Below are 58,351 nucleotides of genomic sequence, written 5' to 3'. Positions count from 1 at the left end.
TAAATACGATCTTCTTTTTTCTCGCGTAATTTAAATGTAATTCGAATGATATAGATAAATCTATTTATCTCAATACTTGGCAATTAAAAAGAGTTTAAACTATGAAAAGGCACAAATTCAAGTCAAAACCTATATAATGATACCATAATTTTAATAACATTAACTAATTCTATCATATAGATATGGCGGGAACAAAATTTTTATTATTCTCTTAATAATATAGATGATCAATACACCATTTATTTTTCATTTTTATGTATACATATATGTACATATCAAAATTTTTTATCTGAAATTAAATACCGAAACACACTTATGTATAAAATTGATTCACGACAAATTCATTGTTATTTTAATAGTACATATTTTTAATTTAATTTATCTAATTATAATATCTTTGTTTCTTTCATCCGTCACTTATGTAATAGAGTTAGATTAGAATTATTGTTATCATTAACTTACGAAATAATATAAGAAAACAAGTCTTGAAAAAATAATCATTAGTCAAAAACATATTTTTAAATATAAAAAAAAAAATAATTATCAATGTGCATTAAATAATCCAACCAGTCGTACAGTTTTTATACATTATATACTTTATAATTTCAGGCAGTAACACCCATCATAATGTTCTCTAATTTTTTATCACATCATATTATACACCGTTTGCCCCTAGTAACACGTGTTTGAGCAAGATTCTGCTGTAAGTATCTTGAGCAAGACCCTTAGCTGCTAGTGTCATTTTTTACGTATGTGTCTTTCACAAGATCGTATATAAAGAAACCTATGCGAAGATTTGTATATGTCTTGCTCATGGTATCATACGCAAGAATATTAAAGATATCTGAAACACGTGGAATGAAATAGTGTCTGACGCATTTCTTACACCAGTAACTTACAGTAGGTACTTACACATGGTTTGCTTAAGATCTGCTCAAGGCTCAAGGTCGACTCTAAACCTTGAGTAGACCTTGAGCAAGCCATGCGCAACTATTTTCAACTATAGTCTTCTTCCAGAATCGAGTTATAATCCGGCACAAATTTCTTGTGTAAGGCTTGCAATTTAAATCTGGTCATAAGTATCTGCAGCAAGACACATACTTAGAAAAAGACACTAGCACCTATCGATCTTGAGAGCAGACTTGCTCAAGAATTGAAAAAGATTGTTATATGGGTGGTATTAGATCCATGCAGACTAAACTTATTCTCCACGTCCTATAATTAATTCTTAAAAATTTACAAACATTTTTTGGCAGACGAACACTTATAAGAATTTCTACGTTTCCTAGGAAAACTTTTATGTTTAGAAAGAGCTAATAAATATGGTAGATCTGTTCGAGTTGAAGATACTCGCTGAGTTGGTAATGATTTCTTAAATAATCCATTAAAGAAATTTTGAAATGTAGATGCTTTGTGAATTAAATTAACATTTGCATTATTAATTCGATTACTAATTGGGTAGTTCATCATTCCTCTATGTTTTTTACGATCGTTTAACGTAAATATACTTACAACATTATTGATAAGGTCATCAATTGAGTTGCTTATTTGCTGTGGCAAATTCCGCAGGTTGTCAAGTGATTGAGTAAGTAGATCACCAGATGAAAATTCTTTAGGCGTTAAAAATTGATATATGGTTTTGAAAAATTCATTAAGATTTCGGAATACAGATTCTTTATCAGCGAAAGTATTCATTACATTATTGAGTTGATTACTTATTGGGTCATTTGTCTTTGCTATAACTCTTTTAGAATCTTGCGATATGAATATGTTTCTTACTTCACTAATAAACTTGTCAATCGATCCCCTAATTTGTTGAGGCAAATTTCGCAGATTTTCCAAGGATTGAATAAAAACATTATTAAATGAAGATTCTGCTGAAGTTGAAGGGTTAAATATATTCTTGAAAACTCCATTACTAGGATTCCAAAATGAAAATCCTCTTTGAACAGAAGTATCGATTTCATTATTAAGTTGATTACTTATTGGGTCATTTGTCTTTGCTATAACTCTTTTAGAACCTTGCGGTATGAATATGTTTCTAACTTCACTAATAAACTGGTCAATTGATTCTCTAATTTGTTGAGGCAAATTTCGCAGATTTTCCAAGGACTGAATAACAAAATTACTAGATGTAGATTTTGCTGAATTCGAAAAGTTGAATATACTCCTAACGTTATTGCTAAATTTGTCAATCGATTCTTGAATTCGTTGAGGCATATTTCTCAGATTTCCCAAAGACTCATTAAAAAAATTACTAGATTTTGCTGAATTCGAAGAGTTGAATATATTCCTAACATCACTACTAAATTTATCAATCGATTCTTGAATTCGTTGAGGCATATTTCTCAGATTTTCCAAGGCCTGATTAAAAAAATTACTAGATTTTGCTGAATTCGAAGAGTTGAATATACTCCTAACGTTATTGCTAAATTTGTCAATCGGTTCTCTAATTTGGTGAGGCAGATTTCTTAGGTTGTCCAAAGCTTGAATAAAAAAATTATTAGACGAAGATTTTGCTGACGATGAAATATTCCAAATGTTGAATAATAATCCATTTGAAGGTTTTTGAAATGAGAATTCTCTTTGAACAGGAGTGTGAGTTCCGTTATTAAGTTGACCATTAGTTGACCTATTTGTCGCCGTTATTACGTCTTTAGAATTTTGTGGTATGAATATAAGCCTGACATCTCTAATAAATTTGTCAATCGATTCTTGAATTCGTTGAGGCATATTTCTCAGATTTTCCAAGGACTGATTAAAAAAATTACTAGATTTTGCTGAATTTGAAGAGTTGAATATACTCCTAACGTCCTTACTAAATTTGTCAATCGATTCTCTAATTTGTTGAGGCATACTTTGCAGATGTTTTAAGGCTTGATTAAAAAAACTATTAGACGAAGATTTTGCTGAAGATGAAATATTCCATACATGGTTGAATAATCCACTTAAAGGTGTTTGCAATAAAAATTCTCTTTGAACAGGAGTGTGAGTTCCGTTATTAAGTTGACCATTAGTTGACCTATTTGTCGTCGTTATCACGTCTTTAGAATTTTGTGGTTTGAATATACTCCTAACATCTTTAATAAATTTGTCAATCGATTCTTGAATTCGTTGAGGTATATTTCTCAGATTTTCCAAGGACTGATTAAAAAAATTACTAGATTTTGCTGAATTCGAAGAGTTGAATATACTTCTAATGTCACTACTAAATTTATCAATCGATTCTTGAATTCGTTGAGGCATATTTCGTAGATTTTTCAAGGACTGATTAAAAAAATTACTAGATTTTGCTGAATTCGAAGAGTTGAATATACTCCTAACGTCCTTACTGAATTTGTCAATTGATTCTCTAATTTGTTGAGGCATACTTTGCAGTTTTTTTAAGGCTTGATTAAAAAAACTATTAGACGAAGATTTTGCTGACGATGAAATATTCCATACATTGTTGAATAATCCACTTAAAGGTGTTTGCAATAAAAATTCATTTTGAACAAGAGTATCAGTTCCGTTACTAAGTTGACCATTAGTTGACCTATTTGTTGTCGTTGTCACGTCTTTAGAATTTTGTGGTATGAATATACTCCTAACATCACTAATAAATTTGTCAATCGATTCTCTAATTTGTCGAGAAAAATTTTGTAGATCATTATTCAATGATTGGACTAACGGATTCTGAGGTAATACATTTTTGAACAACTCATGAAAACGATTTTGACATGAAATTTTGTCCTGAATGAAAGTATTAAATTGATTTTTTATTGAGCTGTTTGTTATCGCTTCAAGTTCTTTACACTTATGAAGGTTAATTGTGTTTGTAACATTGCTTATTAGTTTATCAATGGATTGTCTAATTCTTTGAGGCAAATTACGCAGATTATTTATTATATTACGCTGATCCATTGTGGATTTTTCCGGATAGGAAATGTTTGTTGGTACATCTGAATTATTGACAGAAGCGGATGTATTTGGTAATGTTCCATAATTTGCCAAAAATAAATTTCTAAATATCTGAATCGCATTACTGAATGGATTATTTCTTGATATTATGTTTTCCGGCCATAAAGTAAAATTCATCACATTATTTTTTATATTTTCTAAGCCAGCAATTATTGGACAGCTATTATTTACAACTGTTAAATTTCCATTTAGATGATTCAAAGGATTAATTATTAATTGAAATAATTTAAAGTAATTGTCTTTTAATTGAGCACAACTGTTGCGGATAATTTCTATGTTTTCAGTTGTTATTTCCTCTACTTTATTGCATTCATCGACGATACTATCAAGCCATCGTCTGATATTGTTAACTGTATTTTCGAAGTAAGGACGAATATCTGGGATACCGCATGGTTGTTTGTTCAAATCAAGACCCAAGACATTGCTATTTTTTTGGGCAGATATTTCCGTTGGAAAATTTGTTACTTGTATGACTTGTAACGTTAAGTCATCGTCGATTATTGTATCATTCTTAACTAAATTTGATGTCGCATTAATACTTCGATCTTGTCTTTTCAAATCAATCTGGAAAATTAAAATTTTTAATATTATAATGAGTTTACGATTAAAAATTAGAACATAAAACTAATTTTTTATACTTTGTTAAGAAATAATACTAACATTATCGATATTATTACTTTTAGTTATTTGTTCAGTAAAATTTTTCAACACTTTATCTTCATTATTCTTGATCACATCACTACTAGGAAATGTTTGACATGTTGCCAACAAATAACCAACGATGATTACTTTCACGAAGATACCTTCCGTTGTTTTCATTGTTGACACTCTGATTTTTGTATCTACTCTGAATAAAATTCGGAACACTTTCTTATATAACGGTTAGTGGAAATTGTTTAGAGAAATTGTATACGTACTTCAAGAAGATTATAATATCATTTGGATAATTGAGGTGATTATTATCTTATCGTTGATTTATGTTTATTGTAACATTTACAAATATAGTATTATTATTGCATTCTATAAGATATTAAATTATTTTAATTCCGTTATTATGTTTAATTTTTCTTATCATTAACGGAAAAAAGATAATACATTTCATTACAAAATTCTGATATTTGTTTCAATTTATGTAATTACCGTTTTTTTTTATCTTTGACTAAGAAGGTAGGGAAAGGGGTAGCAAAGCGGGGTACTTAAGGAAATACTAAGGTTTTGAGGACTCAAATACGCTAAATATTTTTGTTTTGAATGATATTCAAAGTAAATAAACAAAAATTTCAATTGCCGTTAAAACAAAAAAATTTCTGCATATTAAATAAAATTGATTAAATTAAATTTTTTTGTAAGTAATTTACATAAAGAAAAATTAAGTTTTACACAATTATTCAATGCAAAGGAAGAAAAAAAAATATTATTGGTTTTTATCATAAAACAAAAGCCACCCTGTTTAGAAAATCTCATAGAATCCAATAGATTCTCATAAATTCCCATATAGATTTTATGAGAATGAATGAGTTCTATGAGAAGTGCTATAGTTATAAGTATAGGGCCTTATACATACAGCTATAAGAATCTATCGGATTTTTTAAGCAGGGCATTGACATTTATCGACTGTCACTCGATTTTTGAAAAAGTTTAACAAAAAATATTCAAAATAATACTCAATTATATTTACAAAAATGATTATGGAATGTTTAATAAATATTTAAAAAATAACATTTTTTTTTAACTTCCCGCTGAGAAAATCGATGATTTTCAAAAATTCCGGGAAGTTATTGTTTTCACCCCGATTTTCGGAAATCGAGTTTTCATCAGATGTCGACGTTTTGAGGTCCTAGGAAGCTATTCTGACTATTTTCAGAATGACGTCCGAGTGTCTGTATGTATGTGTGTGAATGGTCTACAACTTTTTAACTAATTAACCGATTTGAATGGTTGAGGTGGCAATCGAAAGAGCTTCCCATACAAAAAAAAAGAATTGGCCCATTGCTGGGTCATGAATGGCTGCCAATTTTCAAGCATCGGCCAAAGATCGGCTAAATATCGGATGATAACGGTATGCCAAGCATGGCAGTCGCAAGCGTTGGCCAATCGTGGCAATCAATCATCGGCCAAAGCTTGGTATCAAGAGCACTCGATCAAACCGATGGCCAACGAATGGCGGTTAATTGTGCGCCGTTTTTATAAGCAAAAAGACGGCGGCCAACGATTCACCATGCACGGGCCAGTAAAGTTAGCTATTTATTGGCCAATCATTGCAAACCAGGCATCGGCCGATCTATGGAAAAATTTCGAAGCTCGGCGACTTTGTATGGGCAGGCTCAAAAGTTTCGTTTAGATGCCAAAATAGGCCTCTGAAAATATGAGCCCTTTTAATATTAATATTAAGCTTGTCCGCATCGCACTTTTCGATTTCCCATAAAAATAACACAGGAAAAAAATTTTTTTTTCTTCTTATTTTTGAAACTAATGAACCATAAATTGAAGTGTAATGTCCATCAAATATTTTTGTAGAGAATCAAACGCTCTACAAAGAAAATCTCTTATCATTTTTTGATAAATCCATCTGTTCGAAAGTTATTGGAGCTGGAAGTCAAATCTACAGTAAATTTCGAGATCTTTTTACTTTTCCAACAAAACTATCCGACTTATCAAAAAATGTCGTAGGACCTTTTTTGTAGACAATTTTATTCCCTACAAATTATTTGTTGCAAAGTTCATTCAAATTCCGCATTTTTTTCTAGTTATTTATATTTTAACGTTAAGTTCTCAGAATCGATTAGAAGACTATAATTTTTATGAGCTTAGCATGAAAATAAAAATAACTAAAAAACAACGCGGAATTCGAATGAACTTTATTGAAAATAATTTGTAGGAAATTAAATTGTATACAAAAAAGGTTCTACGAAATTTTTTGATAAGTCTGATAGTTTTGCTGGAAAAGTAAAAAGATCTCAAAATTTACTGTAGATTTGACTTCCAGCTCCAATAACTTTCGAACAGATGGATTTATCAAAAAATGATAAGAGATTTTCTTTGTAGAGCGTTGAATTCTCTACAAAAATATTTGATGGACATTACACTGCAATTTATGGTTCATTAGTTTCAAAAATGAGAAGAAAAAAAAATTTTTTTCCTGTGTTATTTTTATGGGAAATTATTGGGAAAAGTGCGATGCGGACAAGTTTAATATTAATATTAAGGGCTCATATTTTCAGAGGCCTATTTTGGCATCTAAACGAAACTTTTGAGCCCGGTTCCGAGAAAAAAAAATTTTTTTGTTTTTTTTGAAACGCCCTAGCGTAAATTATGATTTGCAATTAATAATTATAAACAATAACTATAAATACTATTTATTATTTTCACTCATTTTTATTAAACTTAATCACAAAGTCAGAACTGTCATTTACGGAAAGAAAACTAAGGGTTTAAAATTACTATTGAATAAATGGCAAGTACTAGAATTGAAATTGCGAATGCCTTCGATACGCGGACAGAAACATTATTAGTTTCTTCCCGAGGGACGAAACACATGTTTCTGCTCAAGCGCGAAAGCTGAGGGTGCTTTATGATCGCTCTAAATTTTTGAAAACTAGACATGCCGTATTGATTTACCAGTAATATTTTTTATTTGTAACTTATATTATTGAAATCATATAGGGAAGGATTTTATAAGAACTAAAAAATGATGTATTATTTAATTGTACAAATTATTATGGTAAAAACATATTAAAATTCATTAATAAAATTTGTTTGCTGATAATTTTGTTTATTGTAAGATAATTAGTAATAAATATATAATTATAGAAATGACATATCCTCTTTGTAAATGAAAATAAATAATATTATTACATAAATCGTTATATTTAATCATAATGACAGTTGTTTATACTATTTGATGAGATACCATTTCATTTAATATTTGTGGATTACAAGCAAAATCTTGACTGGATAGGTTCCATATTACTGTGTGATAACTATAAGGTGATTTATGGGAAACACCTCGATAAAGATAATTAAATACTATAGGACCAAAATCATCAGAAGGCACTCCGACAAGATAAACATCATTAGTAATATTGATAATTATTATATCACCAGCTTGAGGATTACGATCATTAAAAATGGTCTTGACAGTGGATCTTTCCAGGCGAACTTTGACATTTAACAAATCTAAATTCGACAAACTTGCCGTGTATGTATTTTCAGTTTTTGTATTTGAAGAGTGAGTATTAAAGCTGGGTGTCAGTAAATAACTCTCTAAATTATGATTCCTTCCATTAGAAGACATTCCCATAGACACTTGATCAATAATGCTTTGTCCTGAACAGGAAGGAGAAATTCCCGATGTTAATTGGAAATTTTTAGTATGCTCGGTTTTAGGCAAAATAGAAGTTACTTGAGTAGACATTCCATTAGCCGTTTGAGTATTTCTCAAAGGTGATTGAGAAATCATTTCGAATATTTTAGAAAAATCAAAATTAGAAGCTGAGTACTGAGGTTGAACAGGTATGATTTTTTGTTGACAGGAAGAATCTGGCATTGGAAAAGATGGATGAATTTTAAAATTTGAATAAGCTTCTTTTGTCTGCCCCTGCATTTGTGTTGTCATTCTGACTGCAGTCATCACGTCATTTATAATTCCAGGAAATTGATTCATAAAATTAGATAATTCACGTAACGTCTGAATTTGATTAGTTAATGAAACGTCATCATTACAATTATTTATAGTTGAACTTGTATGTTTTTTAAACAGTGATGGATACTTAATTGTTTTCTGTGATGACATGCATGGCATTGACAAAGATTTGAATTTAGATGGTACAAGAAGTTCAAGATATTTTTCTATTTTTGATAATCTTTGGGTCGTCTCATCTTCAGAATGTTTCATACATGGCTTCAAAAACCCAAGAAAACTCAGTAGATGTTCCTTAATCGTTTCCAAGCAACCACTGACGTCAACATCTGGATATTCATACCGTTCGGACTCGGATTTATGTGATTGAAAGATATTACCGAAGAAATCAAAAAACCCAGAAAGATCCTTTTGAGTTTTAGCACAACTTTCAGAAGTTATTTCCACGACTTCAGTTAATCCCGGTCTTAAAATTGCTTGATTTTTTATATTGTCTAGAGCTAATGGCATGATATCCATCAGATCTTTCATTCGCGTGAAAAGTTCTTCTACAATGATACTAAATTGTGAAACAAAGTTTGACGTTCCACCATTTTCTTCACAAGTATTTACAATCGCGTAGGTTTTCTGTGGAGATGAATGTTTTGAAAATGGACAGCCTGATACTCGAGAGCTTGATGATCTTGAACTTTTTGATTTACTAAACGGACATTCAACTTTACGAGTTGGCCGTTTCAAATTGTCCTGGAAAATACAAAAATATTTGAATATTGATTTGATAATAGAAAAATTATATAATATAATTTATTTCTATACCTGTGAATTTGAATCAACAGTTTGCTCTTCAATTTGATGTAGTGTTACAGCATTTTCGACACCTTCATGGTTTTGATTTTGCCGTACATCTGGATATGAAAACGCCTGACAAAATAATATCAATAGAGCAACCACCGTTAATAAATTTTTATTAATATTCATGATGAATGCTTTTAGAGACTGTACTGAGACATTCAATTACCCGTTTTTATATAACCCTACACAGGAAGTGTTTGAAAACACTAAATCCACTAATCATAAAAAAAAAAATTCCGTCAACATAATTGCTTGTATCTTAATTATCCGGGCTAAGATTTGTGTTCATTCGTAAACAATTTAGTTTTTTTCATAACATATAAAGTAAAATTTGTAAATTCTTTATCTTTTAGAATTCGCTTCCGTGTGTGTATATACTGTTAGCGTGGATAAAGGAAGTATTGAAGTTACATTTGTAATATGATTTCGTCAGCTCAGTATCAAATAAAAGTTTATTTTGATAAATATGAGATACAACAGTCTCCGGAAAAAATTCCAATGAGAATAATGATCAGTATGGTATATATATCATTCTGGCATATATTTGCTTCAAAAACAAAATTTATTTATTTATTTAATAATGCTTATAGAAAAAGAATTTGCCCATACAGCATAGAGAGAAAAAGAGAGAGAATACACAATTTTAACATACATAGAAACAGCAGTATAAGAAAATGAAAAACTAGTTATATATAAAAAGAATTCACCTATTGCTTTACAATCTGCAACGTTGCAGAATTTGTACAAATTATTCACGAACTTTCAAGCATTCAATAACATAGTTGCCAATAGAATTAAAGTGCTTATAGTTTTAAAGGCTCGGCCGCACCTAACGAAATCTCGAATTTAAGAATTCTAATTACTTTTTGAATATTTATAGGACTTGGATGATGAAAATCTTCCGAGGAAGTTGGTCTTCTGCTTTTCGTCGGAAGCTAAAAAAATTGCTGTTATGGTAATTATTTAAAAAATAATTAGAATTCTTAAATTCAAGATTTCATTAGGTGCGGCCCAGCCTTAACGTTCATTATATCACCCTCTAAGTGACCTGTAGCTAACAGCCAGTCCCTAAGTGGGAAGACGTAATAATCAGCAGTCGAGTGGGACAGAAAATGATCCAGAGAAGCCGGTTTCCCGGAAAAGCAAGATGGACACACCACTTTCGGGAAAAATTGACGATTTTTTTGCCAGAACTCAGGTTGCACACATATGAGTTGGCCAATTTTTTTTGGGTTCTTATTCTATTATACAGTTTAGGAACTTTCAACTTAATATCGGACTACGTGAAATTCGTATTAGTATTCGTTACCCGAAGCTGATAAGTTATTGATTGTATGCACGACTACCAGTCTTGTTGCTTAGCTAAATATTTTTTACCCGAAAAATTGACTATATAATAATTAATAATCGAGAATTAGTCGAGTACGGCCCAGCTTTAGGTCAGAGCAAGAAAATAGATATGACGTTTTTCTTTGAAGAGTAACGTTAAACAACTTTTTATTTAATTTAATTAACCAATGAAAATTATAAACCTCAAAGGGAAAGTCTATAGCGTTTTCTAAAATCTTAACAAAGTGCTAAAAATTTCGTCTTTTCAAAAATTTTGATCATTTGTGAAGTCAAATGTTTTCAAATTCTTATTGAGTGTATGAGTGTAGCGTATAAGAGTAAAAAAATGATACCATTTATTTTTTAAAATATGGGGACTAGCATGTGTGTTATTTCACCTGGAGTCTCAAAATTTAATTTTAGCTGTAATTAATAATAATGAAAAGTTTATTAAAAACTGATTGAAATACATTAGAAAATTCATAAAATTTGAAGTAACTGCAAAACATTGAAGAACCTAAAATATTTTAAGCCATTTATACATATCCCTCGCGGTCCTGCAACCACCGTGGAACCACCGTGGATCCACGGTGAAACCACCACATCGTGGACCCACCGTGGAACCACTGTGGATCCACCGTGGTTTCGTGACATTTCACCACAGTTAATCCACAGTGGATCCTCAGTGTATCCACGGTGAATCCACAGTGAATCCACGACAAAACCACGGTGGATCCACAGTGAATCCACGACAAAACCACGGTGGATCCACAGTGGATCCACAGTAGACCCATTGTGGATTCACCGTGGTTTTTCCGTGGATCCGCCGTGGATCCACCGTGGTTTTTCCGTGGTTTTACCGTGGTTTGACGCGAGATCTTGACATGAATTTTTCAGTTGAAATAGTGATAAATGAAGACGTTTCTAAAAATCTAACTCAAGTAAAAAAATTTTTCCGTAGTTTTACCGGATGAAAACGTAAAATGAATTTTTGTACGCGTGTAATTCAAATGGAAAAATAGAAATTCATTGAATCTCATTAAGAACTGAGATATAAAGCTGTGCTTTAAAGGGAATTTTTTTTTGTCTAAAAGCAGTTTTTTCTTTGGACCCCTCTAGTATGTATAAATAATAGTGATACTTTACATAATTTTTTTATCGACTTAATTAACCTAAAATATGATGCAGCAATCATAAGACTTTTTTTTTGTCCAACTTTCTGTAAATAATAATTAACGTTACCTCGTTGATTTTCAACAACCTCACGAATAAAATTATCTATAACATTGTTTTGGAGTGATAACTTTTACGTAATTTTATTGATCAATTCCTGAAAACTAACTAGTAATTTTATTCAAACACGATATCAAATGTTGCAAAGCATGTAATAATTAGCTGATTTGCTCAAAAAATTCTGTGGACGAAGTCTTTCGAAATTCAAAAAATTTTTATCCCAATTTTCTTTTTAATTATGTATTTGTTAATTAACAAAATTTGTAAAAATGAAAGTAAACAATAAAACCTCGATAATTCTTAAGATAAGATTAAAGTACTCAAAGTCAATTTTGTTCTCCATTAAGCAATAAACAATTTCAGTTTTGTTTCAATGCTTCAGCTCAATTTTTTTCTGAACAATGAGAGAAATTATTCGGAAAAAAGAGATATTCTTGTGTTTGAAGAGTTAGTATCTTAATAACTAAAAGTTATATTGACATTAAATTTATTTGTATGTTGTTATATAAATAATCATATAAAAGTCAATAAATAATTGAGCTGGAACATTAAAAAAAATTTTCTCAAAATCTTTTTATAAACATTCACTTAAAACTAAATAAATAAATGATCAAGAGTTTAAAATTATAGCTTAATTTATTTATTGTTTCATGATCAACAATAAAGACTTGAAGGGTCATGGTCGTAACTTCGATAGTTTATAAGTTATAATAATTAATAGAATGAGAAACACGGAAGAAAACTGCAAGTTCGAAACATGAGAACTTTATAAATTATAGAAAAAATATAAAAAAATTTTTTTTCTTAAAAAATCACACATGACCGTTTTTGTATATTTCTATAGTATTTAAAAAAAATATAATTTTTTTAAATTTAAAAATCATAAATAATCAACAGTTAAAAAAAAATAACATGAATATTTTTTTTACATTTTAATAAATATAAAAAACTCCAAATAACACTTTTCACAGCTGCACAAATTTTCTACAGGAAGTTTTAATACACGAAAAAAATTCCTCTGCGGCAATTAAATTGGTTTTGTTAAATTCTATTAAACTAAAATTGATTTGGGACAACTAAATTTTATTACGTTAACATGATCTATTTTCTCAATTTTTAATAAATGATTTAATAGACTCTATTTGGTTGACATTAATAATTCTCTCTCTAAGATAATAAAATCATTTGGTTAAGTTAAGAAAATATTTATTTAATAGACAAATAAATTATTTTACAGTGCCAACAACCCCAAATATTAAAGCAATATATTATTATATCAACTCTAATAAATATTACTTAGACACAAAAAAATATATCCATTTAGAATAAATATATATATATATATATATATATATATATATATATATATATATATATTTGTTCGAGATTAATGAATATATATTTAATCCTAATGATTATTGATTTAAAAAGTTATGATGCTAGGCAGCAGCAGCGGAAGTAGTTCTGTGCTCACCACTAGATCGCGCCCACCTTTTGTAGTGTCCCTGGTAAGATACTTATTTCAGAAGTTATAAATTCTGATCTTGAAGCAATCATGGAATGCGTTACTCGCTGAATGTTAGAAGAGAGATAATAATCCATTTTTGATAGTAATACAGGGGTATCTTGTATTACACTATGACATTAATGTTTTCTTGAACTATTTTTGTCAAAGTACAAAAAATAAATTTTGAGGTGAGACCAAAATATACATACGCGCTTTCGCGATAAGGCATGTGAAAGTCGGTCTTCGGTCACTTACTATCAACCCAGCAAAGATAAATCTAGTTTATAGTAAATTTAATTTTTTAAGACTTATAGCTTTACATCGTAATTCAATTGTAGTTTCACTCTCGAATTTTTCATTTGTTTTATTTGATAGTTGGTAAAATCTATTTTTAGTTAGTGCTTATGTATTAAACGGTATAACTATACCATAAAAGTACGTTGAAAACGTACTGCAAACACGACAAAAAAAACCATAAAACCACTATGAATCCACCGTGGTTTTACCGTGGATCCACCGTGGATTTATAGTGGGTTTATAGTGATTTCACCTTGGATCCACGGTAGTTTCACCGTGGATCCACGGTGGTTTCACCGTGGAACCACGGTGGATAAATGTCACAAAACCACGGTGGATCCACCGTGGATTTATTATGGTTTCAAGACCGCGAGGGTAAATATAATCTCGAGTTTTTGATTTCACGGTTCAAACTTTTTTTGACTTCTCCAGTCAAAAATCAAATTCAGATTTGAGTCTCAAAGTTCTCAATGAGGTTTTTGAGGATTATTTATTTATTATTATTTACGCCTTCGGCAGTTTTACAATATAAATCAAATTATAAGTGTAAAGTGTTATGCTAAATTAATACTCCCGATAAAAAAAGATTTTATACAATTATATATAGACTATATATAATTGGATAGAAAAAATGGCCCGATCCAATTGTATAGAAATTGTATACAATTCTATACAAATTGTATACAATTCTATACAAATTGTATACAATTCTATATAATTATATACAATTCTATATATTGCAATTATATAGAATTGTATATAATTATATAGAATTGTATATAAGTTGTATGAAATTGTATGTAATCATATAGACTTGTATACAATTTGTATAGAATTGTATACAATTTCTATACAGCTGTATACAATTGGATCGGGCCATTTTTTGTATATAATTTTATACAATTGTATAAAATCTTTTTTTATCGGGCTCTTTATAATATCCTAAGAATAATTATTAATATTTGTATTCGGTAAAACAAACGAATACAAAAAATAATTAAAAAACAGAAACAACAATAATATTGTAAACGACATGATCACTAATTGTCATCAGAAATATCAGTTTAAAATTAACTCTTTTGGCCTCTCTTTTGATTCTTTCCATAGTCACCCCATAGAGATCCACCTCCGCAGCATATTCATTAATAACTTTGGATATCTTAAATATCGGGGATTGATTTAGAATTTTGAGATCAACAACAGTATAGAAAGTTATCCTAGTTTAGTCCTCAAAGTAGTAGTTACGACCAATTTTACCACTTTGAGGACTAAACTGGAATAACATAATCTGGATTAGAGCCTAAAAATACTAAAAACATAAAGGAACAATTTTATCCGCATTTGAACCTCAAAAGTCTCATTCGACGTATTCTCTCTCCTCCCTTTTTCTATCTAAAATTTTTCAAAGTCCGAAGTATAACTATTTATCCGTTGAGGATTTTGAGATCTTACTTGTAATTTAAAATCGATAAATTATTCGCATTTAGACCTCATAGTTCTCATTGAGGATTTTGAGTACTAAAGTAGAGTTACTTTCTGGGCGGCAAATAAAACATCAAAGGAATTGAGGCTTTTGAGGATTCAACTAGAATTTGTTTTTTGACTCGGGTTTCCGTAATGGAAATTGAAAATTTTTTATGTATATAAGAAAAGTTTTGATTTCAAATCTATTTTCGAAAATCTAGTTTTCAACAGATATCAACATTTTCAAATCCTAGAAACCTATTCTATTTATTTTAACAATTATATCCAAGTCGTTTATGGACAGCAAAAAAATATTGTGTTAAAATCAACGTAATCTGTGTGTTAGAAAAACTCCACACAATATTTGTGTTCAATTTAAACACTAAATTTGTGTAAAAATTTAAACACTAAATTCGGGTAATGCAAGTAAACTTAACACTTTTTCAATGTCGGTTAAGACACAAAAAATATGTTAACTTTTACATTTTATTTTTGTACTATGAATATTCATTAAATATAATTTAGGGGAACGGGGAAGGGGGTAGGGTAGGCAAAACGGGGTACCCCCAAAATTTTATGAAAAAAAAAAAATTTTTTTTTTTCGTCTGATTACTATAAATCCGATATATTTGCGTATTTTTAGCCCTACGCATGACATCTAAGGCAAAATGGACCAGCCGGAAATTCTGAAATCATGATTCTTTGATATTTTTCTCGTCAAATTAAAAAAAATTAAATATCTTAATCCATTTTTCGGCTGATTTTCTACAGCTGGGGCAAATTCGGCCACTAAAAATATTCGAAAATAATATTTTATTTTTTAATTGATAAAATTTTTTAAGTAGTGCCGAATAATCTGTAATTAAAAAAATCAAAAAACACGTTTTTTGGGTTCAAAATAATGACAAATACGAAATATAGAATTGTTTTTTTTTATTAAATAACAATTAGTAATTAAGCTAATCGAGGGGAAACGATTTATTACACCTAAAAAAATTTTTTTTGAGTATTATAGAACCAAAAATAGTTGTCAAGAAAAAGAAATACATTCTTAATGATGAAAACAATTAAAAAAAAAAAAAAAAAAAAAAAAAATTCTCATTTTTTGGAAAGAGGCCTCTCTGCCCCACAAAAAATTTTTTTTTTTGCCTCCGCATCCACCAATGATGTGAAATGTAATTTTTCTATATGTATATTACATATAAAAAATTTAATTTAATGAAATTTGATCAATTTTCAGAAATTTTTTTTTTTCCAACTTTTTTTAAGGGTACCCCTTTTTGCCCGCCAAAAATAAAAATTTTATTTTGCAACGGCAGCAAAAAATTTTGTCTATTTACCTTGAATGCCATTAAAAACAAAAAGATTTAGCGTATTTTAGTCCTCTAAAACTTAGTATTTCCTTAGGTACCCCCTTTTGCCCCCCCCTTCCCCTATATATTGTTTTGAGGCTATCAAAAGTGATAACAATATTATTTTAATATTGAACTATTTCTAAACAGTAAACTATATTTATATTAGTCAAGATTTTAATAATAATTTTTACATTACATAAAACAATTCAAAATTATAACGAAATCCTTTTGATTTTAATTTGATAAACATTCCAGCTTTTAGTAAGTGGTAAATTTATTAAATTTATAATAAAAATTTTAAGTTAAATTGACATTTATAAAGTGTCAGTTTTGCTTTCATTCATCTAATAGTAGATCGATTTAAAATTTTAAAGCGAAATTTGTTTATTTAACACAGATACACAATATTTTTTACTCTGTGTATTTGTTATTTTATTAAACTAGTTTATATAAGATCATATATAACCTTTTCTTCTTGGAATTAATCTCCTTTAATTACAAACATAAGTATATCTATAAAAACATATAAATATCAATCATATTTGATTCAGAATAAACTCATAATTATGTATACAAATCGTTTTATATCTGTTCTTTCATAAGTATATGTAAATATACAATCGAGCTATAGGTCACTTTTCAGATCTGATTAGAGATAACATGTATCAGAAATCGTCTGTATCACGATACATTTAATATTTAACAAATGATAAAAATGCTTGATACAGAAAACAAAGAAAATTTAAAGGTCTGAATGTACGACATTGTAAATTAAAAAAAAAATAAGTATACTTCCGTACATTATAGATATAATTTTCTAATTTATTATGACTATCATGAGTTGAGTAAGAAATCAATGGCTTAATTTCAAACTGTTTATTTATTGAGAATAATTCGAACAAAGAGAATTATGATGGTTTATATTTATACTATATGTTGTGAAGCTTGATAATTTCATAACTGTAAATAAACGATTTGTACCGTCACAATATTTTATTACTTAATTTAAATTGAATAATCTTAAAGTCTATATACTTAAAATTCAAGTTTTCAATGTTTTATTAATGGAAAAATAAAAAAATATATAAAGAGTATTTTGTCTTTAATAATAGATGGCTACAGCCTAAGAGATCATCAAGGAACACCATGTGGTATGAAATTTTTAATCGTTTTTTGCTTCTAAAGACTACTTGCTTGAACGCCAAACTTTATGAGCCGTTGACAGGCATACTTTAGAATCTAAGATAGAGAGAGTAGTAAGTAAACGATAAATTTATCAAACCGCCGTTATGCGTCAGAACCCTTAAAACAAGTCAACTCCCTTGGATTCTGACAGCTTGAAATTTTTCAAGCAATATTGGTTCTCTCTTGCTCTCTATCATCTAAATAAATTACCATGGTAAAGAGTGCACTCTTTTGTGTTTTGACATATTTTTGTAAGCAAACTAAAACTATAATTTACATTTCGTGATATATTACTTTATCGTTTATTTTTTTATATTATTCTTTAATCTAAAAAAAATGTTGATAGATTGTGGACTTATTTATTTACAATATACTCAAAGAAATAATAAAAAAAAAATTCTATGGTGATGTATTTAATTTACAAACAAAGAAAAACTAACTATTACGCTGATATTTCTTATATTTGACTGTCCTATTAAACAAACTTATGTAGGCTCATATGGGAATCCTTAGAAATTCCCATATGAGTATATAAAAAACTATAGAATTACACAAGAATCCATGGGGATCAACATACTCACAGACAAAAAATACATATAGAAATTTGAATATCTGGATTCCCATGTTATAAATCCGTAGAGGAACCTGGATATCTGGATTTCTATGAAAAAATTTAATATACATGGTAACCCTTGTATGTCCACATAGGAATCTAAACTAGGTCCCTATATGGATTTTTGCATGCTTTGATTTCTCATGGAAAATAATTTTTAGAATTCATATAGAAACCCATACTAGATTCCCGTTAGGATTTATGATACTGTGAATTCTCATGGGAAACCACGTAAGAATCTATATAAGAACCTATGCTGCATTCCTATAGGAAACTATATAGGAATTTATCCGAAAATACCATTTAGGAATTTATATGGGAATCTAAGCTGGATTCCGACGTGGATTTTTTTGATAGGGTATACACTGATATAACTGGTGAACAATGACTAAAGCTCTATAAAAAAATCACTGCTTGTGTCCGTTATATTTTTTAAATATCGAAATATAAGCATGTTACGGCATATTATAATAATCTACGATGGCTAACTTTAATAAAATTGAGGCGGGAATTTTTCCTTTGTTGTTTAGTTTACAAAATATTATATTTAAATCAAAAGTCACTATTTATGGAAGATTGTGTGCGTTAGAAACTCGTTTTCGCAGAAATGATATCCGTCGAGATCATCTGATGCTATCAAGTTGCCACAGCACGAAATGCGACAAATCGTTCTTAATTAGTGCAATTAGAATATGAAATGAGTTACCGATAGATTATTTCTTAAATCGAATGATAGCTAATTAAGATGATGAATGGAATAATTATACTAATCTTCTTATTTTTTGTATCTATTATTTAACTACTATATATGGGGCATTCCACGCTAAATCGACCACTTTTGACCCCGACCCCACTAGATTTGCCGGAAAATTTTTTTTCCTTTTCTACCCTATTAAAATCATTTTACAGGAAATTAACAAATTTTTTTACTCAACCCAAAAAAAGTTATGAGTTTTTCAAAAATAAGGCTTTTATTTTTCCAAATAGCTATAACTTCTTCAAAAATTGACTAATTGGGACGTTTTTTTTTTCAAAATTTTTCTCTTCAAATGTATTTTTCAGAAAAAAATACAAAAAAATTAAAAAATATTAAACTCTATAAAATTTTCGGCTTTTTCGAGAGAAACCATAATTTTTTTAAAGTTCGCCATTTTTTATTTTATTTTTTATTTCCTAAAAAAAAAGTTCAATTTACTCTGCGATTTTTCCCGCCAATTCCAGAGTGGGCGGACTTTTTCTTCTATTTTTTTTTTTATCAATTGAAAAAAAAAATTTTGCCCAGTTGGGCTTATTTTACAAAATATCACTCTGGAAATTTTTGAGGATTTATAGACGACTTCAGTGTTTAACAAATTGAAATGAAGAAATTAATTGGAAGTGGTAATCCCCAAAAAAATTTGGATTTTTTTCAAAAAATAGAAAAAAAAAATAGAAGATACATATAAATAATTTTACTGTGATTTTTTTCAAAAATTACACCTGCAATTAAAGAGAATGAAAAATAAAATTTCCATTTGGTGTATTTTTGACCAAGTTACAGGCTTTTGAAATAGCGATGTGTGTTAGATTTATTTTTCGAAAGTCTGTGACTTTCGAAATCAACCAAATGGTCAAAAATAAACCAAATGGCAATTTTATTTTTCATTCTCTTTAATTGCAGGTGTAATTTTTGAAAAAAATTACAGTAAAATTATTTATATGTATCTTCTATTTTTTTTTCAATTTTTTGAAAAAAATCCAAATTTTTGTGAGGATTACCACTTTCAATTGATTTCTTCATTTCAATTTGTCAAACACTGAAGTCGTCTATAAATCCTCAAAAATTTCCAGAGTGATATTTTGTAAAATAAGCCCAACTGGGCAAAATTTTTTTTTCAATTGATAAAAAAAAAAATAGAAGAAAAAGTCTGCCCACTCTGGAATTGGCGGAAAAAATCGCAGAGTAAATTGAACTTTTTTTTTAGGAAATAAAAAATAAAATAAAAAATGGCGAACTTTAAAAAAATTATGGTTTCTCTCAAAAATGCCGAAAATTTTATAGAGTTTAATATTTTTTAATTTTTTTGTATTTTTTTTTGAAAAATAAATTTGAATAGAAAAATTTTGAAAAAAATCTGTCTATCGGTTGACCCTGCGGGCCAGCCCCAAAACTTCCCGCTGTTTTCGAGCTCCTCGAGCTCGAAAACATTGTTGTGGATACATTTTCGAGCTCTTCGAGCTCGAAAATACTTTAATGTGCCATTGTTTAAAAAAAAACCGATTTTAGCATTTCTTTCTCCCACGATATCTCAGGAATTAATTGACCGATTTTGATGGTTGAGGCGGCAATCGACGTATTTTATTGAGTTCTCGAGCTGATTAGATTTTGAAGTTGATCGTATAAGTCGTTTCTGAGAAATCAATAAAAAACTAAAATAAAAAAAAAATTTTAATTCTTATTCTTTGTATAACTTGTAAACTACATGACCGATTTACCCCAAAATCTAATCAAGACTAAGTTTTGGTGAGCTCTTTCGATCGCCACCAAGTACGTTCAAATCGGTTCATCCGTTCCAAAGATATCGTCGGACAAAAAAAAGTTCACACACACACACACACACACACGGACGTCCACCCGGGAATAGTCAGAATAGCTTCCTAGGACCTCAAAACGTCGACATCTGATGAAAACTCGATTTTCGAAAATCGGACCGAAACCAATAACTTCCCTTTTTTGAAAATTTGCAATTTTCTTAGCGGGAAGTTAAAAAAAAACGTCCCAATTAGTCAATTTTTGAAGAAGTTATAGCTATTTGGAAAAGTAAAAGCCTTATTTTTGAAAAACCCATAACTTTTTTTGGGTTGAGTAAAAAAATTTGTTAATTTCCTGTAAAATGATTTTAATAGGGTAGAAAAGGAAAAAAAATTTTCAGGCAAATCTAGAGGGGTCGGGGTCAAAAGTGGTCGATTTAGCGTGGAATGCCCCATATACATTATGTAATGTTGTGTATTTTGGATGGCTGCAAGGAGTCTTAACTCTATGGCCAAATAAATAAATAAATAATAATAATATATGATAAAATAACATCGTTTTATTTAAACGTATAGTCAATGCACGATTGCATGCACATTTAATAATAATATAAATGAATTATCAGTACATTTTTATGTATTTCAACATGTCAGGTTTTAAAATGTTTTTAATAGTTCCCATTGATTATTTTTAGTCTTTAAATAATTTTAAATACAGGAACAGGTCAAAGAATGTTGGTTATTTGAATCCAAATATCCTCCACGAACTTGATCTTCACGTGAATGTTCAGTATTAATGAAAGATTCACTATAACTTTGTTGATTTACTTGATAATTTCCTTGATTATGTTGACAACTATCTTCGTTATCATTTCTTTCGACGGCAATTATTTCACCAGGGTGATAATCTGGAAGAGCTGGTCCCATATTTCCACATGGCACTTCATCTACTACTGTTCGTGTAATTTCTTCTACTCGAGCCGGAGATTGTTTTTCAATAATGAAAGTGTTCTTTGGTGGTTCATATGATTTATAACCCAATTCACTGAAAGGAAGAAGAAAATTTTATAACAATTTATGAAAACTATAATTAAAATAATGTAAAATAAATAATAAATGATGAACAGTTACACGTAGGTGGGTATCGGTATTTTTTCTGGCATGGCAGGAGATTTAAACTCAACGGTTGGCTGCTCAGCAATATGGAGTTTTTCTTCAGGAATTTCGATAGTCTTTGGTTTTTTCAGATCATTGATTGGTGGTTGATTTGGACCAAATCCTAATTGTCCCTCGTTTACTTTTTTTTGAATTTCGCGATTGTCTACAGTCATCAAAGGTTTGAAAATTTTTTCTAAAGTTAGTTTCCATGTAAGTGCATCAGCCGGTATTATTGGTAGTTCTACACCTTTATAAACTTTTTCCTGCTCTTCGTATGTTAAATCTACATATTAAACAATTAATTGTAAATTATGTTAATTTAATTATATTACAGAGATTGATAATAAATAAAATAATAAATTATTACCTCTCCCATCACAAAGTTCGTCTAGTGAAACGGTGTGAGGATTTCCGGTCGAAGGATCTAAAATATTGACAAACTTCGAAGATTTAGAGTGGCTATCACGCATCTCCATATTTAAATTATTAGTATTATGTATATTCATTGCAGGGGTTAAAAATTTTGCGGTCAAATCATTTTTCTTGACAACACTTTCTTGATTCGCGGAATGTTGTTGAGTTGACTGATCGTTGGATAAAAACTTTGTCATTGTATTTAAAATATTTGTAGTATAAAAATCACTGCCACTAGCTACAGGAGTATTTGCATTTTTCTCATTAAAAATATTTGTTAATTTACTGAAAATATTGTTGTTTGAAATACTGCTACCACTTGACATCAAATTATTTGAGCTAATTTTATTCATCACATTGTTATTTATCATGGTATCACCTCGGAAAATACCATTGCTACTCGTTTCTTTAAATCCATGACTATTTAAATTACTATTGAAATTCATTTTGTTCATAATATTATTGAATGAATTCGTAAATTTATCATTATTTTGTTGAATTTCATACGTTGCATGATTCTCGGAGTTATATACAGTAGGTACTGCCCCAACGGAAGATGAATCAAATTTATCAGTCTTACATAAAACTCTTCCAGGTCGTGCTGGCTTAACAAGCATCTTTCTTCCTTTAGTTAACAAATTACTCCTACTTTGGGCTTTGTGAGTGCAAAGATCACCAATTGGATTAAATCTAAAAAAAAATAATGCAATAAATATTTAATGTATAATAAAATTTAATAAAGAGTTTTATACTTTGGTGCAAGTTTAACATTAGGACCCAATGATAATATTTCGGCAACACTTGGTCCTTTTTGAGTTTGCTCAGGAGTTGTTCGAGTCGCAGATCCAGTGCCACATCCCCCAGGTTTATTGCAATTTCGTGATACACTTGCTATTGTTTTCTTTAAAGCAGCCAGTTCATTGATAACTGATGGAGCCACAAAAGTACGAGGTAGCTTAGGACGACGTTCTGATGCTAAGAAAGCTGCATTGCCACTATCACATTCTCTACACGGATTAACACCTTGCCCGAATCCACAAAGTTCCGAATGGCCATGTGCCGAAATGGTTGTTACATAAATTGTTAAAAGTAAAACAACAACAGGCTTCATCGTTAGCTTTTTACTTGTATATTAACAGATGAAAAGTCAACTCAATTGTGGTGAATAAAAAATTACTCCGGCTATTTATATCACTCAAGACTTACAGTACTTTTGCAATAATTAGTATGAGAACAACAATATGATGTTTGTTTTTATATAAAATCAATTGTTGATATTTATTGAGAAATAATAATATAAACTTCCGTATAAATTTTTACAAGATACTTGTTTTTAATTTCTTTTTCACCTTCTTATTTAAAAGTTACGAAATATGTAATCATAAACTTTAAGAGTTTATTATATTTCCATTTACGTTTATTATAATAACGAATATTTATTTATTCGTTTATTGTTTTTCAAGTTCCGGTTATTTCGGAATCTTAAATTTTAAATTCAACTGGTTGCTAAGAAATATATTTATTAACAAAATTCTTTTTACCTGATTCTCTTCCTCATTACAGACATTAGTGGTAAGTATAAATAAAAATAATAAATTGCTAAAAATTTTATACTCGTTAATTTACTTTTTAAAAAACTGATTTTTCGCATTTAAATTTAAAGAGTTTTTATTCAAAATATTTTGTACCGATAAAAAAAAATTACAAGATTGTAGTTTTATAATAATTGTTAATTAAAAAAGAAATTAAAGACTATTTCAAAAATTAAATATACTAATTACATTTATTTACAAATATTTTTTTACTGTTAAACTTGTACATGTCTTGATAACATTGATAGAATATTGATAGACAACGAAAGTTATGAGTGAAATATTGTAACTTTAATGTATTTGCAAGTGATTAGTTGAAAAAATCAGAAGCTCTTTGTCTGTGCGGTAAATTGAGTAGATTATCAGTAAGTATAGTATCTTTCGATCTGAAGCTACTATCTGAATCTAATTCCTTTGATGAGACCCTGGTTGATGTTTCACGATGGGATAAATTGTGAGTTTTTACGCCAATTGATGGTGATCTTAATGGTGTTCGCCGAGGACTCGGTGTACTAACAATTCGTAGTTTTTGTGTGGCTAATCTTCTAGCTGCTGGTGACATTGTGTTGAGACGATCAATTGCTGATAAACACCTTGGTGACGGCCTGAAAAAATTTATAAAAATTACATTATTGGTTTATTTTTAGACTGTAAAAAGTTTGCGGAGTGAACGTGGAGTAGATGATTTTTTATTTATTCACTTCCCTTCAAAGTGAAATTTATTCCGAAGGGGAGTTTTTGCGAAGTGGATGATTTTTCATTTTTTACTCTCCTTCAGAGTGAATTTCACTCCGAAAGAAATTTTCGGAAAATATTAATTATAAAAAAACTCCGCGTAATGAAATCGTAAGAAAAACTAGTAGAGTAAATTACTACTTATACATAGTGAGGTTTGGTCTTTATATTTAGACATTCATATTAAATACGGAAATAATTACAAGCTCCTTTTACATATATTCACGCAAAATAATTTTTAATAATTGTAAGCAGCTGATAATGAAAACACTCACGCTTATGAAGTTAAAGAAATATACATTTTATTTTCCGTAATTAATATAGTTTCACTGAGTCAAAAACTGTCATACGACTTTCATCAATCATACCACAAAATAACATTTTATATTATAACAAAATAACTATTAAAGAATTTCGTGTTTTTACTATGGATTGTATGATATTATAATTTAATGAGTTACTAAAACATTTTATAAATTAATAATATAATGTATTTTGTTTTATTATCAATATCTGAAATCAATTATTTACTATAATAATTATATTTTTCGTAAATAAGTTGTTTCTATTAAATATAAATTTATTCAAGATTTGAAACTCCGGACCGGATGAAACTCTTCCCGATTTTTTATGGTGTATATACTCTTTAAATTAATAAATATAAATAAATAAAAAACTTACGTTGCAAATGATTTTCTGGCAGCTTCTAATGCTTTACTTTTCCTATCTCTATGTCGTTCACCGGCTTTTTCTGCTAATTGCAAAGCCAATTTTTCTCTTTTAGGTGGCTCAGCCATACGAAATGAAGGACCTTGATTAGATCTTAGTAATGGTGTGTCACCCCCATCAAGTCTAAACGGCGTACCTTCAATTTCTCCCCACGTCATCAAAGGGCTTTCACATTCACCTGGTCTAGGACTTGGAGTAGCAACGAAGCTAAAACCATTTACTTTTGGTGTAGGATTTCTAACAACTTCTTTACCATCAACACCTATTTTTCCATCATATACTTTAAGCTGTGATTTTGCCAGTTCATTAAGTGTCTCTTTATTGTGTTTTTCGTTAAATGGATTTGTATTTAATCTTGTATTTAAATGAACTATTTCTTGTTTTCTTTTAGCCATTTCTATTTTTTCTTCTGGTGTTAATTCAACACCATCAGGAATATACATTATATAATTCTTATTTCTATAGTTCCATGTATCTAACATTAATGGCCGTGATGTTTTATCAGTAGTAATTGCTAAAGTATTATCATTTGCATAAACACTCAAAACTTTTGAATTTTCCTCCATTTTATAAAGCCATGAATATTTTATTCTTTGTCGTTTATCTGCTTCTTCCATCATTTCTTCAAAGCTCGCATTATCTTCACTTGTATAAGAGCTTAAATATGAATCTAATCCCATTAGTTTTTTTTTATCATCATCAATTGTATTTTCTCCAGTCACTGAAGAATTGTTACAATCCCGATTATTTTTCGTTAAATTATTTATATCTTCACGTAAAGGAGTCTCAAATGTTGCAGGACTAGATAATCTTTCAGTTACTGGTCGTCCAGAACTATATTTCGTGTACAACTCTCTCATTTTCTTGGCATCATTTTGTTCTATAGCATGTAAATAATCATTTTGAGCTTTTAATTTTTCTAAATGAGGAAAAAAATCTCTCTCTATTATTTCACCCATCTTTTCAATGTAAGTGTCTTCATCTAAAGTTGTTGGTCGAAATTTTTTACTACGTCTTGCAGGACCAATTGGTTTTTTAAATATTGACAAGTCCTTTATATTTTTTATTGCTTCAAGAGCTTGAGATCCTGGTGTATCCATCGGTGAGCTCATTCTTATTTTTTTTATTTTATTTATTCTTATAATAAAACGTTTAAATTTATTTATTGAATAAATAAATGAGGTTAATTTACTCACATGTACTTATTTTTATACTCCACATTATTTTAATAAAAATAATTAAACAAAAAATGATTTATCATTAAATTGACCACTATTTTTAATAAAAAATATTAAAATTTTTTTTTAACAAATTGTTTTTAGAAAACGTATTTATGTTTATTTTATAAGTTTTTATTTACGACTGTTTACGACTTAGGGTGTCATTGCCATGTTAATTTTTATCATTAAGGAGGTGGCGCTCTCTGGGATTTTCTTTAAAAGGTTCAATACCTTATTTTCATGAAACACTGTTAAGCTATTAAGAGATGGCGCCATCTATAAATAACTAGACTATAAAAAATATTTATCAACTAAGTTATCGAAAAGACGCGCGTTATTGTTTTTAATTTTAAATATTACACCATATCCCAAGTAGCACAGAGACAACGTTAAGATGTCTGAAAAAAGACTAAACAAATTGTATTTCGTCTCAAAGTCAAATTTTTTTTATATAAATAAAACTTATAGATGTTGGTCCTAGGAGTCATAGAAAATTTTATTTTATTTCCCGTCTTAAAAAGTCATCTTAATTGAAAAGTCGTTCAGATGACTTATTTGTAATTTACTTTTCGTTGCCGCTTGTGTCAACTCCTTATAAGAACCCAAGGAGCACAAAAAAAAATGTTAACTTTATGGTAAATTTAAGGCGATAATTTGTAATCATGTAACCAATTGTTAACTTAAATTCAACAAAAACTCAACAATATTTTTTTGTGCCGCTTGGGCAGATATTTTTTCAATGACAAATTTCTGATTGTTTTGTCAACATTTTGGTGCCTTATCGATAGGGCAAAAAACAGCCTTAAAACTGCGATCTTATCGATGTCGCAAAGCCAAGTGTGCTAGATTTGAGTACATAAAACAAAAGATCAAATTATTGACAGGTTAACCATTATTGACACTATTTATTAATAAATAATGTACTAACCTTTTTTCTACATCTTTAGAAGTAATAAATATTTTAATGTAATCTTTGGGATATGTGTTTCCCTGAAAATACAGTTCTGGTTTATTATAATATGAGAGATTGGAGAAAAATGAAATTGATTTTCGTGGCGTCTCTGAAAACTGAAAATTCCATAGGCTTTTATAGGGTATATTAATAATTGATACAATTAAGTAATCATATAAAATTCAGATTTACAAATTTAATTGCAACTATACCCTAGTAGCATTCTCAAGAAAGTCTTATGTAAATCTGCACCTTTAGTCTTCAGCAAATCTGTATCATCAGTCTTGGACAAGTCTGAGTTGACAAGATACTTCCGTAAGATACCTTAATTTGCTGCAGAATCGCTTAAGATATCTAAATATAATTTGATTATATTATCGATTTGTAACATTTTAAATTTAAATGAGGACCACCGGATTAGCTATAGGTACTGTGTTTGAGCTTGGAGTGACTCGAGATAAAGAAACCTGATATCTTAAGCAATTCTGCAGCAACTCTGACCTAACATTGTTATATAGTACATTTGTTGGTTAATAATTTCTGCAGGCTGTATCTACAGATTTCTGTTAATTTTTAAAACGAATCTTAAACAAGACTTGATGAGGTCTTTGGTTACATGAAATTCATCTTATTTAAATCTTCCGTAAGAAACTTGCTGAAGGACTTTCCTCAAGTAATTTGCTTAAGTCAATGCTACTAGGGTATATTTATTCGCATTACAACTTATCAAAATGGTATTTTACTGTTTATAACTTATACTATCTATATGAAGATAATTTAAAAATAAACGATTTTCTTAAATATAAAAATTACAAAAAGGAATGAAAATTTTTAACAAAAAAAAAACCGTCTCAGAAAATATTAAATAAAATTATTTAATTCTCTTATCATCGATGATCGTGTTATTGTGTTTGGACTAATGGAGTAAATAAATATTTAGGAATTGAAAATTTAAAAAAAACTGTCAAATGTGCATTGATACTCGCAATACAGGCGTCCCGTAATAATTATTGAATTTATTCCTTTTTAAACTACTCATGCATTAACTATAATCAACTATTTTGTAATTTTTATAATCACATGCATATTAAGTATATTTTTTATACAGATTATGGCCAATTTACCGTGCTATCAAGTGATGAAACTTCCAGCACTTGTCACAAATTCAAAAAATATTCATAAATTCTGTGTTTATAATTTCTCATGAGTATGATTAGCAGCCTGAATTATTTTGAATTTATTAACTTTTTGAGTGATTAGAAATGACGTTTTTTCATTCTAAATAGATATATTAATTTTTTTTTTTTTTTTTTGGACAAATATAAACTTCTTATATTGATCGATATAATTTTTATTAAAAATATAGTCAACAACACGTAGCCCTGAATTCAGTAAGATTTTTAGAGCTCATATAGTTTCGAAGATTAGGTGGAGGGGATCCTTGTAAGCTTAAAAAAAACTAAAATAGTTACTTTTACTTCTTTTACTGGTTAAGACAAATTAAACAAGCATTGTTATTATTATTGCTAAAGTATAAATTCTAGGATCTCATGTTCAATAGTTAAGCATAATGAAACAAGAAACGTTAGTGATATTTTGTAGATATACCATTATTTTCCATTAGTTTTTAGAACTAAGATATATAGTACCAGGAGCTATAAACATTAGTTGAGAATACTATACACTGTTATACTATATAAAGCGATTTATATATATATCAGGCTCAATTATTCAAAAAAGATTTAATTTTTCTACAGCCTATGTTTCACAGGGAAGAAATGACCCAGGGCTATTGACATTTACCTACTAGTCATCTAGTATTCTACGATAAATAATTTATTGTATCTGCAAAATTCGTATATGAAATATGCTACCTTCAAGCCTTACATGTCTTCTAACATTTGGGGAATTTCCTAGTGCTGCGTACAATTATTTTTTTAATTTAGAAAATTCAAATTTAAATGTACTTGCGTTGGAGCTTATTTTTTATTTTTATTATTATTATGTTCTATAATCTAAGTTAAGAAATTTAATATTTCTTTGGACGGCCACAAGAGTTCGATTTCACACAGTTGAAAACTTTGTATCGAATTTAACACAAATCACATGCCCCAAACGGTCCACTCAATTTTTTGTGTTAATTTAACAACTTTAATTAAATTTACACTTCATGGTGTCAAATAATTGACACAAAATATTTAACCATTGAATTTTTATACACAAGAACACAAAATTTTCAACTGTGCATGATCGAAAAAATAATATAAAATAAATAAGTAAATACTCATTCCTTTATAGTTACCACTATAATACCATACACTTTTCTCTCAGTGTATTTATAAAAGTTTACGCTATTTACGAGTTCAAGGCGAGACATTATCTTTCGATTAAATTGAAATTCAAATAAAAATTCTGTAGATCTTAGTATTTTTTTAAAGAGTTAAAAATCAAAAGATTATAAATAATTTGAACAAAAGAATTTTTTTTTTAATTTGGTGTAGATTATAGTTTATTAAACAGATTTAAACATTTCAGTACACACTCACGCTTCACTTTGGAAAAGTCAGAAATAAATTCTTAAAGACTTTTAAAAGTGACTATAGATCTGTTCAAAAGATCATATTAAAAATTGCGTCGTAACGAAGCATTTTTCTGTGTTTTATAATTTTAAATTATTGGCATAGAAAGTTAAAAAATTAATAAATCACAAATTTGAAAAACGAAAATTCTTCAGTTCATCTGAAAGCAAGCCCTGCAAATTTTTTAATTTTTCATTCGACAGTTTTTATAAATTACCAAACTGACTATCGTCTTTTTGAATTGAAATTTTTTTTATGTATAAATGAAAAATTATAAATACCGACAAAGATGAAAAATAGTAGAACCAGTGGAATAGCGCAAGTATGAAAAAAAAAAAAAAAAAAAAAAAATTGAAAAGTAATATTTATTAAATGTTTTGTGAATGTCATGAGAAAGAAAAACGAAGAAAACTCGTCAGCAAAGTTAAATGCTGAGACTCAAGGTGATATTTTAGTTCAGCCGAACTGATGGTAGTTGAAGAACGAGTAGTTTTAAGACTGAAGCGATCTATGCTGCATGATACAGAAACACGTTGGGTTGCAATGTTGACAGACAAATGGATTCTAGCGGTGATATAGGATATATGCGTGCCATGTACACAACTCCAACATACTAATGCAGTGTTTTACATTCTGACCTAACATGCACACAACATCCTATTGATTCTTTACAAATGTGTCACTAAGTAATGAACATATTTATTATTTTATGCTAGCGAATTTATTGAAATAAAAATTATATATATGGGGCATTTCATGTCAAATCTACCATTTTTGAACCCGACCCCTTTCGATTTGTCTGAAAATTTTTCTTCCTTTTCTACCTCATCAAAATCATTTTTCAGGAAATTTTTTAATTTTTTTGCTGAACCCTAAAAAGTCATGAATTAAAAAAAAAAAGGCTTTTTATTATTCAAATATAGCTTTTGTATTTTCCGAAAAAAAAAAAAAAAAAAAAAAAAAATTGTAGATAGTAAAATCGATGAAATTTTCCACTTTTTTGAGAAAAATCGAATTTTTCTCGCAATTTTTATTTTTGACTTCCCGCTAAGAAAATTGAAAACTTTCAAAAATTCGGAAAGTTATTGGTTTCGGTCCGATTTTCGAAAATTGAATTGCTATCAGATCTTGACGTTTTGAGGTTCTAGAAAGCTATTCTGACTAATTTTAAGATGATGTCCGAGGGTACGTATGTGTGCATGTACGTACGTATGTAAATATCTGTAACTTTTGAACGGATAAACCGATTTTGATCGTCAAGGTGTCATTCAATGAGGCTTGTTAATATCTAAAAGCTGTGAGAAATTGAGCTTGGTCGGTAGGGTGCGTTTGGAGATATTCCAAAAATAAAAATTTTTCAAAAATTGTTTTTTTTTTTTATAACTTTTAATGTGCTCGGTGAATTGATGCCAAAATCTAATCAGCTCTAAAACTTCATAAGCTGCATCGAATGCCACCTCAACTATCAAAATCCGCTCATTCGTTCAAGAGAAACCGTTAACGAAAGAATTAAAAAAAAAAAATTTTTTTGGTTTTCTTGAAATTTCTCAAAAACGACTCAATAAATCAATTTCAAAATCTGATCAACTCTAGAACTCAAGAAAACGCGTCGATTGTCACCACAACCGTCTTAATCGGTCAATTCGTTTGAGCGATATCATTGGAGAAATAATGGTAAGAAAAGGTTTTTTTCGAAAACAACGGCTCGAAAATGTATCCACAATAATTTTTTCGAGCTCAAGGAGCTCGAAAACAGCGGGAAGTTTTGGGGTTGGACGAAGGATTAACCGATAGACCGATTTTTTAATTTTTAAACACTTTTTATTTTATTTTATTTTTTTTTTCTCACAAAAAGCTTTGTTCAATTCTGAAAAGAATAACGCTTAGCGCGGAGTGGGCTGATTTTTCCTCCTATTCCGAAAAATTTTTTCCGCCTCCTTTTTTTTTATCGTTTGAAAAAAAAAAAACTTTTCTCAGCTGGGCTTATTTCACAAAATATACTCTGGTAACTTTTGGGAATTTATAAACGACCTCAGAGTTAAAAAAATTGAGAAGAAAAGAAAGTTGCATGTGGTAATCCTCGAAAAAAATTTGATTTTTTCAATAAAGTGAAAAATAAAATAGAAGACACGTATGAGTAATTTTTTTGTATATTTTTTCAAAAACTGAATCCAAAAACAAAAATAATAAAAAAAATGTCATTTGGTTCATTTTTGACCAAGGAACAGGCTTTTAAAAAATACATTCGACGCATATCGCATTTTCAAAAGATGTGGCTTGGTCTTTATCATGCTTTCATGTTAACTACTATTCTCTTCTCACATAATAATATTTATTATTGCCGATAGTAATAGTAACCATCCAGGTAATAATATTTCTTAGACCTAAAAAATTTTTTAATTTTGCCCATACTATAGAAATTGTACCCATACTATTATCGGGATGGTTCCAATAATATATGGGGATAGTTCCCATAATAGTATGGACATTGTTCCCATACCATTCTAGGAACCATTCCTATAATATCATAAAAATTTTTTTTTGCAAAATAGTCTAGAAACTTCCCTCATGATATGGAGAGATTCAAATGGACGGATTTTTGCAATAACGTCTTAACTAACCTTATAAGTTAAGACGTTATTGCAATAATCCGTCCAAATGAAGCTTCTTCGACGCTAAATTTGTATTGACACACTAAATTAAGCTTATAATTACCCTTGCTATACAGGGATAACTTTCATGCGCGAATAAATGAAAAATATTCAAGTTTATGATCAAAAATATTTTTGTTTTTATATTTAATAATATTTCTGTGTATTGTAGAAGTGATTTCCACACTTTTCTTTAAATTAATATTTTCATGATAGTATGGAAACCATTCCCATAATATTATAGCTTAAATTAGCTACAAGCACTTTGAAAGAGGAAAGATTCCTCTGTAATTTTTACCCATTAGCGATTAAATATCATGAAATGCCATGAAGCTATAGATAATTGAAGAAAAAAAAATTAAAATTTACGTGTTAATTAAATGGGGAAATTTCAAATTCATTTAGCACGTACTTAAAATTAAAATTGAGAGCTCATCCTTGGTGAGAATTTTTTTTTATGTTTAGAACATTATTCTATCGATGGACCAGAAAAAATTAATAGAGCACCCTCAACGCTTTCGCGCGGGGTAAGATGGACGGAGGAGTTGAAGGTTCATCTATCATGGGAAATTGCCTACCTAGTTCGGATTTGGCAGTCTCTCATGATGTTCAAATCATATTATATGGCTCCGTCACTTCCGATTAGTAGCGGAATCATATATATGATAAACATAGATTCATTTTCAATAATAATAATATATAATTTATTTAAAACCGTAAGTGTGCAATAATCGTTTCAAACGAAGTACCCTAATATCGTAGAGCAAATTCTAATATGTTTATAGTATAATGAGTTATATGCTGTCAAGTACTTGTTTTCAAGTATTTCTTACTTTTATTTTCAGTAAATTCAGCGTCGCTGTACTATTGTTAAGCGTACTATGCAGGATAGTAATAGTTAAATTACTGTATCGTTCGTATTATAGCGCTCTCAAATAAGTGCCACTTGGCTATACTTTTACAATCGAAAAATCAGCATGTGTTTCTTTAAGTTGCAAAAAATAGTGAATGGAAAATAGGCAATGGAAAAAACTATATTTCAAATCGATGGATATAATATATAGTAATGTACTTTAATGTATTTTTGTATTTTGTATTTTTGTAAATAGATAAGTTATCAGGCATATGTTGTTTAAACATTAATTGAAATTGATTTATTTACTAATTGACCGTTGAAAATACGTATTTATTTTGATATTGCACAGCTTACTTTTATTTTCAGTAAATTCAACATTACAGTATAGTAAAATGGTTGCATTGCGACAACGCGCATAATACGCTTTTATAGCGTACGAATTACTTTACTGCTAAAACGACATCAAACAAAAAAATGCGTTACTGTGCAGCAATGTAATCATTACTTGGCTCGTAAACCAACATCACCTATACTTTTTAAATCGCATAGGAATATTGACTTCAAATTTCTCTCCGTGTATTGCTCCTACAGCAATATTTTTTTTTCAGTGCAATTACATAAAGAAAATACTTAATTACTCTTTGATTAACAGCTTTTGGAACTTGAATTCTAATTTTGTTGCATATTCTTCTATATTAAAGTATTAAAAACTACGACCGTTCATTCACTGGTAAAGTGTTCATTCACTCGCTGGCTTCGTCCCCCTATATGTATACATATTTAAATCGTTTTGTTTTGAAACTATTTATTTATGCTTCAATATATATTACGAGGAGTTAGTAGATTATCTACAATCTTTTACTTCTCAAGACTAAATTATGAATAGTTGTTTATTAACATCGCACTAAGGTAAACCTTTTTTTTTTATCATAACATGGCCAATGTCTGTCTTCGAAATGGAGACTGAAAGAACTAACCTTCTTTTCCTCTTTCTTTTTTCTTATTTTCTTTTACTACATAAATACACAGTTTAATGAGAATATATATATATATATATTAGAGTGGTCCAAAAAAAAAGTCTCTTGGCTTTCATTCCAAAAGCTTCTCTACACTGAGAGAAAAAACAGGTTTTCGGAACTAGGAAAACGTAGTAAAAAAACATCTCAACAATAGGTTTGTAGTATCTGTAACTAAAGTGTAATAGTAAACAGTACTACAAAAAAGTAGTCGATTACACTATTATGAAAACACTACGATGATACTAGTGAACATGACTGTTCTGAGTTGGATAATTTAAATTAAAAATTACTAGTCAGCAGAACTATGTTATTGATGTAAACTTAACACTTTATTTTAAGTTAAGTTAACTACTTTGGGCTGAGTCCATTAAATTAAAAATTTATAGTGAGCGTAACCATGCGATATGGTGATAATTTAATATTTATATCAAGTAATATCAACCAATTGAACATAGTCATTCAGATTTTGTGTATATATTGTCTTTCGAAATTTTGTTTTGATTTGAAAACCATTTTTTGTTTGTTAACTGGAGAGTATTATTTATCCTTTTTTTTTTTTTTTGAGAAAAATTATTTAAGGAATTATTAATGTCATTATGTAGTTAAGCATCTACTATATGACCATCAAAACAGGTACTTGTCACTCTGTCAATTAACAGAGGAATATCCATGCCAGAATGGTCTTCAAGCATCGTATATAAAAACTCTGAAATACCTATCTAACCAGGGACAGCACAATAAGTTGCCCAACCATCTAGTGGCGAGCACTGAACTACTTCCACTGCTGCTTAGCACCGGTGACTTTCTCCTCTTCAATATACATCTTCTCCCAACAAATTTTTCTCTTAAGACTTTTACATTAAAAGTCAAAGACAAAAAAAAAAAATTGAAAAAATGTAGATATCACCAATCGTCAGCATTTTTTCGGAAACGAATTTCTATTGTATCCTCCAAAAACCATTATTTTTTTTTTTTTTTTTTTTTTTTTTTGTTAACTAAAGTTATAAACAAATGAATTTTTTCAAAGTCCGGATTGGATTGAAAAAATCGACAAAATGTTGATACCACCAATCGACAACATTTTTTCTCAATCGAATTTTTATCGTATTGATTTGTTTATAACATTAGTTAACAAAAAAAAAAGTCTCTGGACGATACGATTGAAATTCGATTGAGAAAAAATGTTGTCGATTGGTGGTATCAACATTTTGTCGATTTTTTCAATCCAATCCGGACTTTGAAAAAATTCATTTGTTTATAACTTTAGTTAACAAAAAAAAAAAAAAAAAAAAAAAAAAATAATGGTTTTTGGAGGATACAATAGAAATTCGTTTCCGAAAAAATGCTGACGATTGGTGATATCTACATTTTTTCAATTTTTTTTTTTTGTCTTTGACTTTTAATGTAAAAGTCTTAAGAGAAAAATTTGTTGGGAGAAGATGTATATTGAAGAGGAGAAAGTCACCGGTGCTAAGCAGCAGTGGAAGTAGTTCAGTGCTCGCCACTAGATGGTTGGGCAACTTATTGTGCTGTCCCTGGTTAGATAGGTATTTCAGAGTTTTTATATACGATGCTTGAAGACCATTCTGGCATGGATATTCCTCTGTTAATTGACAGAGTGACAAGTACCTGTTTTGATGGTCATATAGTAGATGCTTAACTACATAATGACATTAATAATTCCTTAAATAATTTTTCTCAAAAAAAAAAAAAAAGTATTTTATTAAGTCAAAATTGTAACTGTTACTATTAACATGTACTGAAGCAAATAATAAAAATATTATTGTCAGTACTACTCAAGCTTCAGTAGCAATAACTTTTTTTTCGAAGTTATATCAACTACTCAACATTAACTAAGCTGAAGTAGTTACTAATACTATTTTAATTTGTTGACGCGACTATGAAACGTAGTTATTATTACTATTACATCTTAAGTAGCGAAGTCTATTTTTTCATAATTGTTATAACCAGGTGAAAATGGTTCGTAAAGAATAGTTGGTGTTAGTATTTTGTATTAGTTTTGAGCACTACTGTGTAGTACCAGTGACTACGAAAACTAGTTTACAGAACTAATATTTAATAATTGTGATGTCGTAGTTCAGGCTACTATGCATTTTTCTCTCAGTGTAAGGTATAAAAAAAATTCCCTCTAAAGCGCAGCTTTATATCTCAATTCTCCACGAAGCTCAATAAAGTTGTATTTTGCCATTCAAATAACACGTAAAAATTTTTTTTTACGTTTTCATCCGATAAAACTACGCAAAAACTTTTTTTCTGTATTTTCCATCAATCATTCTTGTAGAGAATTCAATTCTCTACAAAAAAGTATTGAAATAGTTTTTTCGTAATCTTAACGGTTAAAAAGTTATTGAGCTTTAACTACTCGTTACTAAATAAATTTGAAGGAAGATAGTATTAGAGCAACTCTTTAATGGAATTGACACCATTACTAGATAATTTATTTAATTTTTATAGATTTAAAATAATTTTCAACTTTTTGAAAACTTTTTTGGTGACTGCATGTATTTATTTTGAAATTAATCAAACTCTAAACTGTTTATAATAGTTAAATAATTCAATAATCGTTTATACACTGTAAAAAGAGCGGTGTTAAAAATGGACTCGTTTTAACTCCGCCCGGTGTAAAAATGAAATTACACCGGTGTAGGAGGAGTAATACGCCGGTGTTAAAAATACCGGTGTTAAATCGGGGTAACCGGTGTAAAAGCGGGGTAACAGGTGTAAAAGTGGAGTAATGCCGGTGTAAAAGCGGGGTAAATTGCGTCCGCTTGGAGTATTAACTTTAAAAATTATAAAACACAAAAAATGTCAGTTCTTTATGAAAATTAATAAAAAATATCATTTATTAACAAGTATAGTGATCGAGTTAGTAAAAATATTCACAAAGTAAAGTATTTTAACACCGGTAAAGAATATTTACACCGGTGGCAGCGTTATTTTAACACCGGTACAGAATATTTACACCGGTGGCAGCGTTATTTTAACACCGGTCTAGAATATTTACACCGGTGGCGGCGTTATTTTCACACCGCTTTCGGGGGTAAATTTAACACCGATAATTTTAACACCTACACCGCTTGGACTTACCCCGGTGATTTTTTACAGTGTATAATTATGAATAATTTTTCTTATTACAATTTGGATATTTATTCCTATGATCAGCAACTATTTGTAACAGATTTTGTTTCTGTTCTTCATCTTTTGTTCCAAATTGACGTAACGTACGTCTGCAGACGTCTGCTACATTCACACTCATTTAATTACATGTCTATAAAATGTAAAAATAGCAATATTTATAATTTTCTTAAATTATTGAACGCCTCGGACGCGATAGCGGGAGAGGTTGTGCTCTATAATCGACTTGTCGTGAAAACGGGATTTTTTCTACTATTATTCATAATACAGTGATAAATTAACATTTAATATTCATTTTTAAAAATAAAAGATCATAATTAGATCTTGAAAGTACATATTCTTGGAGTGATAAAATATTGTAAAAATAATGTCAATTTCAATAGTATTTAAATTGTTATAACTCTTTTAGTTGAATAATGTTTTTTTTTATGACAAAATTAATTTTTTTATTGTTTTTTTATTCAAGAATTTCAAAAAAAAAAGACAACGAGCTACGATGAAAAATAATGAGAACAGCCCTGATTAAAAGAAACGATTCGAAACGATTTGCAATGTTAAACTCCCATAAGAAGGGCGATTCAAAAATATTCAACGTATTCAAAAGCCTTAAAAAGTATTAAAATTTTAATTTTTCTAATCGTTTCAAATCGTTTCTTTTAATAAGGGAGGCGCTAGGTAAAGTGACTAATTATTTATATTTTAAATATTGAAAAATTATGTTCTTGTTATAATAAATATTTAATTTATTTATCTAAATAATAGTTTTAGTTTATTGAAACTTGGTAAGTACTTCATAACATAATCATGGTTTGTGTAATTTGACGGTCAGAAACTAATTCTCTGAATGTCAATTTTTAAAACGTCAATTTAAATTATTAATTTAATTCGAGTATTATTTGACGCGCATGAATTTATTTGACAAATCATAAACTAGTCGATAGAATTATTATTTTTCTTATTAAATTAAATCTTACATTAATTATTATAGTATAACCCCAACCGGCACTCTAAAAAGGTCAGAAACTGGGCCCCTGACCTTATTTATTTCATAAATTTACCACTTACTAAAATCTGGAATGTTTATTATCATAAGAATTAAAAAGATTCAGTTATAATTTCGAATTATTTATGTGATGTAAAAATTATTTTTTCGCTAAATGAAAATGTATTTTAGTTTTTTTAAGCGAAATTCATTGATTTACCATTTACGACTGGTATGAAATAATGCGTGATTTTTTAAAAATCGACTCTAACAAAAACATGTAGTTTACTGTAAAAAAATAGTTTAATGTTAAACAATAATTGTTATCACTTTTGGTGTGTATTGGAAGGTATGCCACTGGTTGAAAATAATTGAGTATAAATAGTGAATTTTTAATAATTAACTTTAAAAAAGTAAGTATAAAACCGAAAAGTTCTTTGTACATAATTTGTCTTTTTATACTTTAGCAAATTATAAAAATTTTACACCACAGGTTAAAAATTTAATTTCCCTAAAAATAATTATTTTTTCATTTTATTTGAAACAAACTTGATGATTAGTTTATATGAAGACATTCTTACTTTGAAATGAATCTCTTAAATTCAAAATAAAAGTGCGGGAGTAATATTAAAGAACTCTATTGCAAGAATAAACCAGACTTTAAACTTTCAACTGTAAAACATAAATACGAGAGGTGTGATTTGATGTCTAAGAACGAGGGAACTAAACCTCAAAGAGGCTATTTTACTTTTTCTTTTTTCTTTTTCCTTTAACTTTCCTCTCTACCATATTTAAGATTCAAGTATATATCTACAGATACACATAAGAAACTGTTAATCAAAATAAAAAAAAATAAAATAAAAAACGGAGGCTGGAATCTGTAAATCTGTCATTGCAACCATATCTGTAGTGTGAGCTCATACTAACGTCGCGACGCTTGCCAGAATCTAAGAATCTTCATCACATTTTCGTTCCTTACTAGTGTGATTGTGTGATGTGTGTATGCACGATTCCGGTGTTTCTTGAACTCGTTGCGTGTCGTTATATATCTCACGGACCGGAACTAAATAATCGTCGCGACCCTAGAACTCGACGACAAATCTAACAAACATTTGCAGAAAGTTTTTTTTACAATACCATACATTTTTAAATAATAATCCAGAAATTATCTGTTTTGATCGCTAAAAAAATTGAATTCCTATTTAGTAGCAGAACAAATTATGTGTTATAATAAGATTATACAAAGAAAAAAAGAGATTCTTGGGGCAAAAAAATTTTACTTGCCCAAAGAAAATTTTCACTTGTTTAATGAAATATTTTTCAATATGAATTGAAAACAAAAATTTTCTTGGAACAAGAAAAAATTTTTGGGGTGAAAAAAAATTTCTAGCATCAAAAATTTTTTCAAATCCAAAGAAATTTTTTGTTTTCAATTCATAATGAAAAATATTTCTTGCGCCAAGAAATTATTTTTTTCTGTGTAGTCTAAGTATAAATATTTTAGTGAATAAAATATATATCCTTTAGTAATAGCGCGAATAATAATTAGGTATAATTATCATACTGCTGAGTGAATTTATGATAAATTGTGAATATAATTCCGAGAAACATACAAATATGTAAAATGATGTGTACTTAGTAGATTCATACAATATTGCTATAAATTTAACATATAAAGGATTAAAATTTAGGGATAAATTTATCCTAGAGATTCATTGGATAAAATCGTTCTGAACTTCAATGATGACGGATTCATGATCCATAAGCTCTAGAGCGTCCACTTCATTCCATACAGTCAGAAAAAAAAAGAAATAAAAACATTGTAAAGAAAAAAAAAAGATGAATTATAGGCATAATTTCTTATAGCTAAAGTTAATTTGTCGTTCTTACCAATGAATACAACTCACGCGTTATTTGTTGTTGACATGACAAACTTGATACAAAAAAAAAAAGTATCATATATTTTTTACTGTCACTTCACGTGGGCTGCAAGTTAAGCTACAAGTTAGAAAAATAAAAAAAGTCTCGACATACATTTGTGGGTGTCCTCGACTCCGAAATATATATACATATATTTTTGCTATTATATAGCCAAAAATATTCTATGAGTACTGAGAAGACAAAACCACAGCAAAACAAACCCCCCAAGTAGTCTTATGTACCCCAACGTTTAATGACTACTTCCTTTTTATTTTATTATTTTTGCCTAAACATTAGTCTGAGTATGTAAAAGTAAAAGTTAAGATGTTAAACTTCTTGAACGTTGAGAAATAAATAGACTGCAAACGATTCTTTACCCGGAACTCAGTGCGCATCCTTTGATTTTTTACAATCGTTATTTTATTTATTTGCCGTTTAATATTTACCATAAAAAGAATGTATGCTATCGTTGACGTTGTGATGGTAAAGACAGGTCAATACTTCAGTAAGATGAAAGAATATGCGGATAAAAGTATAAAATTTTATGACCATGCGGAGTCACGCAACTTTACACTCCTTATAGCGTTTCTGTAACTGCTTTGGTACTCATGTTGCTTTGTCAATCAACGATACTTAAAAAACCCCAATGAAATGGTTGCTCCTGTCCTAAAAATAATACATTTTTCATTCATGCACTTTTCTTTTTCTTCTTTCTTTCAATTGTTTAAAAAACTAGTAACCAAAAACAATTCGTCATCAATGATTAAAAATAAAAAAGCTTAGTGCAACAATAAATTCTTATACACAAAATATTTATATTATTTAACGCAACCAGCATTTCAGACACTAATATGTTTACACTAACTTGTTCTTCACACTCTCATCAATCACTGCCAGTTGATGTCAACTCTGTTTGTATTTTACGTTGAGACTTAACTTTGCAGCTCAGTTATATGAGAAGCTTCCCAGTTAAGTTCCGACGGGCCACTGCGATTTTTGTACTCTTATTTTTCCTCGATTGCTACACACAATTTTTTACAAAACCTATGTCGTTCTTGACATCCATAATGTTCTGTCAGAGTATATAGAGAATCTATAACGCAAGTCATGTTTTTTTATGTTTATTGATTCTTAAAAACTTAAATGCCTACATATACACGGAAAAAATAAATAACTTTTGTAAAAACAATATTTTCTTAAACAGTAAACTAATAAAAATTGTTATGTTCTTAATTTCATATCTAACTTGAAGAATAATTTTTTTCATAGAAGAAAATCGAAATTTATTTACACGATACCGAAAAAAAAATCAGCATATTTCGAGCTGAACTCAGATTTCTTCGATTAAGAGAATGACTTTGAATGCAATCTTCAAATTTTTGCACTAAATATATTAGATGCTTGTAAGTAGAAAATACAATATTTCTGAAAGCTGTTTTTTCTTTCAGAGTATTATTTGTCTATTTATAACGGTATAGGAAAAAATTACATTGAGGAACCTTAATAATGATACACACACATGGTAATTACACTGTAAAAATTTGCGGCGAGAATTCGGAGTGAGCGCGGAGTAGATAATTTTTTATTTATTCACTCACCTTCGGAGTGAAATTTACTCTCAAGGAGAATTTTCGTCAGAGTCAATGATTTTTTATATATTTAATCCCCTTGGAGTAAATTTCACCGCGAAGGGAAGTTTTGAAAAATATTAATTATCACAAAACTCCGTGGAATGAAATCGTAGTAAAAACTAGTGAAGTAAATTTATACATAGTGAGGTTTGTTTTTTTATATTTAGACATTTATATTGAGTACAGAAATAATTACAAGATTCTGTTACATAAGTATATTCACGCGAAGTAATTTAAAAAAATTATAAGCAGCTGAAAATTAAAACATTCACGTTTATGAAGTTAAAAAAATAGATTTTTCATTTTCCATAAATAATGTAATTTCACTGAGTCACAAACTGTCATATGACGCACATCAAACATACCACGAAATAACATTTTATATTGTACCGAAAGATAAATTATTCCTATAAAAATTATGTCACTATAACTATTAAATAATTTAATGTTTTTACTATGTATTGTTTGAAATTAAAATTTTTGAGCTACTAAAATGTTTTATCAATTAAAAACATAATATATTAATACTTGAATCAATTATTCATTAAAATAATTATATTTCTCATAAAAAAGTTATTTCTATTAAATATAAATTTAATCGAAATGTTAAAACTCCGGACTAGAGTGAATGCGGATTGAAATAAAATCCGCGTCACTTCGAAATCACTCCGCTAAAAAATAAAAATCCCCATTCACTCCTTATGCGGAGTGATTTTTATTTTTTGAGCTCTGAAACTCCGAGTGACAGAGAGAATCTGAATTGAAATAAAATCTGTATTCACTTTGTGCCAGATTCACTTCCGATTTTTTACAGTGTAATGGATTATAATTATACTGAAATAAATACATATTTTATTTGTAAATTTTTTTTTAAAAATATATTCATAACAAAATGATTTTTTAATTAATTAATTATCTTATAATGTAAAGTGTCTTGAGTTTCGTGTCGTATATATAATAACGTGATTTCACATACATAATTTATTAAGGCACTTAACGGTTGCTAAAGGGGTTTGTCACGGCACGTTTACGTTCCCGTCTTTACTTGGCCCGAGGCGAGTTTTGGCTCGTTTGGCATTTGAGCCACCCCGTATAAATAGACGCACTTTGCTCCTACAAAAGGCACTTTGTTTTACATTTGGTTATACTCGCAAACACCGTGACCATAAATTCTTAAATCTTTAATTCAAATAAAATAGTATGTCGCCATTTATTTATTCTTTGAAATAGATTGATAGTATGCTAAATAGACAAGTCTATAATAATCATCAATCACTAATATGTATATAATACCTAATTTTTATATATTTAAAAGGACAACTAATAATATTAAATATTAAAAGGCACATTTAGGTTTACTATATTTTTAAAATTATCCTTGTAAATAAACAGTGAAGATATTTATAATTATAACAGACAAAATATGTCGCCATTAATGACGCAGTTCAAAGGAAAACTTTATGATAATAACTAGCAGAAACTAATAAAAGCAAAAGCTTATGCAATTATAACTACTAAATTTACTTTGGCATCATTATTATTTGGCATTAATACACAAGATGTCGATCGACTTGATTTTAAGATAATTATTTATAATTTTAAAATTTTATATCTTTTGATTTAATTTATAATTTATCTATAATGAAAATTGTCACTATCGTGGGCCATAAAGTGAAGATCCGGATGAATGATGAGACACATAATGTCCAGTACTAACGTGACTAGTTTGATGATGTCCCGGATATGTCCAATGTGAAGGAGTACTTGCATAAAATTGATGATGATGTTCCGGACTTGCCATAGCTGCTGTGATAGGTACTACTGGAATAGGTGATGAAAAATTCGAAGGCGAAATCGCTACACTACCAGTGGCTGCTCTCTTCGCAGGATTATGTGATACAGAATTTGGTGATTCACATTCATCAGATTCACAATCTCGAAATCCTTTTGCAAATGGATTACTAGCTATTTTTAATTGTGTAATCCGATGATTTTGATATGCTGTTACAGCGGTAAAACGGGTTTCGGGAAAAGAAAAACTTTTGAAATTTTCAGTACGAGGATCTGGACCTGAACCAGGTGGTGAAGGTGCTACAACTACGTGACATCTCGGTTGATATCTGTGCATTGAATTTAATATGATCTGCAATTAAATAAATTATAAAATAATTAAATTTTTAATAAAATAATAGTTGTTTTATAATTTCCATTTTAATATAAAGAATCAAAGTAAGAAAGAAGAAGAAAGGAAAGTAGAGATGAGGAAGAAGAAATATTTACATGAAAAGGAAAAGGCTCGACGGGGGGCGGTCGCAATGTTTGACAGGCAGAAGAGTCCCAGTGACTAATTAGTATAAAAACTAACCTCTGAGCTGAGTCAAGTCGAGTGAACGGCAATCTGACACCCTCTTTCTATCTCACTATTTAACTTACTCTCAAGGCGTTTGAGCTACAACACACGTGCTGCATTTGCTTGTAGCACACGTGGTAGTACTGAATTCGGAGATAAACGCGTAAAGAATTTGACTAAGGACACTACAGACTACTCTGTCCAAGCATTTATGCGTGTGGTCCATTGAATTTTTTATAAATTACTTCAAACCAATTTTATAATACTACATCTAAGTACAATAAAATTTTTGTTTTTTGTTTTTTATCAAAATAGATTGAAAAATAATTAACAAAAAAAAATATATATTTTTAATGATATAATAGTGTCAATTAAGAAAATGACATATTGTTCATAATGTAATCTATGTGCCGCCACACCCTCACACAAAATTTGTCCTGCATTTTTTTTTTTTTTTTTTTTTTTTTTCACTGGCGTTTCACGGGTCGATTGGTTTGCTCTTGTATGTATATCTCATTTTTCATTCATGAAAGGCATAAAATAAAATAAAACAAAAAAAGATACGGGCGATGCGAAGATTTGTTGGGTCTAAAATATCAAAATATTTTACATTCTTCTTGAACAAACGACGCTATTTAATGCTGCATCATATTAATTACAGATAAAATTCTTAAAAAAAAAAAATGATAGTTTTGGTTTATCCATTGACTAGACTAACGGAATACGATTTTTGTAATACTCTAATGTTATACAAAAGTAATTAAACATGAAATGTATCGAGGTCATAATCTTTTATGGGCGATTTCGATGAACGGTTTGTCAGTTTCTTAAACAATATCAATTACAGTTTATTTCTCCGAAGGAATGAATATTATTTGATACCAAATGTTACTTTAATTTTTCAAAGTTGATAATATTTACTTTAGGCTCACTATTATATACTTGAGAAAAAACACATGCACTGAACAGAACGAAACTTAGGGCTTCAAGTTACCAGAAAGAATTCACAAATAATCTAAACAATGACAATAAACAATTTCTTTTATATAAATAAAAAAAAAAAACAAAAGCAAAAAAACAGAAATAAATAAAGTTTAATATAATATTTTATGATTTTTAATCTGAAGATAAATGACACTTGTAAAGTATAGCATGGCACACGCTTGAAAGATATAATATACGCGTGGCAGTCTTATAATTTCTTCAAGTGCTAGAGAGTTCTTGACGGTGTCTCATATCTTAGGTCAATTAAGAGGAACTCGTCTGAAACGACAAACACGTGGAGTCGCGCGATTCAACTGTATACTTAATATTTTAGCTCTTCAACTAATGTAACTAACGACCTTATTCCCCTCGAAATTTTAGAACAAACTTTGAAATTTTAAGATTTATATCTCAAGGTTATTTTTTTTTCTTCACCACTTTTGTTTTCAAAACCTCTACAAAAAATGTGGATATATGTACATATATATATATATATATATATATATATATATATATAATCCCTAGTAGCATTCTTAAGGAAGTCTTTCGAAAATCTGTATCTTCAGTCTTCAACAACTCTTGATCTTAGGCAAGTCTAAATAGGCAAGATACTTCCGTAAGATACCCCAAGCGAATCTGTAGTAATATTTCTCAAGATGCATTACCTCAGAATTGCTTGAAATACCTGGGCATGGCTACCTTTTTCGTTACTTCGCGAGCCATCTATTTACCATTAGTATAGTAAATTCAGTAGTGCTAACTTAATTTTCGATATAATTTTATTGAGTGATAATATTATCAATTTGTAGCACTTTAAATTTAACTGAGGGCCACTGGGGTTGCTATACGTCCTGCGTTTAAGTTTGAAGTGATTTGAAATAAAAAAATCCGATATCTTAAGCAATTCTGCAGCAACTCTGACCTAACATTGTTACATAGCACACATAGATTTCCGTGAGTCTTTTAAGAAGAATCTTAAGCAAGACTTGATGAAGTATTTGAAAAGTATAATTATGAAATCCATCTTATTCAAGTCTTGTTTAAATCTTCCATAAGAAACTTGCTGAAGGTCTTTCCTCCGGTAACTTGCTTAAGACAATGCTACTTATGTAATAACTGAAAATTACTCACATGTCCGTTATCATCAAGTTGGTTATTGGTAAGTTTAAGTTTATCAAATGTGACTGGTTGTTTCATCCAATGTGATCCATTAGCAGGACTGTCAGGATGAACATGAATCCTTGGAGGTGAAATTGGATCTGCACGGCCAGCAACTACCCATGCACTACTGTGGAAAGCATATCTATACCTCTTATCATCACATGGCACAAAATCCATAACTAAAAGGTAATCGGTATTGGGTTCTAGCCCATAAAGTCGACACTAAAAAACGTAAAAAATGTACTTAATAAATCACTTAATCGAAAAAGGTTGATTTTAATTAGAGAACAATAAAAAGAGTAAACTAACTTGAAAAGTAGGAAACATTCTTCTTCCAGCTTTTGTTACAATCATTTCCGTGCCTAATTGATGAAATTCTTCCCAAAGAGGTCGGGCCTCAAGTGCGGCTCCAACGCCAACAAGAGCATGATGAAGAGGTCTTTTGGAATTATTGTTTTCGGGAGAAGATGATGATCCTAATGGATCGTTACTGCTACGATTATTATTATTACTGTCATTGCATGATTCCGTTAATGAAGGCGTTATAGATATTGCTGCGGTAATTTGAGAAGAAAGAGGAGTTTTTGGTGATCGTGAACGTTTTGCTCTTCCGGCGGTTTCCAAACATGCTGTAAATTTAGTAACCTAAGTAATGTTCTTTTGTGAGTTTGCAACAAATAAAATAATTTAATTTATCGTGCTTAAGGCTAATAAATTTACTGAATGTAAAAAAAAACTGTCTAAATAGATGTATTACTGTCCCGCGTCAGAACATCAGGTATACTTTTGTATGTTTTAGAATGCAATGAAATCGCTTTAAGTTACATTAAATGGAACAAGGGAACAAACGTATTTTGGTCGACTAAAAGAAGATTCATTTAAACTGGCAAGGTTTAAAATTGGCTACATTGAATGGTGATCTCTTTAGTAAACGGTAATTTTTATACTATATTGCATCGTATATCATGAGCAATTGTGTATAATGTGTAGTAATTATTAATTTAACTACTTTTTATATGGATAACTAGTTAATTAATATAATTGATATATTGATTTAAAAAAAAAAAAAAAACTTATATACGCTAAAAATTAAGTAAAACCCAACTTTTCTACGATAATTTGTACGTTAAAGACATACAAATTAATGTCTCAATGGCAATCATCACCATATATTTTTACGGCAAATAAATTTTTCGATAGACGTAATCATGTAATAATTTATAAACTTTTTAGTAAATTCAAATAAAGAAAATAAACAAATAAAAGTAGGTATAAAAAATTAAATTTTATTTACCTTCTATTTGTTGCATTGGTGAAGGCACCTGCTGCTGTGGCTGATGATGATGGTGCAATTGATGATGATGTGTATGATGGGTTGGCCATTGATAGCAACAATCAGCAGTGATATTGTGTCTTTCATTATGTTGTTGGTGCAACTCCATTGTTAGAAATAGTATTTTAAAATCATGTAACACTTAATTATTTTTCTCACTAAATTATTGAATTTATTTATGTTTAAATAAAATAATAATTCACAAAATACGACACTTAACTAAAGACACTTAATTATTAGCAGCTTGCTAATTATTGTCAAGGATATATGTCATTAAGATAATAAATGACTAGACACTATCTCGTAATCGTGTAGTCATCTGTAAGTTTTGGCGGGTGGTAAGAACTTGACCGAATATTTGATGAGCTCAAACATCATCGAGGGTCGCGTGTACTGTGAACAGAGGATGTCCTCACCTCGCTACCTGATCGCTGACAGAGCTCGAAATCTCTGTATACAGTTTCTTGTAAATATGGAAAAGAGAAAGAAGCATAAATAGCTTGAAGCCAAGAGAGTTACCGAGATGTACCGACAGACAGAAGTGCTCTACGAGAATGACTGCTTTAGCTTATCAACGGCCCATCATTTTCTCTCTTTTCTTTTCTCAACCAACTTATTTATCGTACTTCTCACTCATACTCCCCATCATTTTCACCATCTCCTTCTTACCTCTCTAAGAAATTACTGTAGTATCTTCTTTATCTGACTCTCATCTTTCTTATTAAATATATCCTATTCCAACACCTAAAAAATCTAATCTTGTACTTTTTTCTTCCTTTCCTCTACCCCGGAAGTCACTCTGAAGCAAACTCCAAAATTCTAAGTGGCAGATTTAACTGAAGAGAGGGATTAACCGAGGTGTGGTTATCCTAAGAACCTCCTACGTTTGACACCCACGCGTGAAAACAAACTTGGCTACATTAACTCATACTTAAAACTTCACTTTGGCAAACTGCCGAGAAATGCATCGAATTGAAGGCGGAGTCTGAATTGTATCAAAAATTATTCTCACGTGAGTTCGATGTACTCGCATTTTAAAATTATTGTTTAGTCTATTCATAAAAAATATATAGATATTTTTTTTTTCTATCAGTTGATGAACTGATATAATTTTCTTAGTTCATAAAGATTGTTATAGTGAAGAGAGAATCATATATAATTTTATATGCTCTTCTAAATCATATCGGAATGGAAATAAAAAGACGTATTAAAAAAAAATAAAAATCCAAATCTTGTTTTTATTTTTATTTAGTCAATACCATAGGCTTTGAATGCAAATAATGTGTTGACTTTTTGGCTTGGCAGCCAACAAGAAGGCGGAGTCACTCTACTTTCGTGTCCCATCCCAACAAATTAGTGTACATAGCAAACAAAAGTTCCGTGCATTACAAACTTTAATCTTCTTTAGCTGAACGAGTGTTTGAGTTTTCTATTTTCGCATCACACTTTATTCAATCAAATAGACATTATGTCCTAATACGACTAATTATTTTTATTTTATTATAAACAATTATTTATGTGTATGGCAATCAAAATTTATTTTAATTTCTTAAATGATTATATAAATAGCAATTTTAAAAAAAAATTCCATAAGATTTTTTTTTTTTCAATAAACTTTATTCATTTTTTCAAATGTATACAAGAGTATTTTCAATTTATAAACTATAACAAGGTGTACATAAAAATGATTAGAATTGTATATTAATCTTTAAATGTGCTGTAATAGAAGAATAAACTTTTATAAGGATATATGAATCTTATTTTTGATTTTAGCAATAGACGGATAAGCGGATAGAATTGATATTTTATTAATACTATGATGCTGTAAGTTGACATTTTTGTTTTAAAAAACACAATTTATAACATATTAATTTAATTATTCGTCAAAATTATAAATTTAAAATTGTCTTGACACAATGTAATTTAAAAATCAAACTTTAAGTTTAGTCTATATAAATGTTATAAAAATATTTTGAAACTTTAAATAGTCATTATAAAAATATAGATAAAAATTTGTAACAGGAATGATTAATTAAGAACTTAAAAAAATTTTTTAACGTTTTTTCAAAAGATGTTTTCAATACACAGTAAAAAATATTAAGTATCTGTGTTAAAAACGGTCCCTATTAAACTTTTTGTGTTAAATCAACACATTTCACTGCGACACTTTAAAATTTTAAATCGATCTACTATTTAACACTTTAAAAGTGATACGTACGACAAAAATAAAAATTATCAAGATTTATTAAGTGTTACTTTAAAATTAACACTAAATTTATGTTCAAAACTCAACCGATAGTCACGGAAAACTTATTAGAAAATTGAATGTGAAATTGAAATTTCATAAATGTCAATTCAACTTGAAAATTTTTATTATTTATTTCATAAATTTACCACTTACTAAAATCTGGAATGTTTACGTGATTTTTGAAAAATTTTGACTCTAATAAAAACATGTAGTGTACTGTCAAAAAACAGTTCAATCTTAAACAACAATTGTTATCACTTTTGATAGCCTCAAAATAATATATAAATTAAATTTAATGTATATTCATAGTACGAAAATAAAATGTAAAAGTTAACATTATTTTTTGTATCGCCACTGACATATAATAAGCGTTGAATTTACTCGTTGTATTACCAGAATTTAGTGTTTAAATTTTAACACAAATTTAGTGTTTAAGTTCAACACAAACGGTCTGTGTTAAAAAAAATATAAATATTGTGTAGGCCGTTTCTTAAATACAGATTATTTTGATTTTAATACAATATTTGTTTACTGTGTATATATATTGTAATGATAACAGACGATGATTAATGAATATATAATTTATTTATTTTATTTTATTTTATTTTTTTTTTGGCAAACATTGAAATTAATCCTGGAATTATTAAATTTTTAAATTAAACACCATACTTAAAAATTGTTCATAATGAATAGTAATAACACCATCTTGATCAGCATCATATTTACGGAATGCAGATGTCAAAGTCTAAAAATAAATTTAAAATAATTAATTTAATTAATAAATTAGTGAAAATTTTTTTAATTCAATACTCATCAATAATACTTACGTATAATACTATGCAGCATTGAATAAAATCATCAAAATAAATAGTTCCTCGTCCAAGTCGATCATACTTCCTTACCAACATGTCAACTAAACCGTCAGATAATCGATATCCAAAATTAGTGAGTGCAGTTTTCAATTCATTACGATCTATATTCCCACTGTTATCACGATCAAAAGAACGGAAGCAATTTTGCCAATCGGTTACGTATTTCCACAAAGCTCCAAATTCATCAAAACTGACTGTTCCATTTCCACTTTTGTCAAACATACCTGAAGGATCGGGAGTAGATTTTTCAATATCAAACATACCTACACGAACAAAATAAAACCAGAACCAGGGAAAATGTATTGTTAATTTCTTTTAAATTTATCGTGCATATTCTCTGGCTCTAGTCTAATTTTTGTTTATATAATTAATATCATATTTATACAGCTAGAGATAAAGAGCATTTGAAAATTTAAGTCTTAAATAAAATTGTAACATTCTTAAATAAAATCTGAAATTGTTTTGCAAGTAAAAAAAAAAAAAAATAATTATTAACATTAACTAAAAAGAAAAAAAAATATTTTAAACAAAAAATAGAACAAAAATACTTGAAGGCATTCTCAGACAATACTCTCCCCTCCGCCCACTTTTGAAAGTTATTCCATGACTTTCAACTATCATAACCGTTTAAAAATTTTATTAATTAATTGAAAAAAGGACGACGTAATTACAATTTCGCCGAGATAGAGATTTAAACAAAAATTACTCACAATTGTTACCAATTAGAAGTTGAACGAAATTTAGTAAATAAATTTCAGCCTATAAAATGTCAAATTTCAAATTATAATATTGACGTAAAGATTTTATTGACATTTATTTAACGAATTTCGTTCAACTTCGTATTGATAACAATTGTAAGTAATTTTTTTTTATTCTATATCCCGAAATTGTAATTACGTTGTCTTTTTTCAATTAATGCTTTAACTTTTTTTAATTAATTGATAAAATTATAATACGCTTATAGCAGTTCAAGATAATTCAATATATTCTTAAAAAGTGGAGGCATTGTTTGATAATGTCTTTAAATTTAATTTAATAAATATGTGCTTTACTGTGCATTGAAGGCTAAAAATTTAAAAATCTTGACAAGTTTATTTTTACTAATAAAGTGTTATTCTTCTAGTAAATTAATTTAAATACTCAAATTCAATATTAATAAACTTTTTTCACATGTTCGAAATAGTTAAAATATTTTCTAATTTACTCAGAAATGCTCTACAACTATTTCCTATTAGCGAACATGAAATGAGTGTGAATGTAGCATATAAGAGACAATTTCTAAATTTTAAATACATGAATAAATTAATAACAATAACAATGATGACATTTAAAAAAATGTGCGTACAGTTTCTTCAATTATCTAAATACGTATTTTTTTATTTTTATTGTAAGATAAGACCTTAAACCCGGTCAGTACCATTCGTCGCTCACTCTAACTGATTAATGCATTTTTATAGAAATAGTATATTACACACCTAGGGAAGTAAAGTAAGAAATGTCTCAGATCAACAATAACATGTGATCTGAGACATTTCTTACTTTACTTTCCAAGGTGTGTAATATACTATTATTTAATTTTCACAAATTTTGAATATATATTGAATAACACATAATTATAAAAATTATTAAAGAATTAAATCCAATCTAAATTTAATCTAATAAATGAACGTTAAAGTAAAAAATGGCTAATTTAACATGATTTTAAAAACAGTCTTCGAAAAAACTCGGCTTCGCCTCGGCCAACAATTACATGTGATCTGAGACATTTCTTACTTTACTGCCCTAGGTGTGTAATATACTATAATTAAAACATTATCATTGATAAATTATTATTTATGAATCTAAATTTATTAAAATATGATGTATCAAAGTATTTTATAATTTATTATTAATTTAAATTAATTGACTGTTTTCAAAATCGTACTAAATTAGCCATTTTTTACTTTAACGTTCATTCATTAGATTAAATTTAGATTGGATTAAATTCTTTAACAATTTTTATAATTATGTGTTATTCAATATATATTTAAAATTTGTGAAAATTAAATAAAGTAATATATTTTATAATTTATTCGTCAAATCAATAAACTCATTATAGTTCAATTGATATTGTCTTTGAGTGAGTATAGGGTTTTGTGTTGATCGAATAATTAACAATAAATGGTACACCACAAATTTTAGTGAGCGACTATGAGTACAGTCAACGACCTTATTTAAAAAATTAATAACAATCAACTATCAACGTTATTCTTCAAACTAAAATTTTATTCTAATATTTAAAACCACAAAAAATTATTTTTAAAAAAAAAACATGGTTTTTTATTTCATTTAGCAATTTATATTGAGTGGTTTAATCTCACTCTAATGAAAAATGAGCAGGTATGGGTCTTTTACTGTACCAAAATTTTAATTTATTCATTTAAAAATTAAAAAAAAAATGACAGTTGTCAGCTTTATTCAAAATTCACACTCATCATTCATGAATATTAATTATCATGGCAAAATATATATTTACCGATCATTAAACGAACTGTTTCTGGATTAAAAGGAGTCCATGTTCCATTAGATAGGGCTTGTTGTAATTCATCAGCAGAAATAGCTCCAGATTGATCCTTGTCAACTCTAGTATTTGTTAAAATAAAACAATAAATCAAATTAAATACAACAATAGTACATAACACATCGCAATAATTTAAAGGTTATATTTAAGATTTGTTTTTAATAATTTTAAAAACAGAACTCAAATGTCAATTAATAATTAATTCATAAATTTACTAATCCAAATAATATGGAATTATATATATTCATATTAAATTATTAATTACCTTTGAAAAACGTTCCAAAGAAATTCGCGGTTTGGCATAGGTGATTGAAAAGCCATTATTGCAGATAATAATGTAATAACAGTACTCTTCTTGACAGCGAATCGTGTATAATATTGATAAAATCAAATAAAAACTACGAATTTTTATAATTTTTAAGGTTATTTACGTAAGAAGGTGAGGGATACTACACCTATTCCGATAGAAAATACAGAAGACAGTTCATTGATGCTTCATGACATCACGTACGTCATTACCGTCATTACTAAACAAGTGATGACTTGGACCAATAAAATCACTACAATATGTCATGTGACTGTAAGTCTAGACACCTAGTCTATCTCATCATTGGATAGAAATATCACGTGATTCAGATTTTAAAATATATTTATGGATTGATAAAAATAAAATTAATTTATTTCTCTTTCTAACACGGAAATTTTTGTATGTTTTCACTTTACTCTCTAAAGTAATTTTTACTTACCTGAGTAGTTTTCTAAACAAGCTCTGCTAGGTATTGTTTAATATTTTTTCATCCATTTTTATTACGATGCAAATTTTAGTGACTTGTTCTTCATTAGTGTTTTTAATAAAAAAATTTGAAAAATATTAATTATTAAAACAACTCCGCAAAATAAAATTGTAGTAAAAACTCGCGGATTAAATTATTTATACATAGTGAGATTTGGGCTTTTATATTTAGACATTTATGTTAAATACGAAAATAATTTCATATATTCTTGCGAAATAATTTGTAAAAATTATAAGAAGCTGATAACGAAAACATTCACGCTTATAAAGTTAAAGAAATAGACGCTTCATTTTCCATAATTAATATAATTTCACAAACTGTCATTTGACTTACATCAACTGAACCACAAAATATCATTTTATATTGAACCGAAACATGAAATATTCCCATAAAAACTAAGTCATCATAACTATTAAATAATTTAATGTTTTTACCATGTATTGTATGAAATTATAATTTAGAGAGTTGCTAAAACATTTCATAAATTAATAACATAATATATTAATACCTGAATCAATAATTTATTAAAATAATTATATTTATCATAAAAAAGTTGTTTCTATTAAGTATTAATTTATTAAAGTGTTAAAACTACGAATCGGAGTGAATGTGTATTGAAATGAAATCCACGTCACTCCAAAATTACTCCACTTTTCTTTTTTAAACTCCGAAACTCTGAGTAACGGAGTGAATTCGGATTGAAATAAAATTCGTATTTACTCTATATTCACTCCCAATTTTTTAGTGTATGAATTTTATAACGTAGAATCAAGTAGTACATAGTGATTTTTTTACAGTAGCTGAAAACGACGAGAGGGATCCTCCAAAGAAGTTTATATCAGTAGTGTTGATTACCAACCTGGCAATTGTATTTTCAAGTCCATGGTTAACATAATTTGTACTTGGCCTTTCAACCGATAGCAGCCTTCTTGTTTTTAGATCAGTCTTTAAGCAAATAAAACCAAAGTCATCCGTAATTTCAGGCGCATCTACCAGTCCGATAACTACTTTAATCAGGAAAGACAGCTCAGTCTCTTGCCTGCAACTAATTAAGCTACTGATCTTAAATTGGTGGTCTATGACGCTGATGATGCTTACATGCTCTGATCGCATAAAGTAGTGTAAACATTTACGCAATTACCGTTGAATCTTTCCAATAGTAACGATGTGTTGTTCAGTAAATGGAGACCAGACAACGAACTCATACTCCAGTATGAATTTGGCAAACCATAGAGCTTCATTCATTATCACTATAACATTAAGGTAGTATTGTCGGTTTTAGAATGACTGTTCAGAATTTAATGAATGACATATGAGTAGATAATGATAAAGAGCCAATTTGACTTATATATTATTTCTGGTTAGTATGAAATCTAAAAAATACTATGAAAGTATCATATTTTTATTGCTAAAAGAAATTAGGAGTAGAAATAAATATTAATTTGAAGTTTTAATTTTTCAATAAATTTAATTTTTTTTTAATTATAATGCAACGGTTCATAGTTTTTTAGGTCTTATTATTTTCCATGCACCTATTGTATAACGTAGCCAAATTAATAATAGATCACATCCCATTTCTAACCAACTCCAGAAAGGGACAATTTTAGAACCTTCAATTTCAGTCCAATTCACAGCAATTTCTGTAATAGGAATATTCAAAGTTTGTGCTATATAAAGCATTTCAACATCGAATGCCCATCGCTCAACGTGAAGGGCATTAAATAATACTTTAGCCGATTCACGAGTCAAAAGTTTAAAACCACATTGAGTATCACGTACATGACGAACACAAAGTGACCATACCAAAAAGTGAAATGCATGCATAAGAAATAACCGAAAAAGAGATCTATGTGCTGTTTCATCTTCTTCTAAATGAGCTCGTGATCCACAAATAACAGCATGAGCGTTAGCAACTTTTTCAGGATTTTCTTTATAATCACCTAGATTTAAATAATTTATATAATAACAAAATATTGTTAAATTCAAATATTATTTATATTGGAACTTACAACTTAAAATCTCTTTGATACTTTCTTCAAGTTTATCAAGATCACTAAATTTTGTAGCGCCATCAGCATCAGCAAATAAAAGTAAACTCCCGCGAGCACTTTGCATACCCTAAGTAGTTATTGAAATAAAATTTTTTAACATAAGTAAATTATGATAAATGATAAGTGAATATGGTAAAAAAAAAACTATTACAAATAGTAAAAGTTAACTTACTAGTCTTACAGCTCCTCCTTTTCCTCTATTTTTGACTAGCTCCAATACTCTTATAGAATCATATTTTGTAGCATAATTCTGAGCAACTTGTACAGTTTGATCTGTACTTCCATCACTTACAACAATTATTTCATAAGTTAATCCCAATTTTTTTCGATTTTCTAAAAATTCTAGACATTCATCCAGCATAGGTATAACTGTGGAAATAATTTAAATTAATTGAATAAGAAATTAAATTAAAATTTACAATTCATTTTAAATTTACGTCGCTTTTCTTCATTATAAGCAGGAACAATAACACTGAGATGTAAACTAAATGCATCAGAAAGAGAAGGAAACTCTTCTCTTTTACCAGTCTTAGGATTTAAAAAATATTTTTCTTCATTATATCGTATAATTTTAGGATATCGTGATGTATTTATATACAAAAATGTACAAAACTAAAAAAAAAAGACACGTTATACTTAATGAAACAACTGTCAACAAACAATAACCTTAAAAAAAATGTATACTTACGATTAAGAAAATTGATACAAATATTAAAATACAAATAATTATGATTTCAAGAAGAATCATTATATAATTTATTAAAAATTAAAAATAATAACTGTTTAATAAAAAAAAAAGATAAAATATCAACAAAATGCATTCCACGTCACTTAATTGTTATACATTTAACATATACCCTGACAGCCAGTTGAGCTCAACCAACAGTCAAATTGAGCGTAAATTTGACGTCAAATTAAAGCCACTATTTGACGTATTCGAGACGTCAAAAATTGAGTAGCAAAATTTGACTGCAGTAGTAGTTCAAGTTGACCTAAATTGTTTAGATACTATTTTACCGTTTCAGAAGGTAATTTTGACGTTTACTAGATGATGCAGCTTTATAAATTCCATCACTAGATGGTGAAAGTAGAAGAATCTATATATTTTAAATTGATGAATTTCAGGTTCTACTATAAATACTATACTATAAAGATCATGAATTCTTTAAAAATTATATAATATCGCATTAACTCTTATAAAATTGTATAAAATTTCTTATGAGTTAAAAATTTTATAGCTCAATGTTCCCCTGATAGCCACCCTAACCGTAAATTAACTACAAGCTACTGCCGTATTCTGAAGGCAACTTAAAGGAAAGTGTTGGAGAGCAAGCAGTTAACTTTAAGTTGACATTAAATTGTCTGTAAACTTGAATTCAATTTGACTACAAGTGTTACTGTCAGACAATGACGTTAAGTTGATTGAAAGTTTCACTTCAACCCTGATAGCCACCTGAAC

General features: G+C 28.8%; 7 protein-coding genes across 8 annotated transcripts; all 7 read right to left on the bottom strand.

Annotated features, from left to right (window-relative positions):
• Positions 1-324: 324 nt before the first annotated feature.
• Positions 325-4,822, bottom strand: LOC130670968 (MATH and LRR domain-containing protein PFE0570w-like). Its single transcript, XM_057474613.1, has 2 exons — positions 4,621-4,822; positions 325-4,524 (listed from the first exon to the last, which is right to left on the bottom strand). Exons 1-2 carry the CDS (start codon positions 4,777-4,779, stop codon positions 1,237-1,239), a joined length of 3,447 nt encoding a protein of 1,148 aa, XP_057330596.1. The 5' UTR covers positions 4,780-4,822; the 3' UTR covers positions 325-1,236.
• A 2,872-nt stretch (positions 4,823-7,694) lies between these two features.
• On the bottom strand, positions 7,695-9,610 carry LOC130671800 (uncharacterized). The gene is made up of 2 exons (XM_057475878.1): positions 9,416-9,610; positions 7,695-9,343 (listed from the first exon to the last, which is right to left on the bottom strand). Exons 1-2 carry the CDS (start codon positions 9,575-9,577, stop codon positions 7,850-7,852), a joined length of 1,656 nt encoding a protein of 551 aa, XP_057331861.1. The 5' UTR covers positions 9,578-9,610; the 3' UTR covers positions 7,695-7,849.
• Positions 9,611-21,485: 11,875 nt separating this feature from the next.
• On the bottom strand, positions 21,486-23,689 carry LOC130671511 (probable basic-leucine zipper transcription factor S). Its single transcript, XM_057475436.1, has 4 exons — positions 23,270-23,689; positions 22,471-23,207; positions 22,077-22,386; positions 21,486-21,990 (listed from the first exon to the last, which is right to left on the bottom strand). The coding sequence occupies exons 1-4, from the start codon at positions 23,626-23,628 to the stop codon at positions 21,654-21,656; spliced, it is 1,743 nt and encodes a 580-aa protein (XP_057331419.1). The 5' UTR covers positions 23,629-23,689; the 3' UTR covers positions 21,486-21,653.
• Positions 23,690-23,830: 141 nt separating this feature from the next.
• LOC130671512 (splicing factor ESS-2 homolog) lies at positions 23,831-26,972 on the bottom strand. Its single transcript, XM_057475437.1, has 2 exons — positions 25,526-26,972; positions 23,831-24,714 (listed from the first exon to the last, which is right to left on the bottom strand). Exons 1-2 carry the CDS (start codon positions 26,683-26,685, stop codon positions 24,420-24,422), a joined length of 1,455 nt encoding a protein of 484 aa, XP_057331420.1. The 5' UTR covers positions 26,686-26,972; the 3' UTR covers positions 23,831-24,419.
• A 15,097-nt stretch (positions 26,973-42,069) lies between these two features.
• On the bottom strand, positions 42,070-49,275 carry LOC130671716 (T-box transcription factor TBX10-like). Its single transcript, XM_057475776.1, has 4 exons — positions 48,329-49,275; positions 47,344-47,663; positions 47,005-47,256; positions 42,070-44,682 (listed from the first exon to the last, which is right to left on the bottom strand). The coding sequence occupies exons 1-4, from the start codon at positions 48,474-48,476 to the stop codon at positions 44,194-44,196; spliced, it is 1,209 nt and encodes a 402-aa protein (XP_057331759.1). The 5' UTR covers positions 48,477-49,275; the 3' UTR covers positions 42,070-44,193.
• An 872-nt stretch (positions 49,276-50,147) lies between these two features.
• Positions 50,148-54,574, bottom strand: LOC130671498 (programmed cell death protein 6). 2 transcript variants are annotated; one of them, XM_057475424.1, is made up of 4 exons: positions 54,313-54,574; positions 54,003-54,109; positions 51,443-51,750; positions 50,148-51,360 (listed from the first exon to the last, which is right to left on the bottom strand). In XM_057475424.1, exons 1-4 carry the CDS (start codon positions 54,366-54,368, stop codon positions 51,259-51,261), a joined length of 573 nt encoding a protein of 190 aa, XP_057331407.1. In that variant the 5' UTR covers positions 54,369-54,574; the 3' UTR covers positions 50,148-51,258. The 2 variants fall into 2 exon arrangements, with proteins under 2 accessions (XP_057331407.1, XP_057331408.1); XM_057475425.1 differs by having other exon boundaries at positions 50,150-51,360; positions 51,443-51,711; positions 54,313-54,573.
• A 1,715-nt stretch (positions 54,575-56,289) lies between these two features.
• Positions 56,290-57,781, bottom strand: LOC130671497 (dolichyl-phosphate beta-glucosyltransferase). The gene is made up of 5 exons (XM_057475423.1): positions 57,581-57,781; positions 57,330-57,504; positions 57,065-57,261; positions 56,851-56,959; positions 56,290-56,781 (listed from the first exon to the last, which is right to left on the bottom strand). The coding sequence occupies exons 1-5, from the start codon at positions 57,638-57,640 to the stop codon at positions 56,339-56,341; spliced, it is 984 nt and encodes a 327-aa protein (XP_057331406.1). The 5' UTR covers positions 57,641-57,781; the 3' UTR covers positions 56,290-56,338.
• Positions 57,782-58,351: the final 570 nt, after the last annotated feature.

Source organism: Microplitis mediator, chromosome 7, assembly GCF_029852145.1.
Source record: "Microplitis mediator isolate UGA2020A chromosome 7, iyMicMedi2.1, whole genome shotgun sequence".
In the NCBI taxonomy this organism is placed as follows: Eukaryota; Metazoa; Arthropoda; class Insecta; order Hymenoptera; family Braconidae; genus Microplitis; species Microplitis mediator.
This window is presented reverse-complemented; position numbering and strand designations above follow the sequence as displayed.

What these genes read in the sequence shown, in the direction of transcription:
- LOC130671716 (XM_057475776.1), bottom strand. Translation starts at nt 48,476, where the DNA reads ATGGAGTTGCACCAACAACATAATGAAAGACACAATATCACTGCTGAT. An exon ending in ACCAATGCAACAAATAGAAG is followed by an intron (nt 47,664 to 48,328) that starts GTAAATAAAATT and finishes CTAAATTTACAG; the next exon opens with CATGTTTGGAAACCGCCGGA. An exon ending in GAATGTTTCCTACTTTTCAA is followed by an intron (nt 47,257 to 47,343) that starts GTTAGTTTACTC and finishes TACGTTTTTTAG; the next exon opens with TGTCGACTTTATGGGCTAGA.
- LOC130671800 (XM_057475878.1), bottom strand. Translation starts at nt 9,577, where the DNA reads ATGAATATTAATAAAAATTTATTAACGGTGGTTGCTCTATTGATATTA. An exon ending in CTGTTGATTCAAATTCACAG is followed by an intron (nt 9,344 to 9,415) that starts GTATAGAAATAA and finishes TGTATTTTCCAG; the next exon opens with GACAATTTGAAACGGCCAAC.
- LOC130671511 (XM_057475436.1), bottom strand. Translation starts at nt 23,628, where the DNA reads ATGAAGCCTGTTGTTGTTTTACTTTTAACAATTTATGTAACAACCATT. An exon ending in AATGTTAAACTTGCACCAAA is followed by an intron (nt 23,208 to 23,269) that starts GTATAAAACTCT and finishes ATTTTTTTTTAG; the next exon opens with ATTTAATCCAATTGGTGATC. An exon ending in ATACCGATACCCACCTACGT is followed by an intron (nt 21,991 to 22,076) that starts GTAACTGTTCAT and finishes TCTTCCTTTCAG; the next exon opens with TGAATTGGGTTATAAATCAT.
- LOC130671512 (XM_057475437.1), bottom strand. Translation starts at nt 26,685, where the DNA reads ATGAGCTCACCGATGGATACACCAGGATCTCAAGCTCTTGAAGCAATA. An exon ending in GCCAGAAAATCATTTGCAAC is followed by an intron (nt 24,715 to 25,525) that starts GTAAGTTTTTTA and finishes AAATTTTTTCAG; the next exon opens with GCCGTCACCAAGGTGTTTAT.
- LOC130671498 (XM_057475424.1), bottom strand. Translation starts at nt 54,368, where the DNA reads ATGGCTTTTCAATCACCTATGCCAAACCGCGAATTTCTTTGGAACGTT. An exon ending in CTTTGGAACGTTTTTCAAAG is followed by an intron (nt 54,110 to 54,312) that starts GTAATTAATAAT and finishes AACAAATACTAG; the next exon opens with AGTTGACAAGGATCAATCTG. An exon ending in AACAGTTCGTTTAATGATCG is followed by an intron (nt 51,751 to 54,002) that starts GTAAATATATAT and finishes TTGTTCGTGTAG; the next exon opens with GTATGTTTGATATTGAAAAA.
- LOC130670968 (XM_057474613.1), bottom strand. Translation starts at nt 4,779, where the DNA reads ATGAAAACAACGGAAGGTATCTTCGTGAAAGTAATCATCGTTGGTTAT. An exon ending in AAAGTAATAATATCGATAAT is followed by an intron (nt 4,525 to 4,620) that starts GTTAGTATTATT and finishes TTAATTTTCCAG; the next exon opens with ATTGATTTGAAAAGACAAGA.
- LOC130671497 (XM_057475423.1), bottom strand. Translation starts at nt 57,640, where the DNA reads ATGATTCTTCTTGAAATCATAATTATTTGTATTTTAATATTTGTATCA. An exon ending in TTGTATCAATTTTCTTAATC is followed by an intron (nt 57,505 to 57,580) that starts GTAAGTATACAT and finishes TTTTTTTTTTAG; the next exon opens with TTTTGTACATTTTTGTATAT. An exon ending in TTATAATGAAGAAAAGCGAC is followed by an intron (nt 57,262 to 57,329) that starts GTAAATTTAAAA and finishes TTATTTCCACAG; the next exon opens with TTATACCTATGCTGGATGAA.